The 72089-nt window shown below is 38.9% G+C and overlaps 1 protein-coding gene and 1 long non-coding RNA gene across 3 annotated transcripts; one reads left to right on the forward strand and one right to left on the reverse strand.

The window, feature by feature from the left end:
- Window positions 1-8506: 8506 nt before the first annotated feature.
- On the reverse strand, window positions 8507-24260 carry LOC112715593 (uncharacterized). Of its 2 annotated transcripts, none has more exons than XR_011866629.1 (3): window positions 23362-24249; window positions 23126-23277; window positions 8507-9151 (listed from the first exon to the last, which is right to left on the reverse strand). It is a non-coding gene; the product is annotated as an uncharacterized lncRNA (long non-coding RNA). The 2 variants fall into 2 exon arrangements; XR_003159855.3 differs by lacking the exon at window positions 8507-9151 and adding an exon at window positions 19567-19780 and having other exon boundaries at window positions 23362-24260.
- A 21354-nt stretch (window positions 24261-45614) lies between these two features.
- On the forward strand, window positions 45615-50206 carry LOC112715594 (phosphatidylinositol 4-phosphate 5-kinase 1). Its single transcript, XM_025767366.3, has 8 exons — window positions 45615-47061; window positions 47158-47322; window positions 47421-47586; window positions 47917-48027; window positions 48127-48320; window positions 48436-48566; window positions 48654-48747; window positions 49413-50206. The coding sequence occupies exons 1-8, from the start codon at window positions 45980-45982 to the stop codon at window positions 49720-49722; spliced, it is 2253 nt and encodes a 750-aa protein (XP_025623151.1). The 5' UTR covers window positions 45615-45979; the 3' UTR covers window positions 49723-50206.
- Window positions 50207-72089: the final 21883 nt, after the last annotated feature.

Raw genomic sequence — 72089 nt, forward strand, 5'->3', positions numbered from 1 at the left:
TACCTACTGTCTACCTGTTCTTCATTTTCTTCCTCTTCTTCCAATTTATTAAGAGGAATGACCTCAAGGGGGGAGAAGTTTCAGCTACTGTCCCTTGTCTTGGCCTCTCCTCAGCAAGCTTCCTTTTGTAAATGGCTTGATTGAGCTTGCTTGCTGGATCAGGGACAGGATTGGTGCTCTTGTTAGTTGCCTTCACTTCTTTGGATTCAAGACTTGGTGGTTGTGTGATTATTGGAGTGATTTCTTCATTAAGAGCCTCTTGAATTGGTGGTTCTATGAGCCCTTCTTTTATGTACTTTTCTGCTTCACTTGAGTGTGAACGTCCTTGATTGTCCTCCTCACTTTCTTGTTCTTCCACTTTGTCTCCCACAAATTGGTCTTCATCCTCTCTGTTTGATGGTTCTAAGTTCCTCCTTATGTTCTCCAAATGCCCATCCATCTTCTTGAGAAGGATTTCTTGTTCTCTCTAGGATTGTTGTTGTTCCTTCATGAGTTGTTCTTATCTTTTCAACAATTCTCTGGATTTTTGGAGGGGATCCTCAGTTAGTTCAGGAGCCTCTTCATTTTGATCTTCTACTTCCTCCTTTGCACTTAACATTTGGTTTACCAGCACTTCCACATTTTTGAATGAATTTTCCTGCTCGATCTAGGATATCTATGCCTCCCTCTCATATTTTTTAAACAAGGTCTCAAGCTTTGAGAGGCTTTGGTTCATGGAAGTTTGTGTGGACTGTGAGTTTTGGAAGAGATTTTGTGTAGAGGGATAGCTAAATGATGAAGAATTTTCAATTGAGGGTCTGGGAGGTGAGGTTGGGTAATTTTGTATGAGTGAATTAAAGGTTTGCTCAAGTGATGATGGCTCTTGATAAGTAGAGTATGAGCTGTCAAATGCTTTCTGATTTTGGTCCTCCCAAGCGCAACTTGAAGAATTATTGAATTCATCACAGTATGGATCATTTTGTGGCCATGGGGAATGGTGCACGAAATTGTGATCAATACTTTTCACAAATCAAATAATCCCCGGTAATGAATCCAAAAACTTGGTGTTCAATACCATGGCATAAACACAACTTCGCACAACTAACCAGCAAGTGTACTGGGTCGTCCAAGTAATAAACCTTACGCGAGTAAGGGTCGATCCCACAGAGATTGTTGGTATGAAGCAAGCTATGGTCACCTTGTAAATCTTAGTCAGGCAGACTCAAATGGATATGAATGATGATATACGAATAAAACATAAAGGTAAAGATAGAGATACTTATGTAATTCATTGGTGGGAATTTCAGATAAGCGTATGAAGATGCTTGTCCCTTCCGTCTCTCTGCTTTCCTACTGTCTTCATCCAATCCTTCTTACTCCTTTCCATGGCAAGCTTATGCAAGGGTTTCACCGTTGTCAGTGGCTACCTCCCATCCTCTCAGTGGAAATGTTCAACGCACCCTGTCACGGCACGGCTATCCATTTGTCGGTTCTCAATTAGGCCGGAATAGAATCCAGTGATTCTTTTGCGTCTGTCACTAAGGCCCTGCCTTCAGGAGTTTGAAGCTCGTCACAGTCATTCAATCATTGAATCCTACTCAGAATACCACAGACAAGGTTAGACCTTCCGGATTCTCTTGAATGCCGCCATCAGTTCTAGCCTATATCACGAAGACTTTGATCTCATGGAATGGCTGGCTCGGTTGTCAGGTGAGCACTCGGTTGTCAGGCGATCAACCATGCATCGTGTATCAGGAATCCAAGAGATATTCACCCAATCTAAGGTAGAACGGAGGTGGTTGTCAGGCACACGTTCATAGGTTAGAATGATGATGAGTGTCACGGATCATCACATTCATCAAGTTGAAGAACAAGTGATATCTTGGAACAAGAACAAGCGGAATTGAATAGAAGAACAATAGTAATTGCATTAATACTCGAGGTACAGCAGAGCTCCACACCTTAATCTATGGTGTGTAGAAACTCCACCGTTGAAAATACATAAGAACAAGGTCTAGGCATGGCCGAATGGCCAGCCTCCCAAAGATGGTTCAATCATAAAAACATGATCAAAAGCTGTAAATACAATAGTAAAATGTCCTATATATAGAGAACCGGTTGCTATGAATCATGATACCCCGGTCTATAGTAACTTCAGACCGGTTGCTAGTGGGAATGATTGAGCGTTGGATAAACTCCAACCATCCTCTAGCCACGGGTTTGAGGTCATGCCTTCTCAGTTGAACCAGCTTCCCTCTTGAATCTCTCTTCCATTGGGCGCCCTCTTCACATATGACGGTGAGGACTTGGTCCAACCTTTGATCAAAGTTGACCCTTCTAGTGTAAGGATGTTCATCTCCTTGCATCATGGGCAAGTTGAATGCCACCCTTACATTTTCCGGACTAAAATCCAAGTATTTCCCCCGAACCATAGTAAGCCAATTCTTTGGATCCGGGTTCACACTTTGGTCATGGTTCTTGGTGATCCATGCATTGGCATAGAACTCTTGAACCATTAAGATTCCGACTTGTTGAATGGGGTTGGTAAGAACTTCCCAACCTCTTCTTCGGATCTCATGTCGTATCTCCGGATATTCACTCTTTTTGAGTGAAAAAGGGACCTCGGGGATCACCTTCTTCAAGGCCACAACTTCATAGAAGGTGTCTTGATGCACCCTTGAGATGAATCTTTCCATCTCCCATGACTCGGAGGTGGAAGCTTTTGTCTTCCCTTTCCTCTTTCTATAGGTTTCTCCGGCCTTGGATGCCATAAATGGTTATGGAAAAACAAAAAGCAATGCTTTTACCACACCAAACTTAAAAGGTTTGCTCGTCCTTGAGCAAAAGAAGAAAGAAGAGAGTAGAAGAAGAAGAAATGAAGGAGATGGGGGAGGCTTTGTGGTTCGGCCAAAGGAGGAGAAAGAGTGTTTATGTTGTGTGAAAATGAAGGAGTAAAGATGGGTTTATATAGGAGTGGGGGAGGGTGATGGTTCGGTCATGTGTGGGAGGGTTTGGGTGGGAAAGTGGTTTGAATTTGAAGGGTGAAGTAGATGGGGTTTTATGAAGGATAGATGTGAGTGGTGAAGAGAAAGATGGGATTTGATAGGTGAAGGGTTTTTGGGGAAGAGGTGTTGAGGTGATTGGTGAATGGGTGAAGAAGAGAGAGAATGGTGGGGTAGGTGGGGATCCTGTGGGGTCCACAGATCCTGAGGTGTCAAGGAAAAGTCATCCCTGCACCAAGTGGCAAGCAATAATGTGTTTTGAGCCAATTCTGGCGTTAAACGCCGGGCTGGTGCCCATTTCTGGCGTTTAACGCCGAATGCTTGCCCTTTTCTGGCGTTTAACGCCAGTCTGGTGCCCCTTTCTGGCGTTAAACGCCCAGAATGGTGCCAGACTGGGCGTTAAACGCCCAACAGCTAGCCTCACTGGCGTTTAAACGCCAGCACGCTCTCCTCCAGGGTGTGCTATTTTTCTTTCTGTTTTTGCTTTTTCAATTGATTTTGTGACTTCTCATGATCATCAACCTACAAAAGAACATAAAATAACAAAGGAAAATAGATAAAATATAACATTGGGTTGCCTCCCAACAAGCGCTTCTTTAATGTCAGTAGCTTGACAGAGGGCTCTCATGGAGCCTCAGAAATACTCAGAGGAATGTTGGAACCTCCCAACACCAAACTTAGAGGTTGAGTGTGGGGGTTCAACACCAAACTTAGAGGTTGGTTGTGGCCTCCCAACACCAAACTTAGAGTTTGACTGTGGGGGCTCTGTGTGGCTCTGTTTTGAGAGAAGCTCTTCATGCTTCCTCTCCATGATGACAGAGGGATATCCTTGAGCCTTAAACACAAAGGATTCTTCATTCACTTGAATGATCAATTCTCCTCTATCAACATCAATCACAGCTCTTGCTGTGGCTAGGAAGGGTCTGCCAAGGATGATGGATTCATCCATGCAATTCCCAGTCTCTAGGACTATGAAATCAGCAGGGATGTAATGGTCTTCAACTTTTACCAGAACATCCTCTACAAGTCCATAGGCTTGTTTTCTTGAATTGTCTGCCATCTCTAGTGAGATTTTTGCAGCTTGCACATCAAAGATCCCTAACTTCTCCATTACAGAGAGAGGCAGGAGGTTTACACTTGACCCTAAGTCACACAAGGCCTTCTTGAAGGTCATGGTGCCTATGGTACAAGGTATTGAAACCTTCCCAGGATCCTGTCTCTTTTGAGGCAGTTTCTGCCTAGACAAGTCATCCAGTTCCTTGGTGAGCAAAGGGGGTTCATCTTCCCAAGTCTCATTCTCAAATAACTTGTCATTTAGCTTCATGATTGCTCCAAGGTATTTAGCAACTTGCTCTTCAGTGACATACTCATCCTCTTCAGAGGAAGAATACTCATCAGAGCTCATGAATGGCAGAAGTAAGTCCAATGGAACCTCTATGGTCTCATTTTGAGCCTCAGATTCCCATGGTTCCTCATTGGGGAACTCATTGGAGGCCAGTGGACGTCCATTGAGGTCTTCCTCAGTGGCGTTCACTGCCTCTTCCTCCTCTCCAAATTCGGCCATGTTGATGGCTTTGCACTCTCCTTTTGGATTTTCTTCTGTATTGCTTGGAAGAGTACTAGGAGGGAGTTCAGTAATTTTCTTGCTCAGCTGACCCACTTGTGCCTCCAAATTTCTAATGGAGGACCTTGTTTCAGTCATGAAACTTTGAGTGGTTTTGATTAGATCAGAGACCATGGTTGCAAAGTCAGAGGTATTCTGCTTAGAACTCTCTGTCTGTTGCTGAGAAGATGATGGAAAATGCTTGCTATTGCTAAACCTGTTTCTTCCACCATTATTGTTGTTGAAGCCTTGTTGAGGTCTCTGTTGATCCTTCCATGAGAGATTTGGATGATTTCTCCATGAAGGATTATAGGTGTTCCCATAGGGTTATCCCATGTAATTCACCTCTTCTATTGAAGGGTTCTCAGGATCATAAGCTTCTTCTTCAGATGAAGCTTCCTTAGTACTGCTTGGTGCATTTTGCATTCCAGACAGACTTTGAGAAATCATATTGACTTGTTGAGTCAATATTTTATTCTGAGCCAGTATGGCATTCAGAGTGTCAATCTCAAGAACTCCTTTCTTCTGATTGGTCCCATTGTTCACAGGATTCCTTTCAGAAGTCTACATGAATTGGTTATTTGCAACCATTTCAATCAGCTCTTGAGCGTCTGTAGGCGTCTTCTTCAGATGAAGAGATCCTCCAGTAGAGCTATCCAAAGACATCTTGGATAGTTCAGAGAGACCATCATAGAAAATTCCAATGATGCTCCATTCAAAAAGCATATCAGTGGGACACTTTCTGATTAATTGTTTCTATCTTTCCCAAGCTTCATAGAGGGACTCTCCTTCCTTCTGTCTGAAGGTTTGGACTTCCACTCTAAGCTTACTCAATTTTTGAGGTGGAAAGAACTTTGCCAAGAAGGCATTGACTAGCTTTTCCCAAGAGTTCAGGCTTTCTTTGGGTTGTGAGTCCAACCATATTCTAGCTCTGTCTCTTACAGCAAAAGGGAATAGCATAAGTCTGTAGACCTCAGGGTCAACCCCATTAGTCTTGACAGTGTCACAGATTTGCAAGAACTCAGCTAAAAACTGATGAGGATCTTCCAATGGAAGTCCATGGAACTTGCAATTCTGTTGCATTAGATAAACTAATTGAGGCTTAAGCTCAAAGTTGTTTGCTCCAATGGCAGGGATAGAAATGCTTCTCCCATAGAAGTCGGGAGTAGGTGCAGTAAAGTCACCCAGCACCTTCCTTGCATTGTTGGCATTGTTGTTGTTTTCGGCTGCCATGGATTCTTCTTCTTTGAAGATTTCTGTTAGGTCCTCTACAGAGAGTTGTGCCTTGGCTTCTCTTAGCTTTCGCCTCAAGGTCCTTTCAGGTTTCAGGATCAGCCTTAACAAGAATGCTTTTGTCCTTGCTCCTGCTCATAAGAAAGAGAAGAGAACAAGAAAATGTGGAATCCTCTATGTCACAGTATAGAGATTCCTTGAGGTGTCAGAGGAAAAGAAAAATAGAAGGCAGAAGTAGAAAATTCGAACTTATCAAAGAAGATGGAGTTCGAATTTTGCATTAAGGAATAAATAGAAGGATGTGAGAAGAGGGAAAGTAATTTTCGAAAATCAAGTAAAAGATTTTGAAAACATTTTGAAAAACACTAATTGATTTTCGAAAATAAAAGTGGGAAAGAAATCAAGTGATTTTTGAAAAAGAATTTGAAATTAGAAATCAAAAAGATTTGATTGAAAGTTATTTTGAAAAAAGATGTGGTTAAGAAGATATGATTGGTTTTAAAAAGATGTGATTGAGAAGATATGATTTGAAAAACATTTTTTAAAAAAATTTGATTTTGAAAATTAATGACTTGGCTATCAAGAAAAGATATGATTCAAACATTAAACCTTTCTCAAAAGAAAAGGCAACATACTTGAAATGTTGAATCAAATCATTAATTGATAGCAAGTATCTTTGAAAATGGAAAGAAATTGAATTTGAAAAAGATTTGATTGAAAAGATATGATTTGAAAAAGATTTGATTTTGAAAAGATTTTGAAAACATGAAAAAAATTTGCATTGAAAACAAAATCTTCCCTCTTGTGCCATATTGGCGTTAAACGCCCAGAATGGTGCACATTCTGGCGTTTAACGCCCAAAACTCTATCCTTTTGGGCGTTAAACGCCCAACCAGGCACTCTGGCTGGCGTTTAAATGCCAGTCTGTCCTTCTTCACTGGGCGTTTTAAACGCCCAGCCTTTTCTGTATAATTCCTCTGCTGTACGTTCTGAATCTTCAATTCTCTGTATTATTGACATGAAAAGACACAAATTAAAAATATTTTTGGATTTTTAATAGTGAGGAATAATCAAAATGAAACTAAAATCAAATAATAATGCATGCAAGACACCAAACTTAGCAGTTTGTATACTACTGACACTAATGAGAATGCATATGAGGCACATAAACACTCAAGTCAAGAGAAATTAAAGATCAGAGTAATGAAATCATCAAGAACATCTTGAAGATCACTAAGACACATGAATGAATGCAAGAAAAACAGAAACATGCAATTGACACCAAACTTAAAATGAGACTCTAGACTCAAACAATAAATTTTTGGATTTTATGATTTTCTAAATTTTTTTTTGTGCTTTTTCGAAAATTAAGTGGAAAAAGAAAATGAAGGTATCAAAATTCTTAATGAGAATTCCAGGAATCATGCAATGTTTAGTCTAAGACTCCGGTCCAGGAATTAGACATGGCTTCACAGCCAGCCAAGCTTTCAAAGAAAGCTTCGGTCCAAAACACTAGACATGGCCAAAGGCCAACCAAGCCTTAGCAGATCACTGCTCCAATAGCAAGATTGATAGAAATCAACAAGCTCTTGTGATGATAAGTTAAAACCTCGGTCCAATAAGATTAGACATGGCTTCACAGCCAGCCAGATTTCAACAAATCATCATGAAACTCTAGAATTCATTTTTAAAGAAATCTGAAGAAAAACACCTAATCTAAGCAACAAGATGAACCGTCAGTTGTCCAAACTCAACAATCCCCGGCAATGGCGCCAAAAACTTGGTGCACGAAATTGTGCTCAATACTTTTCACAAATCAAATAATCCCCGGTAATGAATCCAAAAACTTGGTGTTCAATACCATGGCATAAACACAACTTCGCACAACTAACCAGCAAGTGTACTGGGTCGTCCAAGTAATAAACCTTACGGGAGTAAGGGTCGATCCCACAGAGATTGGTGGTATGAAGGAAGCTATGGTCACCTTGTAAATCTTAGTCAGGCAGACTCAAATGGATATGAATGATGATATACGAATAAAACATAAAGGTAAAGATAGAGATACTTATGTAATTCATTGGTGGGAATTTCAGATAAGCGTATGAAGATGCTTGTCCCTTCCGTCTCTCTACTTTCCTACTGTCTTCATCCAATCCTTCTTACTCCTTTCCATGGCAAGCTTATGCAAGGGTTTCACCGTTGTCAGTGGCTACCTCCCATCCTCACAGTGGAAATGTTCAACGCACCCTGTCACGGCACGGCTATCCATCTGTCGGTTCTCAATCAGGCCAGAATAGAATCCAGTGATTCTTTTGCATCTGTCACTAACGCCCCGCCTTCAGGAGTTTGAAGCTCGTCACAGTCATTCAATCATTGAATCCTACTCAGAATACCACAGACAAGGTTAGACCTTCCGGATTCTCTTGAATGCCGCCATCAGTTCTAGCCTATACCACGAAGACTCTGATCTCACGGAATGGCTGGCTCGGTTGTCAGGCGAGCACTCGGTTATCAGGCGATCAACCATGCATCGTGTATCAGGAATCCAAGAGATATTCACCCAATCTAAGGTAGAACGGAGGTGGTTGTCAGGCACACGTTCATAGGTGAGAATGATGATGAGTGTCATGGATCATCACATTCATCAAGTTGAAGAACAAGTGATATCTTGGAACAAGAACAAGTGGAATTGAATAGAAGAACAATAGTAATTGCATTAATACTCGAGGTACAGCAGAGCTCCACACCTTAATCTATGGTGTGTAGAAACTCCACCGTTACATAAGAACAAGGTCTAGGCATGGCCGAATGGCCAGCCTCCCAAAGAGGGTTCAATCATAAAAACATGATCAAAAGCTGTAAATACAATAGTAAAAGGTCCTATATATAGAGAACTAGTAGCCTAGGGTGTACAGAGATGAGTAAATGGCATAAAAATCCACTTCGGGGCCCACTTGGTGTGTGCTTGTGCTGAGCATTGAAACATTTTCGTGTAGAGACTCTTCTTGGAGTTAAACGCCAGCTTTTATGCTAGTTTGGGCGTTTAACTCCCATTCTTGTGCCAGTTCCGGCGTTTAACGCTGGGAATTCTAAGGGTGACTTTGAACACCAGTTTGGGCCATCAAATTTTGGACAAAATATGGACTATCATCTATTGCTGGAAAGCCCAGGATGTCTACTTTCCAACGCCGTTGAGAGCCCGCCAATTGGGCTTCTGTAGCTCCAGAAAATCCGCTTCGAGTGCAGGGAGGTCAGAATCCAACAGCATCTGCAGTCCTTTTTAGTCTCTGAATCAGATTTTTGCTCAGGTCCCTCAATTTCAGCCAGAAATTACCTGAAATCACAGAAAAACACACAAACTCATAGTAAAGTCCAGAAAAGTGAATTTTAACTAAAAACTAATAAAAATATACTAAAAACTAACTAGATCATAATAAAAACATACTAAAAACAATGCCAAAAAGCGTACAAATTATCCGCTCATCAGGGAATAATCTTCCATGTATGTATTGACAGAACAATCAAGTGAATCACTGAGATTCCCTTCCCAGCCATGGTTTGTGTAACTGTCATAACAGTATGAGTCAATTTGTTGCTCTGGGAAATAGTTCATTTCACTTGATTGTTCATACTCCCTCATTCCTTGTTGATACTCCCATCCACCATGAGGATAATGATATGAATCATTTTGTGGTGGTGGTTGGTATCTCATGAAATTGTCTTGATTATTTTCAGCAGCATATCCCCATTGATTAGGTTGCCCAGAATTTGTTAATTCTTGGTGATATTTTCAGCCATCATTAGAATAATGACTTAAATCATATTGTGATGGTGGGCAATATCCCATGAAATTTGTTTGATTAAAAGATGAGGTGAACTCCATTTGAATTTTGTAAAACACAATCACCAAAGCAATTGAAATTACTCATATCAGAGATGAGATTTTCTTAGTGAGGCAAAAACACAAACACCTTGATTTCAACTTAGAACAGAGAACAAAAACAAAAAAATGCTTGATCTAGACTTCTCACCCACTTAATCATTGTTGATCTAATCAATCCCCGGCAACGGCGCCAAAAACTTGATGGTGTTTTTGTGGAAAAACGAATTTCCAACACACATAACTAACCGGCAAGTGTACCGGGTCTCATCAAGTAGTAATAACTCATAAGAGTGAGGTTAATCCCACAGGGATTGATGGATCAAGCAACTTTAGTGGGTGATTAGTTTAGTCAAGCTAACATTGAGTGAATTGTGTGAAGTTGATTAACAGAAAGTAAATGACAAGAAAAATTAAAGTGCAGAAAGTAAAATGGACAGAATCTTAAAGAGCAAGCAATGTAAATTGCAGAAACTTAAATGACAAGAAATGTAAATTGCATCAAATGTAAAGGGAATTGGGTGCAGGGAATTTAAATGGAAGCAGTAGATCAAAGCTTAGAACCATAGCAGGGAAATTAAAATTACATGAAAAGTAAATTCAAATCACAGTGGCTCAAATGTAAAGTGCAGAGGAACAAAAGTGCAGGAAAGTAAATTGGGAACAATGAGAACAGAAAGCAATCAATCCGAGAACCAGAATATAAAATCAAATGCAGCAGTAAACAAAAATGCTTAAAGAAGCAACACAGAATGTAATTCAGCTCAATTATGAAATTTAAAGAGACAAGATCTCAGGGAATCAATGAGACTAGAAAATAAGTCTAGATCTCAATTCCTTCCTTGATCAAATCAGAGAACAATTTGCAGAAGAAAAAGGAGATGAAAGCAATAAATGAAAACTCAGATTCAATTCTCAATTTTCTGAAATTATGCAGAAGCAGGACAAAGAGAAATTGTAGATCAAGAGTGAAACAGAATTCCTTCAATTCTCAATCCACAATTCAAAATCAAAAAGGAAAACTAAGAGAGAGAGAGAGCTATCTACTACTACTACTCCCTAATGGAGCCAGCTTTCCCTAATGGAGAGCTTGCCTTTTCAAGAATGAGGATAATGCCTTATATAGGCTTTACAAAATAAAAATGAAAAATGAAATTCAAATTCTAAACAAATTATAATTAAAATAAATTCCTAAGCTAACTTGTTATTGTGCCTTTGATTCATGTTGATTGGGCTTTGCTTTATTTGAAGTGGTCCTTTTAATTTGTGAGGAATTGAATTAAATGGAAATTTTGGTTGAATTTTTGGAACATGGGTCACACTTCCAGGGCAAAGCTCGGCTCTCACCAAGAGCTTTGGACAAGAGCTTCCTCTTTGTCTCTAGTGAAGTCTCTAAGTTCGAATCCTAGCATCCCCACGTGATCTAGACTTCAGCTAATCTATGGAAAATCATGCCACCTTCCTGTGGAGTTAGAACACAAAGCTTACTAGGCCACTAAGCTCCTGAATTTTGATCCTCAAGCAGCAGGAGAAAAAAGGTTGTTGCAACTCAATGAGCTAGATGAATTCAGACTAGAAGCTTATGAGAATGCAAAGATATACAAGGAGAGAGCTAAAAAGTGGCATGACAAGAAAATTCTGAAAAGAGAGTTCAAACCAAGACAGCAAGTACTCCTATATAATTCCAGGCTCAAGATTTTTCCAGGCAAGCTCAAGTCTAAATGGACTGGTCCTTATTTGATAACAAAGGTTCTCCTTTATGGAAGCCTTGAACTTCTGGATGAGGCTACAAAGGACACAATCACAGCAAATGGCCACAGAGCAAAGCATTATTTAGGAGGCCCTTGGAACAAAGAGAAGGAGGTTCAAGAATTAAGTTGAGCAAGAATAAGGAATGTCAAGCTAGTGACATTAAAAGATCGCTTGTTGAGAGGCAACCCAACCAGAGGTAGTTTTCTTTTCCCAACTATTTCAATAAAAAGGTTGAGTGGCTTTACCTGTATTGCAAGGAGCTAAGTTTGGTGTTGCACTCCAAAACAATTTAAGGGAGACTTGCCTAATGATGACGTTTGATGACGGATAGCCAGTTGTAGGAGCATTGTTTTGATGACACTCTAATTTAGCATTGACTTCTATATAGAATCTCATTTGTCTTAGTACACCAGAGAGACTAGGAGCATTAGTGTTGCTAGGATAGCTTGGGAGTCAGTTTAGTGGCTTTTTATATGGGCCAGACCCCGGGGTGTCGTAAATTATATATGTATATATTATTTATGTAGAGGTTGATGAGTGTGTACAATGACTAAATCTTTTGTATAACACTACTTGAGTTGTAGATGATGTACATTATCATTTTAGTTATCTGTTTTTATGTTCCTTTATATTTCTGTTCGTGTATGCATGATGTGAGAAAAATCGTCGGTATAGAATTTCTCAATGAAATCTTGTTGCAAGTATAGTTCTAAACCAACAAACAATCCTTAATCAGAATTTAATTTGTTTGTCACAAGAACAAACCCCATTGAAAATAACTGAAGTATTTAAACCTCGGGTCGTCTCTCAAGGAATTGGAGGAAAGTATGCTCAATTATTGGTTATGGATAAGTGTTTTGGGGTTTTGGAATAAGAGACAAGAAAAGTAAATGAAACTCAAATGATAAAAAGGTCTTGGCAAGGGTTGATGGTTAAGGATCTTTATCCTTGTTACTAACCACAACATGACAATTACAAGGATCAATCCCATTAAGTCATCCCTAACAAGTGGAGGAAAGTCAAATGAGCTTTATCAATCCTAATCCATAAGTCCTAGCCATCTCACTAATGGACTTAGTGAAAGCTAGAGTCAATGGACACCAATCATCAATCACTTGGAAAGAATAAAAGGAAAGCATGGTAAAATTACGAGAAACGTAAATCTACAACTACCAATTGCAAAGAAATTAACACAACAACTCAAATCAACAACAAAGGAACATAAAACATAATTTGAATTAAAAAGAAATCAAAGTAACAAGAGTGCATCAACAACAAAGTAAACAAATACAAGGAGTAAAATACTAAACTAAGAGAGTAAGGGTAAAGGAACAAGAAATTATAAAGGAAAAGTAAATCAAGGCATGAATTAAACCTAGATCTAAGAGAAATTAACCAAATCCTAACCTAATTCTAGAGAGAAGAGAGAGCTTCTCTCTCTAGAAACTAACTAAAGCATGGTGAAAACTCAACTTTGTGATCCCCCTTTTGACACATCTTGAATTCTGCATGAAATAGTCTTTGGAATCAGTTGGATTTGGGTCTGGGAAGCTCAAAAATTGCCCCAGCATTTCCACTTTAATGAGGTCATGTACAAGCAGCAACGCGTACGGATGGGTCACGCGTATGCGTTGATGCGTGAGCATCTTTTCTATCTTTTCCTAGTGAATTTGCATCTAATTTGTTTGAGTTTAATAAATAATTAATTATCTTTTAGCCAATATGGATGCTACTTTGAGTCTTGTACAATTTTGTTTATTTTAGGTAGCATTCGGCTGGATTTGATGGAGTTTCTGCAGCACAAGAATCAAAGGAGATGGTAGCAATGAGCGATGCGTACGCGTGACTGACGCGTGCACGTGATTTGGAGCTTTCCATGGCGACTCGTGCGCGTGACTGACGCGTACGCGTGATTTGAAAAATTACACAGCAACATGTGCGCGTGACCGACGCGTCCGTGTGACTTGCGAAGAAGACCAGCGACGCGTACGCGTGACATGCGCCACGTGCAGAAAATGCAGAAAAATGCTGGGGGTGATTTCTGGGCTGTTTTGACCTAGTTTTCAGCCCAGAAAACACAGATTAGAAGCTGTAGAATGTACAAAACATGTGGTCCCCACCCATCAACTGAAGACCTGCTGATTATTCTGATTTAAATTTAAATCTTATTTTTAGGAAAATATATTATTTTTAATTTTAGATAATTAGATTTTAAATTAATTAGGATTAGTTATAAAAAGAGATTCCATTAGTTAACTAGAAAGGCCATCAGATTGGAACTCAGTACATTTTACCTAAATCCTTATTTTCTCTGAACCATGAGCAACTAATCCTCCATTGTTAAGGTTAGAAGCTCTATCTACTTGTATGGATTAATTTTATTACTTTTTCTATTTTAATTCATGTATGAATTTATAATTTAAGAATTGTTTTCACTCTTCATCTTATGAATTTGGGTGGAACGGAAGTATGACTCTCTTTCTATTTGAGTTCTTGTGTAACTTGGAAAAGCTCTTTACTTGAACAACAGCTTGAAAACATATTCTCCTAAACTTTAATTATCTGGATTTAACAAGATACGTGACATATAATCCTTTTATTTTTTGGTAATTAGAGTTTTTGTGGCATGTAAACTGAAATTTGATCATCACCCTCTAATTGGAATTAATTGACCAAGGAATTGGCAGTTAATGAATTTTAGAGGAGACTAGAAAGGTCTAAGGAATTAGGGTCTAGTCACATATAGTTTGCCATAAATTAAACCCTACATGATTAAAATAGTTAGTAAGAAAAGTTAATCCGGAAGAATAGATAACTCTGAAACCTTAACTATTTTCTCCAATATTTTATTTTCAACTTATTTACTTACGTGCCTGCCTTCTGATATTTTCAATTTAAACCTTTTTAATATCTCAAAACCATTTTCTGCTTGCCTAACTAAGTAAATCATTTAACCATTGTTGCTTAGTCCATCAATCCTCGTGGGATCGATCCTCACTCACTTGAGGTATTACTTGGTACGACCCGGTGCACTTGCCAGTTAGTCTGTGGTTGTAAAATACAACACCACGTGTCGCTTGGCATTTTCTTTCCACGCGTACACATCTGTTATGCGTATGCGTCTGATAAACCACTATTTTATGATTTATTTTGTGCTGAATTGAGTGGTTTTTATCCGATTCTTCGTACATTTATTCATGTAATTAGCACGTTATACGTTTGCCTTCCTGATTTAATACTATGATTGAAAGTCGCTTCCAGAGCTTTTAAATCGCCAAATTTTAACTCTTCTATATACCATTCGATGTCGTGACCTGCGTGTTAAAGTGTTTCAGACAAAATAGGGCAAGAATGGCTTGGAGAATGGAAAGGAAGCTTGCAAAAATGGAAGGAACACAAAGGAATAATGAAGCTGACCAGCGGGACATGACACGTACGTGTAGATGATGCATACGTGTGACCAGCGCAAAAAAAGAGTGATGCGTACGCGTGACTGGCGCATACGCGTGATAAGAGATTTCGCCAAACAACGCGCACGCGTGACCCACGCACATGCGTGATGTGCGCCACGTGCAGAAGTTGCAGAAATCGCTCCCAGCGATTTTTGGGCTCTTTTTGGCCCAGTTCCAAGTCCAGAAAGCACAGATTCGAGGCTGGGAGTGAGGCAGAATGGGGGGAATGAATTCACTTCTCATTATTCACTTTTCAGAATTGAGATGTAGTTTTTAGAGAGAGAAGAGAGCTCTCTCCTCTCTCTTAGGTTTTAGGATTTAGGATTTCTCTTCTACTTTTAATTCTTCTAATACTCTAGTTTATTCCCTTGTTGATTATTTGATGTTGCTATTTGGTTTATGAATTCTCATGTTTAAATTGATTTTCGATTTGATACAATTTGAGGTATTCCAGATTTATGATTTTAATTTAGCTTTTTACATTCTTAGCTTGTGTTGAGTAATTAGAGACGCTTGAGTTATCAAACTCCTTGTTGATTGAAAATTAGAATTCTTTGCTGATTGATTTGAATTCCGCTAACTCTAGTCTTTTGATGAGCGGATAATTTATACGCTTTTTGGCATTGTTTTTAGTATGTTTTTAGTATGTTCTAGTTAGTTTTTAGTATATTTTTATTAGTTTTTAGTTAAAATTCACCTTTCTGGACTTTACTATGAGTTTGTGTGTTTTTCTATGATTTCAGGTATTTTCTGGCTGAAATTGAGGGACCTGAGCAAAAATCTGATTCAGAGACTAAAAAGGACTGCAGATGCTGTTAGATTCTGACCTCCCTGCACTCGAAGTGGATTTTCTAGAGCTATAGAAACCCAATTGGCACGCTCTCAACGACGTTAGAAAGTAGACATCCTGGGCTTTCCAGCAATATATGATAGTCCATACTTTGCCCAAGATTTGATGGCCCAAATCGGCATTCAAAGTCACCATCAGAATTCCCAGCGTTAAACGCCGGAACTGGCACAAGGATGGGAGTTAAACGCCCAAACTGGCACCAAAGCTGGCGTTTAACTCCAAGAAGAGTCTCTACACGAAAATGCTTCAACGCTCAGCCCAAGCACACACCAAGGGGGCCCGGAAGTGGATTTTTATGTCATTTACTCATCTCTGTAAACCCTAGGCTACTAGTTCTCTATATATAGGACCTTTTACTATTGTATTTTCATCTTCTGATCTTTGGAATCTTTTGATCACTTTAGATCTTTTGATCACGTTTGGGGGCTGGCCATTCGGCCATGCCTAGACCTTGTTCTTATGTATTTTCAACGGTGGAGTTTCTACACACCATAGATTAAGGTGTGGAGCTCTGCTGTACCTCGAGTATTAATGCAATTACTATTGTTCTTCTATTCAATTCCGCTTGTTCTTATTTTAAGATATCACTTGTTCTTCAACTTGATGAATGTGATGATCCGTGACACTCATCATCATTCTCACCTATGAACGCGTGCCTGACAACCACCTCCGTTCTACCCTAGATTGGGTGGATATCTCTTGGATTCTTTAACCGGAATCTTCGTGGTATAAGCTAGAACTGATGGCGGCATTCAATAGAATCCGGAAGGTCTAAACCTTGTCTGTGGTATTCTGAGTAGGATTCGATGATTGAATGACTGTGATGAGCTTCAAACTCCTGAAGGCGGGGCGTTAGTGACAGACGCAAAAGAATAACTGGATTCTATTCCGGCCTGATTGAGAACCGACAGATGGATAGTCGTGCCGTGACAGGGTGCGTTGAACATTTCCACTGAGAGGATGGGAGGTAGCCACTGACAACGGTGAAACCCTTACATACAGCTTGCCATGGAAAGGAGTAAGAAGGATTGGATGAAGACAGTAGGAAAGCAGAGAGACGGAAGGGACCAAGCATCTTCATACGCTTATCTGAAATTCCCACCAATGAATTACATAAGTATCTCTATCTTTATCTTTATGTTTTATTCATCATTCATAACCATTTGAGTTTGCCTGACTAAGATTTACAAGGTGACCATAGCTTGCTTCATACCAACAATCTCTGTGGGATCGACCCTTACTCGCGTAAGGTTTATTACTAGGACGACGCAGTACACTTGCTGGTTAGTTGTGCGAAGTTGTGATAAAGAAGTGAGATTACAATTGTGCGTACCATGTTGATGGCGCCATTGATGATCACAATTTCGTGCACCAAGTTTTTGGCACCGTTGCCGGGGATTGTTCGAGTATGGACAACTGACGGTTCATCTTGTTGCTTAGATTAGGTATTTTTTCTTCAGAGTTCTTAAGAATGAATTCTAGTGTTTCAAGGTGATGTTCTTATCATCACCAAAGCTGATTGATCTTCATCAATTTAGCTCTTGAATGCAATGTTCTGCTGAAGCTTGGCTAGCCATGTCTAATTTCTTTAGACTAAAGCTTTAGACTAACATTGCATGATTCCTGGAATTCTCATTAAGAATTTTGATATCTTTATTTTCTTTTCCACTTAATTTTCGAAAAAGCACAAAAAAATTTTGCAAAATCATAAAAAACCAAAAAAATATTTGATGTTTCTTGTTGAGTATAGAGTCTCATGTTAAGTTTGGTGTCAATTGCATGTTTCTGTTCTTTTTGCATTCATGCATGTGTCTTCATTAATCTTCAAGATGTTCTTGATGATTTCATTACTCTGATCTTTAATTTCTCTTGACTTGAGTGTTTGTGTTTCTCATATGCATTCTCATTTTTAGTGTCAGCAGTATACAAACTGCTAAGTTTGGTGTCTTGCATGCATTGTTATTTGATTTTAGTTGCATGTTGATTATTCCTCATATTAAAAATCCAAAAATATTTTTAATTTGTATCTTTTCAAGTCAATAATACAGAGAATTGAAGATTCAGAACATACTGCAGAGGAATTACACAGAAAAATCTGGGCGTTCAAAACGCCCAGTGAAGAAGGGCAAACTGGCGTTTAAACACCAGCCAGGGTGCCTGGCTGGGCGTTTAACGCCCAAAAGGATAGTAGTTTGGGCGTTAAACGCCAGAATGTGCACCATTTTGGGCGTTTAACGCCAGGATGGCACAAGAGGGAAGATTCTGTTTTTAATTCAAATTTTTTTTCAGGTTTTCAAAACTTTTCAAAATCAAATCTTTTTCAAATCAAATCTTTTCAATCAAATCTTTTTCAAAATCAATTTCTTTCTATTTTCAAGGATACTTGCTATCAATTAATGATTTGATTCAACATTTCAAGTATGTTGCCTTTTCTGTTGAGAAAGGTTTAATGTTTGAATCATATCTTTTCTTGATAGCCAAGTCATTAATTTTCAAAATCAAATCTTTTTAAAGTGTTTTTCAAATCATATCTTCTCAATCACATCTTCTTAAAACCAATCATATCTTCTTAGCCACATCTTTTTCAAAATAGTTTTCAATCAAATCTTTTTTATTTCTAATCTCAAAATCTTTTTCAAAAATCACTTTACTTCTTTCTCAATCTTGGTTTTCGAAAATCAATTAAAGTTTTTCAAAATGTTTTTAAAACCTTTTTAATATTTTCGAAAATTTCTTCCCCTCTTCTCACATCCTTCTATTTATGGACTAACACTATTCCTTAATACACAATTCGAACTCTATCTTTCTTGTTCGAATTTTCTACCTCTTCCTTCCATTTTTCTTTTCCTCTGACACCTCAAGGAATCTCTATACTGTGACATAGAGGATTCCATATTTTCTTGTTTTCTTCTCTTTCATATGAGCAGAAGCAAAGACAAAAGCATTCTTGTCGAGGCTGCCCCTGAACCTGAAAGGACCTTGAAGCGAAAACTAAGAGAAGCTAAGGCACAAATCTCTGTAGGGACCTAACAGAAATCTTCAAAGAAGAAGAACCCATGGCAGCCGAAAACAACAACAATGCCAACAATGCAAGGAAGGTGATGGGTGACTTTACTACACCTACTCCCGACTTCTATGGGAGAAGCATCTCTATCCCTGCCATTGGAGCAAACAACTTTGAGCTTAAGCCTCAATTGGTTTCTCTAATGCAACAGAATTGCAAGTTCCATGGACTTCCATTAGAAGATCCTCATCAGTTTTTAGCTGAGTTCTTGCAAATCTGTGACACTGTCAAGACTAATGGGGTTGACCCTGAGGTCTACAGACTTATGCTATTCCCTTTTGCTGTAAGAGACAGAGCTAGGACATGGTTGAACTCACAACCTAAAGAAAGCCAGAACTCTTGGGAAAAGCTAGTCAATGCCTTCTTGGCAAAGTTCTTTCCACCTCAAAAATTGAGTAAGCTTAGAGTGGAAGTCCAAACCTTCAGACAGAAGGAAAGAGAATCCCTCTATGAAGCTTGGGAAAGATACAAACAATTAATCAGAAAATGTCCCTCTGACATGCTTTCTGAATGGAGCATCATAGGTATTTTCTATGATAGTCTGTCTGAACTGTCCAAGATGTCTTTGGATAGTGTAACGACCCAACTTCCAGAACGTCATGATCGTACTAAAAGTAAGGTGTTACCAACCTGCTTTCCTTTATTAACTATTTACTATTGAGCCTTTAGTTCGATATCGCGATTTTGTTTTAGTAAAAATACCAGAAAATTTTGTTTTTATTTATCAAATCATATAGCAAGCATCACCAAGTAATAATAATCACATAATCATTAATAATAATATCTGTCATACAAAAGATTTCAAATAAAACTCACATACAAATCCTATCCCTCTGTATAAAATAAAAATGTTAAGCAATAAGAGCGAGGGAACTTCTATGAAAATAACTCGAGTCATAAACTTAACTCATAAATAAGATCTATAATCGCCTGCAGCTTCAAACGGAGTTTTCGAACCTGTGTCACTGAAAGGGTGGAAGATTTTGGGGTGAGAACAAACCACACGTTCTCAGTAAGGAATGGGAATGCCGTAAAAGTAATGATTAACATGCAAATAATTAACTTTGCTTAATAATCCATCTTTGTCAAACCCTTTGAAATACTTGTCAATCTTACTTTAGTTAAATAATTATTTTCTTTGAATTTCTAAACCCAAAACTGATCTCAATTGCAAAACTTGTCATATTAAATACCTTTCAGCCACATAACTGATTCAAAGTCATAACAACAGATATTAATCATCTCTATCCATTCACAAACTACTAGCACAGGTAAGAAACTCAATTCAACACACAAACAAATCACAATAAGACAAACAACACAATCACAAACAAGTAATACAAGCAATACAACCAAATGCAAATACACAACTAATATGATGCATGTCTGTCCTAAGCAGGCCATGAGCTCACGTGTCGGTTTACACCCTGCAACCCGACATTACCTAGGAACAAGTCCCAGATATGGCTTCCCTTTGTGTCCTTAGTGCATATGTGTCGGTGGTAAAAATACCACTCCTTCGTGACTACCGGCAGTCGGCGCAAAGCCCGACCCCATAATATACGCACAAGGGGAAACAGTGATCCTCAGTTCGTGGGCGTCCCCGAGATCAATTCACAACAATAAAACAGAGATCTTCAGTTCGTGGGTTATTCCCCGAGATCAATACACAATAACATAGTGATCTTCAGTTCGTGGGTTATACCCGAGATCAGCATACAACGATTCATGGGTTATTCCCGTAATCAATGATTATCAGTCCGTGGGTTTTTCCCGCTTATAAAACAAATAACAATTTATGGGTTTCCCCGAGATCAATGATCATTCAGTTCGTGGGTACTTCCCGAATTCAACCAATTATCAGTTCATGGGTGTCCCCCGTAGTTAAACAACTAACAGTTCGTGGGGTATTCTCGCCTTTTATCGTTTTTCGTTATCCTTTCTCAACCTCAACAATCCACATATCAATCTTCATTTCCTCTTTCCCTTTGAATCCTTAACACATATTCCTAAACCTTTCTTAACTTTCTCAAGCATTTGTCTTAATCCTCATTTCAGTTCATAATCTCTACTTTGGCAATCTTGGGTCAAGCCAACTTTAAAACAACTTTTCAGTTTAGTTCTCTATCAAAAGGCTCAAGAAAATTATTTATTTTAAATTCATTAAACTCCTTTCAAAACATAACCTCTCATTAGAGGTAATCAAATAAAACTCTTTCTCAAGTAAACCTCAGATTTTACAAAATTCCGGCAGCACCTCCCCTAAAACTCGGGCTTAGCCACCCTTATGGGTCCCAACAAAACAATTTACCAAACTCTTTTCAACATTTCCAATATCAATTCAATTCAGAAACAAGCAAATTCTAACATTGAATCAGCCATATAACGCTAAGGTTCATCTTTAATTTTATGAACTCATAACTCTCACTCAAGCATTCCCAACACCCTATCTTCTTTTCTGTTTTTAATATAGCAAATGAACTCGGAATTGCGCAAACTTTATGTCCAGGCGTTCATCTTGAAATAAGCTTTCTAACAAACCAAAGATCATAATTTTCTGGTTTCTCTAGCCTTAGGAGTAAAGGAAAAACCGAGACTGCTCTGCAGTGCGTAAAACCAGAAAAACAGCAGCAGCATGTGATATTCAATATTCAATATAAAATCCAAGTTAAATCCAATGACTTTAAAAATTAATACAGTTCTACTTCAATCATCCAAGTTTCTTTTCCAATTGGTTTCAGGTCAATATCATTTTTAATGAAGAAGTTATATCACTTAGAAGTTGACTAATTTTCTGCAGAATTCTGCTTTAAAAGTTAATGAACTTATCTTCTTCCAAGTCCCATAACTTACTCATTAAAACATGAATAGCCCTGAAATTTTAGTCACATATGCTAAACATACTTAGTTTTCACTTCCAATTGGTTGCATCTCAATATCATTCCAGATTTAAAAATTATAAAACCTCAAAGTTACTGACTTAGAACACAAAGCTTGACTTTTACTGCATAATACATCTTTCTTTGAAAATCCAAATCTTTAAAACCACAACTCTAACAATTCTAAATTTTTTATGAAATTAAGTATTAGGACCAAAGTTTCATTTAAAATTGGTTCCATTTCAAAATTCAAAGTGCAGAATTTCTATTAAAGGAATCAAGTTGCTGCTGTGTTAAATGCTCAGCAGAAAAACCAGATTTGACATCCATGATTCAAAAATTCACCATAAATCATAAACTTAGTGAAAAAGCCTCAAATTCAGCAGTTCAGTTCCCTATATTCCCAAGCTCAATCCGGACTTAGTCTCACACAATTCCGATAATCACAGAAATAGTTATAGCTTTTCAAAGTGTCCGGCTTCTTTTAAACATAATGCAGAAAATCAAGTTTTACACTTTAACTTTGAAAAATCATAACTAGTTCTATAATTAATTCAAACTTCTCAAAATTGAGTCTCAACAACAACTTTTATTATACTTTACTCAGCATTTACTCTATTACCCTTTCGATTATCGTTGAATAACTGATTCACTTCCAAAGTCACTTTTAATTTCAAAAATCAGATTTTCAGCAACTAGTTCAACATTTTAAGATTCAATCTTCCAATTATTCCTTAAGCCCAACTTCAATTAATCACTAACTAAACCCATTACAATAAACCAACTCAACAGCAATAGTTTCAATTTGACCCATCAAAATACCAAAATCACAATAATCTCTCATCAGACAATTTATAATTCAATCTCACAACATCAACAAATTCAACCAAAGTTCCAATCAAAAATCTCAATCATTTCCAATCATAATTTCAGCTACACAACTCTACTAATTCAGTATAATCACGTAGAGTCAGAACTTTTCAACAATTCCATCCATATCAGAGAAAACAATATCAATTACAACTTCAAACACTCACAACGAAGCCCAAAGACATTCACAGCCTTAACCTGAGTTCAATAATCCAAATTTCACAATCTCAAACTAAGCTTATTTCTATCAATTAGCCTCTCATAACAACAAAACCAATTACATTCGCAGCAGCAATCCAAACTAATTTCATCAATTATCTATTCAACAGCTGTTCAATAATTAACTGGGCATATTTCAGTTTAATAAATTACACTAAATTAATAATTATTCACAACAGCATCTAAGTTCAATCACAGCTCAGAATATTCACAACGACTAACTAATTTCAAAAGCATTTCAGGACATTCATGTTGATTAAGAAATTCTTAAATATTATTAACCATTTGCACTTATCCAATAACTTGGTAGGCATTCTAAATTAAAAACGTTAAATCCCCTACCTCAGTTAGTCGAAATCCACAAAATTAAACGTGACTCCAACTTCGTTCTAACTCGCATCAGCAACAACAGCAGCTCTAACAGTTTCCTGATGACATCAACAGTATCCCCTATGATAGTTCTAGCAGTAAACAGGGAAAATAGAGATGCAGCACTGAACAAAAATATAGGTTTCCTTAGTTAGAACAGGTGAAAGACATAGAAATAGGATAGAAACAAAGCAAGGATCAAAGCTCACGGTCTCAAAAATGGAGGAATTGGAACCAAATCAATAGTTTCAATGGCAGTTCTGATGGTGGCAGAGGCTCCGGCAGCTGCGAGAACCAGGACCAGAAGCAAATCCGAGCAAGCCTCCCTTCCAAACCTCCAAAAGCAACACCAGTTCCAACAAGGCTCGACGGTGGTAGCGGCCGACTTCAGTGCTGGCGACACCGGGCAGAATGGTGACGGTAAAAGCTCGGCGCGGTGGCTGGTCTTCAGCAGCGATGGCGACAACAACGATCCCAGTTTCTCCTCTTCGTGTTCTTCTCTTCCTGTAGTAATTCCCGCATCAGCACCACAAGCCCAAAGAGCAGGGAGTAGCGGAGCTCAGCCACGGTGAAGCAGGGCAGCACAACGGCGGCCAAGCATAGCCCCTCAAACGGCGGCAGTTTCGACGAAAACGGCGCCGACGACACGAGCACGGCTGGGCACGGTGGTTGAACCCCAGCTCAGTCTCCGATCTCTCTGTCTCCTCTCTTCCCAAGTTCCATCTCTCTGAATTTGCTATAAGTGGCGGCGGCTGGCTCTGTGACGAGGACGACGGTGGCACAGTGAGGGCGACGGCGGCGACGCGACGCGGAGGCTTCTGGTTCGCGTTCCTCTCTGCAGCCTCCACGAACGGCTGACAGGCTGCGCTGCAGCGCGGGCAAGGCTGGGCGACGCTGGGGATGGTGGCGTGGGATCCTTGCGTGCGGCAGTCCGGCGATCACGGCGGCAGAGGGGCAGCAGCTCTTCCCTCTCTTTTTCCTCTCTGTTTCGCTGCTGTGTGTGAGTGTTACGCTAAAGGAAGGTGAGGGTGAGGTTGCGGCTGAGTGTGGTGAGGGAGTGAGGGTTAGGGTTTTCAATTTGGGAAATTAGGGTTTTCTGAGTTTGATTTGGAAATTTAGGAATTAGGGATTTTATAAAGTAATATGGATAGATATGAATAGATATTTTGATAAAATTGGAGGATAGGATAATTTTAAAATTAAATGTACTCTATTAAAAATATTTAGAAACATTATTTATCAACATATTACTAAGTTTAATCAATTATTTGGAAATGAGACTTGGGAGGATGAACCCCTTTTGCTCACCAAAGAACTGGATGACTTGTCTAGGCAGAAATTACCTCAAAAGAGATAGGATCCTGGGAAGTTTTCAATACCTTGTACCATAGGCACCATGACCTTCAAGAAGGCCTTGTGTGACCTAGGGTCAAGTGTAAACCTCATGCCTCTCTCTGTAATGGATAAGCTAGGGATCTTTGAGGTGCAAGCTGCAAAAATCTCACTAGAGATGGCAGACGATTCAAGAAAACAAGCTCATGGACTTGTAGAGGATGTTCTGGTAAAGGTTGAAGACTATTACATCCCTGCTAATTTCATAGTCCTAGAGACTGGGAAGTGCATGGATGAATCCATCATTCTTGGCAGACCCTTCCTAGCCACAGCAAAGGCTGTGATTGATGTTGATAGAGGAGAATTGATCATTCAAGTGAATGAAGAATCCTTGGTGTTTAAGGCTCAAGGATATCCCCCTGTCATCATGGAGAGGAAGCATGAAGAGCTTCTCTCAAAACAGAGCCAAACAGAGCCCCCACAGTCAAACTCTAAGTTTGGTGTTGGGAGGCCACAACCAACTTCTAAGTTTGGTGTTGAACCCCCACATTCAAACTCTAAGTTTGGTGTTGGGAGGTTCCAACATTGCTCTGAGTATCTGTGAGGCTCCATGAGAGCCAACTGTCAAGCTACTGACATTAAAGAAGCGCTTGTTGGGAGGCAACCCAATGTTATATCTTATCTATTTTCCTTTGTTATTTTATGTTTTTTTTTTGTAGGTTAATGATCATGAGAAGTCACAAAATCAATTGAAAAAGCAAAAACAGAATGAAAAACAGAAAGAAAAATAGCACACCCTGGAGGAAGATCCTGCTGGCGTTTAAACGCCAGTAAGGCTAGCAGATGGGCGTTTAACGCCTAGTCTGGCACCATTCTGGGCGTTTAACGCCAGAAAGGGGCACCAGACTGGCGTTAAACGCCAGAAAAGGGCAAGAAGTTGGCGTTAAACGCCAGAAAGGGGCACCAGCCCGGCGTTTAACGCCAGAATTGGCATGAAGAGCAATTTTGCTCGCCACTTGGTGCAGGGATGACTTTTCCTTGACACCTCAGGATCTGTGGACCCCACAGGATCCCCACCTACCCCACCACTCTCTCTCTTCTTCACCCATTCACCAATCACCTCAACTCCTCTTCCCCAAAAACCCTTCACCTATCAAATCCCATCTTTCTCTTCACCATTCACATCCATCCTTCATAAAACCCCACCTACCTCACCATTCAAATTCAAACCACTTTCCCTCCCAAACCCACCCATACATGACCGAACCATAACCCTCCCCCCACTCCTATATAAGCCCTTCTTCACTCCTTCATTTTCACACAACCCAAACACTACTTCTCCCCCCTTTGGCCGAACCACAAGGCCATCTCCATCTCCTTCATTTCTTCTTCTTCTACTCTCTTCTTTCTTCTTTTGCTCGAGGACGAGCAAACCTTTTAAGTTTGGTGTGGTAAAAGTATTGCTTTTTGTTTTTCCATAACCATTTATGGCATCCAAGGCCGGAGAAACCTCTAGAAAGAGGAAAGGGAAGGCAAAAGCTTTCACCTCCGAGTCATGGGAGATGGAGAGATTCATCTCAAGGGTGCATCAAGACCACTTCTATGAAGTTGTGGCCTTGAAGAAGGTGATCCCCGAGGTCCCTTTTAAACTCAAAAAGAGTGAATATCCGGAGACCCGACATGAGATCCGAAGAAGAGGTTGGAAAGTTCTTACCAACCCCATTCAACAAGTCGGAATCTTAATGGTTCAAGAGTTCTATGCGAATGCATGGATCACCAAGAACCATGACCAAAGTGTGAACCCGGATCCAAAGAATTGGCTTACTATGGTTCGGGGGAAATACTTGGATTTTAGTCCGGAAAATGTAAGGTTGGCATTCAACTTGCCCATGATGCAAGGAGATGAACATCCTTACACTAGAAGGGTCAACTTTGATCAAAGGTTGGACCAAGTCCTCATAGACATCTGTGAAGAGGGCGCCCAATGGAAGAGAGATTTAAGAGAAAAGCCGGTTCAATTGAGAAGGCATGACCTCAAGCCCGTGGCTAGAGGATGGTTGGAGTTTATTCAACGCTCAATCATTCCCACTAGCAACCGGTCCGAAGTTACTATAGACCGGGCTATCATGATTCATAGCTTCATGATTGGAGAAGAAATAGACGTTCATGAGGTTATATCTCAAGAACTTTACAAGGTGGCGGACAAGTCCTCTACCTTGGCAAGGTTAGCCTTTCCTCATTTTATTTGTCACCTCTATTATTCAGTTGGAGTTGACATAGAGGGAGACATCCCCATTGATGAGGACAAGCCCATCACTAAGAAGAGGATGGAGCAAACAAGAGACCCCTCTCATCATCAAATCCCTGAGATGCCTCAAGGGATGCACTTTCCTCCACAAAACTATTGGGAGCAACTAAACACCTCCCTAGGAGAATTGAGTTCCAACATGGGACAACTAAGGGTGGAGCACCAAGAACATTTCATTCTCCTCCATGAAATTAGAGAAGATCAAAGAACCATGAGAGAGGAGCAACAAAGACAAGGAAGAGACATTGAGGAGCTCAAGCACTCCATAGGATCCTCAAGAGGAAGAGCAAGCCGCCATCACTAAGGTGGACCCGTTCTTTAATTTACTTGTTCTTTATTTTTTGTTTTTCGAAAAATCATGCTATTGTTTATCTATGTTTGTGTCTTGTGATCATTAGTGTCTTAGTGTCTATGCCTTAAAGTTATGAATGCCCTATGAATCCATCACCTCTCTTGAATGAAAAATGTTCTTAATTGAAAAAGAGAAGAATTGCATGAATTTTGAATTTTATAACAGTTTAATTATTTTGATGTGGTGGCAATACTTTTGTCTTCTGAATGTATGCTTAAACAGTGCATATGTCTTTTGAATTTGTGGTTCATGAATGTTGGCTCTTGAAAGAATGATGAAAAAGGAGACATGTTACTGAGGATCTGAAAAATCATAAAAATGATTCTTGAAGCAAGAAAAAGCAGTGAATACAAAAAAAAATTAAATAAAAGTCAAAAAAAAGGGGGAAGAAAAAGAAAGAAAAAAAAGAAAGAGAAGAAAGAAAAAGAAAGAAATAAAGTTGTGATCCAAGGCAAAAAGAGTGTGCTTAAGAACCCTGGACACCTCTAATTGGGGACTCTAGCAAAGCTGAGTCACAATCTGAAAAGGTTCACCCAATTATGTGTCTGTGGCATGTATGTATCCGGTGGTAATACTGGAAGACAGAGTGCTTTGGGCCACGGCCAAGACCCATAAAGTAGCTGTGTTCAAGAATCATCATACTTAACTAGGAGAATCAATGACACTATCTGGATTCTGAGTTCCTAAAGAAGCCAATCATTCTGAATTTCAAAGGATAGAGTGAGATGCCAAAATTGTTCAAAGGCAAAAAGCTAAAAGCCCTGCTCATCTAATTAATACTGATCTTCATAGATGTTTTTGGAATTCATTGCATATTCTCTTCTTTTTATCTTATTTGATTTTCAGTTGCTTGAGGACAAGCAACAATTTAAGTTTGGTGTTGTGATGAGCGGATAATTTATACGCTTTTTGGCATTGTTTTTAGTATGTTTTTAGTATGTTCTAGTTAGTTTTTAGTATATTTTTATTAGTTTTTAGTTAAAATTCAGATTTCTGGACTTTACTATGAGTTTGTGTATTTTTCTATGATTTCAGGTATTTTCTGGCTGAAATTGAGGGACCTGAGCAAAAATCTGATTCAGATACTAAAAAGGACTGCAGATGCTGTTGGATTCTGACCTCCCTGCACTCGAAGTGGATTTTCTGGAGCTACAGAAGCCCCATTGGCGCGCTCTCAACGGCGTTGGAAAGTAGACATCCTGGGCTTTCCAGAAATATATGATAGTCCATACTTTGCCCAAGATTTGATGGCCCAAACCGGCGTTCAAGGTCACCATCAGAATTCCCAGCGTTAAACGCCGGAACTGGCACAAGGATGGGAGTTAAACGCCCAAACTGGCACCAAAGCTGGCGTTTAACTCCAAGAAGAGTCTCTACACGAAAATGCTTCAATGCTCAGCCCAAGCACACACCAAGTGGGTCCGGAAGTGGATTTTTATGTCATTTACTCATCTCTGTAAACCCTAGGCTACTAGTTCTCTATATATAGGACCTTTTACTATTGTATTTTCATCTTCTGATCTTTGGAATCTTTTGATCACTTTAGATCTTTTGATCACGTTTGGGGGCTGGCCATTCGACCATGCCTAGATCTTGTTCTTATGTATTTTCAACGGTGGAGTTTCTACACACCATAGATTAAGGTGTGGAGCTCTGCTGTACCTCGAGTATTAATGCAATTACTATTGTTCTTCTATTCAATTCCGCTTGTTCTTGTTCTAAGATATCACTTGTTCTTCAACTTGATGAATGTGATGATCCGTGACACGCATCATCATTCTCACCTATGAACGCGTGCCTGACAACCACCTCCGTTCTACCTTAGATTGGATGGATATCTCTTGGATTCTTTAACCGGAATCTTCGTGGTATAAGCTAGAACTGATGGCGGCATTCAAGAGAATCTGGAAGGTCTAAACCTTGTCTGTGGTATTCTAAGTAGGATTCGATGATTGAATGACTGTGACGAGCTTCAAACTCCTGAAGGCGGGGCGTTAGTGACAGACGCAAAAGAATCACTGGATTTTATTCCGTCCTGATTGAGAACCGACAGATGGATAGCCGTGCCGTGACAGGGTGCGTTGAACATTTCCACTGAGAGGATGGGAGGAGCCACTGACAACGGTGAAACCCTTACATACAGCTTGCCATGGAAAGGAGTAAGAAGGATTGGATGAAGACAGTAGGAAAGCAGAGAGACGGAAGGGACCAAGCATCTTCATACGCTTATCTGAAATTCCCACCAATGAATTACATAAGTATCTCTATCTTTATCTTTATGTTTTATTCATCATTCATAACCATTTGAGTTTGCCTGACTAAGATTTACAAGGTGACCATAGCTTGCTTTATACCAACAATCTCTATGGGATCGACCCTTACTCGCGTAAGGTTTATTACTTGGACGACCCAGTACACTTGCTGGTTAGTTGTGCTTTGTTGTGATAAAGAAGTGAGATTACAATTGTGCGTACCATGTTGATGGCGCCATTGATGATCACAATTTCGTGCACCATCTTTTCTTAGGAATTGAATAGGACATGAGGAATCAAACTGATTTGTCCACTTAACATACCTTCATAGTTAGAGGTTAACCAAGTAGGGGCAAAAGCCAATTCTCATCTCAATTGATAAGGATAACTAGAATAGGACGTCCAGTTCTCATACCTTGCAACGATTTTCATGATCATTAGTTTACTTTCTTGTCAATTACATTCCTTGTTCAAACCTTTCAAAAACCCAAAAGATACTTTTCTCATAACCAATAATAAACACACCTCCCTGCGATTCCTTGAGAGACGACCCGAGGTTTACTTTTATTGGGTTTGCCTTAGTTACAAACAAGTTTTTGTACGAAAGGATTCTTTTGCTGGTTTAAAAGCTATACTTTCAACGATACTTTATTTGTAAAATTCTTTACTAGCAAAAATCCCGTTCGTCAGGTATGAACATTTATTCAATGCAAACTAACTAGATGCAATCTATCTAAATGCAACTATCTAAATGCATGCAATTACTTGGTCAAAACAAATTAATTCCCAAGAAAACATATATAAGCATAGCAGTCAAACAAACCCACAATCAAATTGAGTTATTAAAAAGAATTTTTAACAACTTGCAAGAAAAGAGATGATCATGGTGAAAACATGTAATTGAGGCATCTCATTCCTTCTTGTCAATCCTCCAGCTCTTTGGCATTCATTACATTGATGGACAAACTCCCTAGCATCCTTGACTAGAGTTGGCCAATAGAATCCACTTTGAAGCACTTTGGCTGCTGTTCTTTCTGGCCCAAAGTGACCACCATAAGCTGAACCATGACAATGCCATAATATGTCTCTCATTTTAGTTTCAGGGACACACCTCCTAATCATTCCATCCGGGCATCTTTTGAACAAAAATGGTTCATCCCACAAAAACTTCTTGGCTTCATTGAGTAGCTTTTTCACTTGTTGCCTAAAGAGTTCTTGAGGGATTTTTCTTCCCACCTTGTAATTTGCTATGTCAGCAAACCAAGGGGCTTATTCGACTTGGAAAAGATGTTCATCAGGAAATTTTTCATTCACTTGTTGTGGCATATCTTGATTGGCCTCTTGTGGCACTCTTGACAAATGATCTGCTACTTGATTTTCACTCCCCTTCCTATCTCTCACTTTAATGTCGAATTCTTATAGCAGCAGCACCCACCTAATAAGCCTTGGCTTTGAATCCTGTTTAGACATTAGATACTTGAGAGCAGCATGGTCAGTATATAATATAACCTTTGAACCAATCAAGTATTGTCTAAATTTATCAAATGCATATACAATTGCCAAAAGCTTTTTCTCAGTGGTGGTATAATTTTTCTGTGCTTTATTTAACACCTTGCTAGCATAATATATGACATGGTGCAGCGTGTCTTTCTTTTGCCCCAACACAACACCAATTGCAAAGTCACTTGCATCACACATAAGTTCAAAAGATAATTTCCAATCAGGGGGTGTGATAATTGGTGCTGTATTGAGTTTTCTCTTTAAAGTTTCAAAGGCATGCTTGCAATTTTTATCAAAGATGAAAGGGCTATCAATCATTAGCAAACTGCTCAATGATTTTGCTATTTTTGAAAAATCTTTGATGAACCTCCTGTAAAAACCAGCATGCCCAAGAAAACTCTTCACTGCTTTCACATTAACAGGTATAGGAAGCTTTTCAATGATTTCTATTTTAGCTTTGTCAATTTCTATACCTTTGCTTGAAACTTTATGCCCAAAAACTATCCCTTCAGGAACCATGAAATGGCATTTCTCCCAATTCAATACCAGGTTAGTTTCTTGGCATCTTTTCAAAACAAGAGTTAAATGATGCAAGCAAGTGTTAAATGAATTGCCAAAGACAGAAAAATCATCTATGAAGACTTCTAAAAATGTTTCCACCATATCAGAGAAAATGGAAAGCATACACCTTTGAAAGGTGGCTGGGGAATTGCAAAGCCCAAATGGCATCCTTCTGTAGACGAAAACTCTGAATGGACATGTGAAGGAGGTCTTTTCTTGGTCCTTGAGATCCACCACTATCTGATTATATCCGGAATACCCATCCAAGAAGCAATAATAAGCATGGCCTGCCAATCTTTCCAACATCTTATCAATGAAGGGGAGAGGGAAGCGATCTTTCCTTGTAGCATCATTCAATCTTCTATAATCTATGCACATCCTCCATCCAGTCACTGTCCTTGTGGGAATTAACTCATTCTTCTCGTTGGAGATGACTGTCATTCCTCCCTTCTTTGGAACAACTTGAACCAAACTCACCCATGAGCTGTCAGAGATTGGAAAGATTATCCCAGTATTCCATAGCTTTATCACTTCTTTTTGAACCACCTCCTTCATGGTTGGGTTGGGTCTTCTTTGGGGTTGAACCACTGGCTTTGAATCTTCCTCCAATAGAATTTTATGCATACAAATGGCAGGGCTGATGCCTTTGATATCCTCAATTATCCAACCCAAGGCTGTCTTGTGAGCTTTTAACACTCCAATCAGCTTTGTTTCTTCTTCCATGTTCAATGAGGAGTTTATGATCACTGGCAGGGCCTCTGCTTCTCCAAGAAACACGTATTTGAGATGAGGGGGAAGAGGCTTTAACTCTTGTTTTGGCTTCTCCTTTTCCTTGCCTTCAATGGAGATCTCTACCACTTCCTCTTCTATGAACTCTTGTTCCACCTCTATTTCTTCTTCTTGTTCCTCCTGGTAATTGGCTTCTAACATTTTTTCTACCAAACCTTCTATCATATCCATTCTCATGTAGTTCTCTTGCTCAGTGGGATATTGCATTGATTTGAAAACATTGATGACCATTTACTCATTGTGCACCCTGAAGATCATTTCTCCCTTTTTTACATCAATAATAACTCTTATTGTGGCTAGGAATGGTCTTCCCAGGATAATTGAGTTGTTTCCCTCCTCTTCTGTGTCCAATATCACAAAGTCTGCAGGGAAGATAAACTCTCCAACCTTCACTAATAAATTTTTCACAATTCCATTGGGTGTCTTGATTGATCTATCGGCCATTACAAGTGATATCCTGGTAGGTTTGATTTCTTCTATGGCAAGCTTTCTCATCACTGAGAGGGGCATCAAGTTGATGCTAGCACCTAGATCACAGAGAGCTTTCTCTAATGTCATCTTGCCTATGGTGCATGAAACTACAAAACTCCCTGGATCTTTAAGCTTTGGTGGAATACCCCTTTGAATTACTGCACTACACTCCTCAGTGAGCATAATGGTTTCCTTCTCATGCCAGCTTCTCTTTTTGTTGATGAGCTCCTTCAAGAACTTTGCATATAGAGGCATCTGCTCTAATGTTTCAGCAAGGGGAATGTTAATTTCCAACTTTTTAAAGACCACAAGGAACTTGGGAAATTGTTGGTCCTTGAGCTCTTTTTGTAGCCTCTGAGGATACGGCAAAGGAAGTGTGTATACCTTCACCACCTTCCTTTGTTCATGTGATGATTCCTCCATAACTTGCTTCCCTTTCTTTAAAGCTTGTGGTTGATCATCTTTCTCTTTAAGCTTCTCCTAATCTTGCTTGTCTTCTTCCTTGTTGATGGTTTCATCTTTCTCAGCTGGCCTTTTGTCATTGCCCATAAGCTTCTTGTTGGTTTCATTGTCTTTCACCAAGGTTCTTCCACTCCTTAACTGGATGGCTTCGCATTCTTCTTTGGGGTTCGGAATGGTATCACTTGGGAGTGAGCTGGTTGGTCTTTCAATCACTGCTTGCTTGGACAATTGACCAATTTGCCTTTCTAAATTTTTCATTGAGGCTTCATGGTTCTTGCTGGTTAACTCTTGGTGCTTCATCTTCCTTTCCATCATTATCTCCAAGTTGGAGATTCTTTGGGAGTCTTGAGGTGGTTGTGGTTGATTATAGGATGTTGAGGGTTGGTAAAAAGTGTTTTGGTTAGTTGATAGATTATTGGGTGGATAGAAGTTGGAATTGGGGTAGTTGTTTTGTGGTTTTCTGTATTAGTTTTGGTTAGTTTACTGATGACTTTAGTGGTTTGTGTTTCATGAGTTATTTTTATTTGAATTTCTTTGCCATGGCTGCTGGTTTTGATTCTGGTTGTCTCCCCATCTCAGATTTGGGTGGTTCCTCCAGGAAGAGTTGTAAGTATCTCCATGAAAGTTATTTGATCCAGAACCTTGGTTGTGGACATATTGAACTTGTTCCTGCTGCTGATCCTCTTGGTTTTCTTCATTTTGCCCCCATGTGGATGATGGTTGACTTGTATTCACTACTGCAACTTGGAGGCCATCAATCCTCTTGGCCATCATCTCCATTTGCTGCTGGATTTGTTGGTGCATCACCTTGTTTTGAGCTAGAATAGTGTCCACTCCTTCAAGCTCCAATACACCTTTCCTTTGAGCTGGTTGGCATTGCCTCTGATGACCATAGAAGTATTGGTTGTTTGTTACAGTGTCAATGAGATTTTGAGCTTCCTCAGCTGTCTTCATGAGTTGTACTGAGCCTCCAGTAGAGTAATCAAGTGCTTCTTGAGCTCTCAGTGTTAATCCTTCATAGAAGTTCTGGAGTCTATCCCATTCACTGAATATTTCTGGTGAGCACTTCCTGATTAGAGCTTTGTATCTCTCCCATGCCTCATATAATGACTCTCCATCTATCTGAGTGAATGTTTGGACCTCTGTTTTGAGTCTGATGATCCTTTGGGGAGGATAGAACTTAGCTAAGAACTTGTTCATTAGATCTTCCCAATTATTGATGCTATCTCTTGGAAATGACTCCAACCATTGAGTAGCTTTGTCTCTCAGGGAAAATGGAAACAACAACAATTTGTAAATGTCAGGATGTATACCATTGGTTTTCACAGTGTCATATATCCTTAGAAAAGTGGATAAGTGTTGGTTTGGATCTTCAAGTGGGCCTCTTCCATAGGAACAATTATTTTGCATGAGAGTGATGAGTTGAGGCTTCAATTCAAAATTGTTTGCATTGACATTGGGAGTGAGGATGATACTCCCACAGTGCCTTGTATTAGGAAAAGTGTAGGAGGCTAGAACCCTCCTTTGAGGCTGATCATTATTGTTAGCCACTCCCTCTGGGGCATTAGGAGCATTTCCTTCCATTTCCTAGTTCTCTTCCTCTGATTCCTCTCCACCAATAACTCCCTGATAAACCACTATTTTATGATTTATAGTGTTTAATTGAGTGGTTTTTATCAATCTTTTATACACTTATTCATACGATTTGCATGTTTTATATTCTCTTTCCTGATTCTGTGCTATGATTGAAAACATGCTTCTTTGGTCTTAATTTTGCTATGTTTAATCCTTTCTTATTACCATTCGATGCCTTGATATATGTGTTAAGTGATTTCAGATATTACAGGGCAGGAATGGCTTAGAGGATGGAAAGGAAGCATGCAAAAGTGGAAGAAATACAAGAAGTTGAAGAAACTGCAAAGCTGTCAGCCTGACCCTCTCGCACTAAAATAACCATAACTTGAGCTACAGAGATCCAAATGATGTGGTTCTGGTTGCGTTGGAAAGCTAACGTCCGGAGCTTCGATTTGATATTTAATTTGTTATAGTGGCCGTACAGCTAGGCGATGCGAATGCGTGCTTCACGCGGACATGTTGCAGTGACGAAAATCAGCGTGGCAGATTTCATAACCAGCGAATTCTGGGCCATTTCCAACCCAGTTTCAAGCCCAGAAAATACAAATTAAAGACTGCAAAGTGGAGGAATGAAGGGAGGACAACTAATAACACACTTTTCATAATTTAGATGTAGTTTTTAGAGAGAGAGGTTCTCTCCTCTCTCTTAGGATTTAGGATTTGGATTTATTTCTTCTTCATCACAGGTTCAATGTTCCTTTACTTCAATTTCTCTTCCACTTTTATTCATTCTATTATTTTATTTTAGTTTGCCAAATTGGCTTATGAACTTTTCATGTTAGAAATTGATGATCGAAAGAAGAGCAATGAGATTTGAAAACAGATCTAAATCTCAATTGCTCTCTTGATCAAGCCGAAAAGTAACTACAGAAGAAGAAAAATAAAAGCAAAAACTAAACTCAGATCCAATTCTTAGAACAATTGAGAAGAAAGGTGAAAGATGATTCTCAGATTTAGAATCAATGGAGCTCTTCAATCTCAATTCAAATTCCAAGAACAGATAGCAGAAGTTACAGAAGAAGAGAAAATAAAAACAGAAAACTAGACCCGATTTCCAAATCCCGAATTCAAAGACAAAATGAAAATTAAAAGTGAAAACTAAAAAATGAACTAAAAGTAAAAGTTAAAAGTCCTCTACAAATCAAATAAACTCCTATTTATACAGTTTCTATTTTTTGGTTTTCAGAATTTGGAGTGGGCTTTTCAAGTTGGTGAAGAGGTGGATCCAAGATGGTATTTCCATTGAAATTGGACCAAGGGCCACCTCCAGTGGAGCGCTCAGTTAAGAAAGAAGACGTAGCGCTCCCTTGCCTTGTGCCTCCCTCCGAACCAAGCCTTGCCCATAGTGTATACATAGCGCTCAGTGAGAGAATTCCAACGTAGCGCTACACTTAGCTTCCCTTGGTTCCCTCTTCGAACCTTGCTGGCTTCACTTTGGCCAATTTCCTTGTACTAAGCACTGTTGTGTAGTGCTCAGTGAAGTGCTTGCAACGTAGCGCGCTTCCTTGCTTGCGCATGGTTCCCATTTCGAACCTTGGTGCTCCCCCTTGGCTTCAATGTGCCTTGTTTTTCTTCTTTTGCCATGCCCGAAAATGTTGAAAGAGTTAATGTAGCACTCCATTCTTTGAGCGCTTTACCTTGCTAATTGAGCGCTCCGTTTGGTGCATTGAGCGCTATGCTTGAGCGCTTTGCTCTTTGAACCCTTGTCACTAGCGTTCAATTTGTGAACGCTCCACTCAATTAGTGAGTGCTATGCTTGGTTCCTTGAGTGCTACAATTTTGTATCATGGCCACGCTTTGGTTGATCACGCTTTCCTGGTTCTTTCTTTTCTTCATCATTTCCTCACCTACAAGTAATCAAACCAACCAAACAAAGCATCACCAAATTCACAAGATCTCTGCATTAATAATAAAATTAACTAGTTTCTGCATGAATCCTATGATTTTGTGTCAATTAAATGATGGTTGATTGATTTAACATAACCATGTAAATCTACTCCAAATCACTTACTTATAGTGCAAGAAAGTGCATAAAACCTAATGAAACAAGTGAAAAATGCTTGAAAAGTTAGCATAAGATGACTTGTCATCACCTACATTAGAAGTGGAGCTCTATCCTTCACAATTCTCTTAACCAACACCATTCGGGAGGAATTGAGGTTTTGAGAATTTGTGTGGCTTATGGATAAGAGAATGTGCTCTCACTCTTCTCATGACATTTAGATCAAGGAATTGGCAAGATTGATTGTGATTAAAGAGATTGAATTGCCAAGGAATTGGAATCCAATCAATTTCAATCTGCCATAGATCTACTCATATGATTGAGAAAGGAGTTAAGACCCAATTGATTCATGATGGATTATGATATCTCCAATCCCTGATGAATCATTTTCTTTGAATTTCTTCAATTTAGATCTCTCTGGTTTTCACTTCAATTTCAATTGCTATTGTTGTTTTGATTCCCTGCACCCAATTCCCTTTATAATTCATGCAATTTAAGCTTCCTTCAATTTAGATTCTGCAATTTACTTTCTTGCATTCTATGATTCAATTATTTACATTTCTTGCAATTCAAGATTCAGCTCTTTTAGTTTCTTGCTCTTTAAGTTTCTGCAATTTAAGTTTCTTGCCATTTAAGTTTCTGTTAATTTACATTCTGCATTTTAATTCCCTTGCAATTTACATTCTGTTAATCAATTCTCACTTAAATCACCACTGTCAACTTAACTAAATTCATCACCCAACTAAAATTGCTTGATCCATCAATCCTGTGGGATCGACCTCACTTTTGTGAGTTTTACTACTTGATACGACCCAGTACACTTGCCGGTTAGTTGTGCGAATTCAATTTTTTGTCCATCAAGTTTTTGGCGCCATTGCCGAGAATTGATTTAGATCAACAATGATTAAGTAGGTGATAATCTAGATTAAGCATGTTTCTTTGTTTTTATTAAGCACACTAACTATTTGTGATTTTGTTTCTATTAACTGTAACTTCACTCTAGCAATAGAGTGCTCTGTTGTATTTTTGGTTTGTTTGTGTTGTATGCCAGGAGGGAGAAGAGGTGAATCCACCTCCTTTAATTCTGAACCAGAGAGAACCTTCTTGAGATTAAGAAGAGAAGCAAGAGGGAAGGGAGTAATTGGAGAAGAAGAATTAGAAGAGGAAGATCAAGAAATGGAGGGTAACCTCCCTAATCCACTAGAGGATGTGGCCAACAACAATGGTCAGCTTCAAAGAAGAGTTTTAGCTTCTTACACTATCCCCAACCCAAGGAGTTGTGGGCGTAGTATCTTAAGTCCCAATGTCCATGCTAATAACTTCAAACTCAAGCCTCAACTTATTGCTCTAGTTCAGAATAATTGCCAATATGGAGGAAGTGCTGTTGAAGATCCAAACCAACATCTCTCTGTGTTCTTGAGAATTTATGACATGGTTAAAACCAATAGAGTCCACCCAGCCATCTATAAGCTTTTGTTATTCCCATTCTCACTAAGAGACAAAGCCATACATTGGTTAGAAACCTTCCTTAAAGAAAGAATTACCAATTGGGATGATTTGTTTAGCAAATTCCTAGCCAAATTTTACCCCCCTCAAAGAGTCATTAAGTTGAAAGCTGATGTGCAAATCTTCAGACAGCTAGAGGGAGAATCATTGTATGAGGCCTGGGAGAGATATAAGGCTTTTATCAGAAGGTGTCTAGAGGGAATGTTCAGTGAGTGGGTGGAGCTACAAGATTTCTATGAGGGCATGTCCATGAGTTCAAGGAAAGCTTTGGACTATTCTTCAGGAGGATCTTTACAGATGATGAAGACTACTCAAGAAGCACATGATTGGTGGCCAACAATGAGTATTTCTACCCCTCTGAAAGACAAGCAACTCCCAAGAGAGGCGTATTTTAGCTTAAAGGTGTTGATACAACATTGGCTCAAAACAAGATTATGCATTAGCAACTTCAACAACAAATAGAAATGATGTCAAAAAGGATGAATGGACTACAGCTTGCAGTAGTGAGCACAACCAATCAACCACCAGTGGTGTGGGGACAACAAGAAGAGAGCAATGAAGAGCAGCAGCCTGAACAAGTTCAATATATGCACAACCAATGTGATGGACAGAATGAGTTCCATGGAGACTGATGACAAGTCATCTTATGCTAGTTGCACAAGCATTTTTCATCTATTTCATTAGGTTTTATGCACTTTCTTGCACAATAAGTAAGTGATTGGAGTGGAATTTCATGTTTATCTTGATTTAATCCAACATCATTAATTTTGTACAAAATCATGAGATTTATGCAAGAATTAAGTGATTATTATAAACGATGCAATTTCTTATGATTTTGGTGAGATTTTGATTTCATGTTTGAATGATTTTATGTGATAAAATGGAGAGGAAGAAATGCATTCCAGGGCAACGCTACGTTCAATTAAGGAACGCTATACTCAATAGCGACACGTACACGCACAGGGCGCCTATGCATCAGCAATGACTTTTGAAAATCCACGCGCACGCACGCATGACGCGTACGCGTGGATGTGCTTGGCGCTCATCTAGAAAGAGAGCACTACGTTAACTCAGTGAATGTTTTCAGGCATTTTGAGTTTGGGATTGGAAGTTTTGCAACCGACACACACGCACGCATGGCGCGCACCCGTCAATGGAGCACCAAGATGAAGCACGCACAGGTGCAAAGGACGCACACACGTGGGAGCGTTCATAACACGAACGTAGCGCTCATTTAACGAACGCTATTAAGGATACGTGAGTGCACAGGATGTAGACGCATCAATATGCAAAGATGATAGGGGACGCGCACGCGCAGAGGACGCGTACGCGTGAGTAAGTGAACGCTGCGCTCAATTAGCCAACGCTACGTTCTCGTGGAAGCAGCAACCCAGCACCATCTTTGACCTACTCCATCAGAAGGCCAAAAAGTCAATTCCAAGTACTGGAGGACGAGATTAGAAAGCCTATAAATAGGAGAAGATTTGATTTCATTAGGGGTTCGGCCTTTAGATTTTCTTTTCATCCCTTTTTAGTCTCTCTCTTTAGAATTTTTAAATCTATGTTCTGTTTTATTTTGTTCTTCATCTTCTGCATAATTTTCTTTTCTGTTTTGGTCTTACTTGAGCTATGATGAACCAAACCCCAAATTTATTAGGGGGAGGAGCTCTACTGTAATCCCATCGAATTAATGAAATTCTTCTTCTTCTAAATTCATTTCTGTAGCAATTGGATATCTTCTACTTTGTTTGTGAATTATTCACTCCGGAAGGGGGTTTAATTCAGTGAATGTGGGTGTGAGCCTCGGAAGGCGAATCACCTTCATTTGAACTGAAGCTTTGTCCAACACAATTCTCATTATCAACACTATTCGGGAGGAATTGAGATTTTGAGAATTTGTGTGGCTTATGGATAAGAGAATGTGCTTTAACTCTTCTCATGAAAATTAGATCAAGGAATTGGCAAGATTGATTGTGATTAGAGAGATTGGGTTGCCAAGGAATTGGGATCCAATTAATTTCAATCTGCCATATATCTACTTAAATGATTGAGAAAGGAGTTGAGACTAACTGATTCAGGCAGGATTACAATACCTCCAATCCCTGATGAACCATTTTCTCTGAATTTCCATTTAGATTTCTCTGCAATCTATAGTCTCTAATTCTCTTTTAATTTCCCATACCCAAATTCCTTTATTATTCATGCAATTTAAGTTCTCTGCCAATTTAGATTCTGCAATTTAAATTCCTTGCACTTTATAATTCAGCATTTACTTTTCTTGCAATTTAAGCTTCAGCTCTTTTACTTGCTTACACTTCAAGTTACAGTCTATTTAATTTTCTGCCATTTACTTTTATGCCAATTTACCTTCAGTATTTCCAGTTTCTTGCAATTTACTTTCGGTTAAGTAAATTCTAGTCAATTCTTCAATATTCGCTTAACTAAATTCATCACCTAACTAAAGTTGCTTGATCCAATCAATCCTCATGGGATCGACCTCACTCTTGTGAGTTTACTACTTGATGCGACCCGGTGCACTTGCCGGTTAGTTTGTGTGAAAATCTGTTTCCACGCCATCAGAGACATTTATAATTCATCATGGAGGAACCACCCCAACTTGAAGTGGGGAGAGAACCAGAACTCTTGGCAAAGAAACTCCAACCAAAACAATTCTCACAACACAAACCACCAAAATCATCAAACCACTAACCAAAACCCATACAGAAAACCACAAAATAATCACCCCTCATCCAATTACTATCCACCAAATAACCCATCAACTAACCACAATAATTATCACCCACCATCTACATCCACCACTTAGCCACAACTACCATAAGAATCCCAAAGAATCTCCAATTTGGAGATGACAATGGAAAAAATGATAAAGCATCAAGAATTGGCCAACAAGAATCATGAAGCCTCACTGAGAAATCTAGAAAGACAAATTGGACAATTATCTAAATAGCCAGCTGAAAGACCAACCAATACTTTCCCAAGTGACACCATTCACAATCCCAATGAAGAATGCAAGGCAATTCAACTTAGGAATGGAAGGACATTGGAGAATGACAAGGTTGACAGCAAGAAAGAAATAGCAGCTGAAGAGAAGAACCAGGAGAAGTCCAAGAAGAAGGAGGAGGAGCCTCAAGCTCCAAGGAAGGGAAAATAAGTCATGGTAGAGCACCACAAGAATAGAAGAAGGAGGTGAAGCCTTATATCCCTCCTTTGCCATACCCTCAAAGGTTGCAAAGAGAGCTCAAGGACCAGCAATTTTCTTAGTTCCTAGAGGTTTTTAAAAAGGTGAAAATTAATCTCCCACTTGCTGAAGCATTGGAGCAGAAGCCCTTATATGCAAACTTCCTCAAGGAACGTCATTAATAAGAAAAGAAGCTGGAATGAAAAGGAGACCGTGATCTTGACCCAAGAGTGTAGTGATGTAATTCAAAAAGGTCTCCCACCAAAACTCAAAGATCCTGGGAGTTTCTTTTTGCCTTGCACCATTGGTAACATGTCCATTGATAAGGCACTGTGTGATTTGGGATCAAGTATCAATTTGATGCCTTTGTTTATGATGAGAAGGTTATTTATAAAAGAAGTAAAGCCTATAAGGATGTTCTTACAACTTGCTGATAGATCACTGGTAACTCCCAACTGAGTGGCAGAAAATCTCCTAGTCAAAGTAGGAAAGTTCATATTTTCAACAAACTTTGTGATTCTGGATCTAGATAAAGAGGGAAGTGATTCTATCATATTAGGAAGACCATTCCTAGCCACAACAAGAGCCATCATTGATGTGGAGAAAGGAGAGATGACCTTGAGAGCACACGATGAGCAAATCATTCTAAATGTCTTTAAGGAGATGCATCATCCTGCTGAAAAGAAAGGCTGCATGAGAGTTGAGGAGGAAGACTTAAATTGGAAGGAAAAGTCCAAGGAATCACTCATCAACTCACCGTGGTGCAGAAGACAGACATTGAAGAAAAATAAAGGAATCATAAGGATAAAAAAGTTGAGGAGGGATTGCAAAAAGAAGTTACAAAATTGATCACTAAGAAGAAAGCCCCTAACATAAGGCCTGCAAAAAAGGAAGGGTCACCAAAGAAAGGAAAGAAGAGTAAGAAAAAGGTTCCAAAAGGGTGGAGAAACAAGAAAACCCCAACTAAAGGGTTTTCAGAGTGAAACAAAGTGAAGCTGATTTACCAACAGTCGGCGGCATCTCCACAATCTGATAATTACTACACTGTCAATAAAATACTCTCGTTGGAGCACATAGAGATTGTTCATCAAAACACAGAAAAAAGGCTCACAGTGAGAGGAGACAAGTTGAGGCACTATGATCATCAGCCACCCTAACAGAAAACCTATGTCAAGCTAGTGACACTAAAAGAGTGCTTGTTGGGAGGCAACCCAACTAGAGGTAGTTTTCTTTTCTTAGTTATTTCAACATAATCAATTCTCAGCCGCATAATCAATTCTCAATTCATACATTACTATAACTAAAGCATAAACATAACAAGTTCATTGCTAGTCCAATTAATCAAAATTCAGTATAATAATCAAACCATTGATCATTATCATAACAACCACAAAAGTAGTCACAGTTCATAGCCACAATCAGAATCAATAAATCATGACACAGAAAATTAGTCTAGCCATTACAGAAGCTTTTATATACTCTCAGAAAATTAGGTTCTCAAGAACAATTTGATCCTTTAAATTCCAATCCTTAAATAACCACCAAAACCAATTCTAACTAATCGCAAGTCAATTTCACAACCGTTCCGACATATCAAATATCCAATTGAACATCAAATAATCCAAAATAACTCATTCAAGATCAGAATCTTAGCCAATTCAGTGCAAAAAAATCAATAATTCAATACAATTCATAGCCGCATCTAATTTCACTTATAACTCAGAGTAATCACAACCGCATCCAAGTATAATCATTACGCGGGACGTCTGGGCAGAGCCCATAGTCCGCGTCGAGTGCATGTTCATGTACAAGCCTGTATCAGAAATTTCAAAAAGCTGTTAAGTTAGAAAAATCAATTTTTTACACCCAACTTCGAACGCGCATAACTTTTTTCGTTAAAAATAATTTTTAATTCATTCTTTGAATGCTACGAACTTCACCGACCCAATTTTCTTTCAAACAATTTTGGGAATCCGAAAGCCAAGTTATGGTCTGCTGAAGTTGGTCAAAAATTAGCATTTTACCAAAAGTACCAAACCTCTATTCATTCCAATTCTCAAATTCAAATCAATCGCTTCACAACTAAAATAGCCTTAATGTTCCTAAATCACATTTACATACCTTCCAATCACTTTCCAACATATTAACATACAATTTTATCAACTCCAACCAACCAATTCACAATCTCAACAACACCACCCACTCAATTCAACACTAACCATAACCACATATATCTCAACCATTCGATAATCATTCCAACACATAATTTCATCAAGTCCATGCAACAATTTCCATCAAACTCAACATTTATCACGTTTCACTAAACATGAACAATTCACATAGTTTAACTTATCCTATGGTCAACTAACCTAAGTTTTCACGTAATATTACATGTTATCTATGAAAAACCAAAATCATACCATGGTTGATTCCTCCCTAAGCTCAAAATGCCACAATACAAACTTCCAAGATTTCAAATCAACCCAAGAAAAATTCCAACCACCAAAACTTTGTCCCAAATGCTCTAATTTGCCAACTCAACTCCAATTCAATAACTCAAGCTAGTTCATACAATTCACTCAAATTAGTACTAGGACACACACAATTGGACAAACCACAAGGGTTTAGAATTTTTTAATCTTATCCATTGATGATTGGAGTAAAATTCAATAATTATCCAATGTTAGATTGCACCTAAACCACCAAAGTAATCAAAATTACTCAAAACCTAATATAAGCCCAATATAAGCCCGATTCAATCGATTTGGTCCATTAGCCCAATTTTGGACTAAAACCTTTAAATTAATATCAAAATTCGTATTTTTAATATTTCTACTTTTCTAAACTATAAAATTTAATTTTCTAATTTTTTGAATAATAATTAATTTATTGGCTAATTATTTATTAATTTCGCAGGGTTTACACGGTGTCTCTAGAGGACATGCTCATCATATCTGTAGTGCATCAAGAATAACGATTCATAGGGGGTCGCTGCGCCATACCTACAGTGGACGCACCACTTAAATCACGAGGTTGGGAGAAGGTCCTAAGCCGAAAGTAAGTTATCATAGGGGCAGTTCATGTGCACAAAGAAAGCATTGGAAGCGTGAACCTTGCTGATGAGCTCGCGACCAGAGGGAGACAACTACCCGTGAAGGAACTATTCCAACCCAGTCCAACAAGAATCAGAGGTCCACCTGGCAGACCCATGACCCAACGGCTCTACCTCCCAATCAACCAACGGTGTCCCTCGTACGTCACCATCCCCCTAACAGTAATCTGGACAGTTGGCAGAAACTTTCAGACGAATGTATCCAAATGGAAGGGACCACCCGAAGACAAAAAATAAATGGGAGGGACATACCCCTCCTCAAGGTACGTTACATTCTTACCCTAATTAGCTGCCTTCTCGTACGGACACTTACTTTAATATCGGAGTGGCCGACTTGCCGATCAATCGACGTAGCCCACCAGCTTTCCGCTCTGCAAATCACGCGCTTAGGATCCAATCTCCATCCTACTCAACCTTTCATCTCAACGGACTCCAAGAAATCGAACAATTTAAATAATAGAACACAATATTAGTTAATTTTTAATTTTGATTCAATTATTTAAAGGAATAAAAATATTTCTACCAATAAAACAATAAAAAGAGATTACTATTATACATTGTATATTATAAATTAATAAGAACATTTTAATAAATATTATTTATGATGATTCCTCTATACTTTCTGTTCTTTCATTCCTTGCCGAAAACGGAAATGATAAATGCAAAATTTGAGGTGGCATTTACATCAAAATATTAATGTTGTTATTAGTATAAATGTTTGGATATTTAAATAAATATTTAATATATGTATTTAAATCTTAAATTTTTTTATATTCTCTATAATTTTCTTTATTTGTACATCCTTATTTAAGTTCAAATATTATAGTTAAAATTTCAAAAGTTTTACAAGAAATATAATTTTGTTGCTGACATTTTTACAATTGATTATGATGTCTACAGAAGTTTTGTGAAAAAGAAAACTTTTAAAATTAAACCTAATAATTGGTCGATGACTTAATAAAAAAAAGGAGTTTGAGTTAGGCAGCAGCAAAAACAAAAACGAAAGTTTGAGTTAGGCAACGCTGGCTTTTTCTAGCTATAATTTATTACCTGAAAAATTATATATATAATATTCTCCGTTAAAATAAAAAATTCAGACATGATGTGCTATGTTATGTCTGTCTATCCGCTTCGCTTCTGTTGATTCGCACTCTCCCTTTTCTCCCGAACAGCACAAAAAGAGAAGAAGCGAACGACTGTGAGAGAGAGACTAGAGAGAGAAAAGTCCTAGAGCGAGAGTTCTTTCCGCCGGCGATACTTGCCGGAAAATGCACTGACTCCGGTAACCACCTCTCACACACAACCACCAACACACCCCGCCACCACAGAAAAACACAAAACGGAAAATGCGGGAAGCACTTGTTCGCGATACCACCTGCGAAGCCACCTCCATCATCAAGAACGAAGAACCCGAGAAGAAACTGTCGCTCTTGCAGTCTCCGTTGCCGCCGCTTAAGTTGGTTCCAAGCGGCCGGAGCCGGTCTCAGGGAATCGGAACCAGAAGAGTGACGCCAACAACGACACCCCTAGCGGTCTCCGGCGCCGGATCCACCGTGGAAAAGATCCTCCCGAACGGCGATTTCTACTCCGGCGACTTCTCCGGCACCGTTCCTCACGGATCCGGGAAGTACCTTTGGACCGACGGGTGCATGTACGAAGGAGAGTGGAAACGCGGAAAGGCTTCGGGCAAAGGAAAATTCTCATGGCCTTCAGGCGCTACCTATGAAGGTGAATTCAAATCTGGAAGAATGGAAGGGTTTGGCGTCTTCGTCGGATCCGACGGAGACACCTACCGCGGGTCGTGGAGCTCCGACAGAAAACACGGCTTTGGCTTGAAGCGTTATGCAAACGGCGACGTTTATGAAGGGTGGTGGAAACGCAACCTGCAAGACGGCCACGGCCGTTACGTTTGGAAGAACGGAAACATGTATACCGGGGAATGGAGGAACGGCGTCATAACGGGGAAAGGGGAGCTTGTTTGGGCTAATGGGAACCGCTACGAGGGGCAGTGGGAGAACGGTTTGCCAAAGGCACAAGGGTTGTTCAAAACGATGTCGCATCAGCAGGTGCTGCTGCAGCCGCATTGCTTGAAGACGAATGGGATTTTGTGGGGTGACAACTTTGCCCTCGCCGTTAGGAAGCGGTCGTCCGTTGAGGGCTCTAGAGGGAGCGTTACGGAGAAGAGCTTCCCGAGGATTTGCATATGGGAATCGGAGGGTGAGGCTGGGGATATAACTTGCGATATTATTGATAATGTGGAGGCGTCAATGTTCTATAGGGATGGAACGGCGTCGGATCGAGATGGGGTTGGTGTGCCATTTGGCCGGAGCCCGTGTTGTTTCGCTGGCGAGGTGAAGAGACCGGGTCAAACGATATTCAAGGGACATAAGAACTATGAATTGATGCTTAATTTGCAATTGGGCATAAGGTAAAGAAAATATTTGAAGTTGGGATATTGATTGAGGTTCTTCATTCTCTGTGTGTTTGGATTAACGGATAAGAATTTGCTGTTGCTTTTGGATAGGTACTCAGTAGGGAAGGAAGGCTCGACGTTGCGGGAGCTTAAGCTGACCGATTTTGATCCCAAGGAGAAGTACTGGACTAGGTTTCCATCTGAAGGTTCCAAGATTACGCCACCCCATCAAACAGCGGAATTCCGGTGGAAGGATTACTGCCCTGCTGTTTTTAGGTGAGTTTTCATGTTTAATGCTTGCGGGTTTGCGGATGGGGTGAAGTTTTGATGCAACTTTCATTTGTTTTGATTGAATTTTGCTTTGGACTTTACAGGCATTTGAGGAAGCTTTTTCATGTGGATCCTGCTGATTATATGTTGGCTATATGTGGCGATGACGCCCTCAGGGAGCTTTCCTCTCCCGGGAAAAGCGGGAGCCTTTTCTACTTGACGCAAGATGACAGATTTATGATAAAGACAGTGAAGAAATCTGAAGTCAAGGTTGGTTGCATCCTGTTAAATTCGATGTTAATTCCCCCTGCCTGATGTTATACCATATCCTAATTCCTAATGGATATATGCTGTTTTTCATTGCAAGCAAGTAGTTAGTAAAATTTGAGTAGAATAGATACTTAAGTAAATCTTTTGTTTAGTTCTGAAACTTTGGTTTTTGGAAGATGGAGGTATTAGCTGGCCAGTGATGTTTTTTGTATTTAACATAGATTCTCACATTCAATAGAGTTCTGTGCTGCTAGAAATCTTTTGGCTATATGCAAATCTGGATTTTTCTTGTTGCATGTCTGACACTTGATTATGGTTATTAACTTTTAGGTGCTTCTCCGGATGCTTCGAAGTTATTATCAACATGTCTCTGGTAATGAGAATTCACTTGTAACAAAATTCTACGGGGTACACTGTGTCAAGCCAATTGGAGGCCAGAAGGTATGGATTGGTATCTGTATTATGGCGGGTTTTCATTGTTCCCCCATGCATGTTGTTACTCATTACCTTGACTTTTTCTTGTTATTATCGATAAACTAGATCCGGTTTATTGTGATGGGAAACCTTTTCTGCTCGGAATATCCAATTCATCGACGATTTGACTTGAAAGGATCTTCGCATGGGCGTATAACGGATAAGCCGGAAGAGGAGATTGATGAAACGACCACCCTCAAGGACCTTGATCTCAACTATGTGTTTCGTGTACCAAGAAATTGGTTCAAAGAGCTAATTCAGTAAGTTGTTGCTTTTATACTTAGTTAACTCTCCTGTCTGCAGTTTTCTGGACTGTAACTTAGCGGTGGAAACATTAACTATATATGCTGATATATCATGATATTATTCTAACAGACAAATTGAGCGGGATTGTGAGTTCTTGGAAGCAGAGAAAATTATGGACTACAGCCTTTTGGTTGGACTTCATTTTCGTGATGATAATACATGTGACAAAATGGGATTATCACCATTTGTTTTACGCACTGGTATTGATCAATCATTCCCTTAAGTCCATATAGAAGATAAAGTTTATGTTGCATAGTTTTTAAAGTCTGTGTGCTTGACCCTTTCAGGAAATCGAGATTCTTACCAGAGTGAAAAGTTAATGCGTGGTTATCGCTTTCTTGAAGCGGAGCTACAAGATAGGGACCGGGTTAAATCTGGAAGGTATTTTATGATATGTTTTATTATTATATAAAATGATTAGGTCGTTATAGCACCACCATCCATGATTTAATTGAATATTTCCAAAAGGTGTTAGTTGTTATCTGTATCGGTCAGAATCATTAACTATGATCAAATGACCATTGTTAGTGTATGGGAGATGTAGCGTAATTTGTGTATAGTTGGTCAGATTGGAAGTAGCAGATCTGTATCATATATTATGTATAATCTATACAGCATCTTAGTTTAATGTTTCATGGACTTGTGCATGTGTAGTTGTAGTTCTTTTAAGTTTATTTATATTTAAGGAATTAAAGGAGTTTTTATAAAACAAAATGATTGAAAGTAGTTCACATTATTTTTAGTGTTGTAGCAAGCAACTGTCATGTGGGGCACTTGCAGGCTGTGTGGTCTGTGGTCCAAATTAATTTAGATTAGTTAGATTAATTTAGATTTCGAATTTATTTTAGGCCCACCTATAATTCATTGAATCAATTTGGATTTCTCGTTGTTGATCTTATGCACCTGATGAACACAGACACAATTTGGAATCTAACTTCTCACTGTTTTGTTGCATTCTTAAAGTATTCAAGTTCAAAGTTGTTAGATTTCTATGAAAATGCATAATTGCAAATTTTACATCATATTAAGTAGGATTCTTGTTTCAGGAAATCATTAATTAGGTTGGGAGCCAATATGCCGGCAAGAGCTGAACGAATGGCGCGGAGGAGTGATTTTGATCAATACACCAGTGTTGGAATCAGCCATTTGACCCCTTATTGTAGTGGAGAGACTTATGATGTTGTTCTATATTTTGGGATCATTGACATTTTGCAAGATTACGATATCAGCAAGAAGCTTGAGCATGCTTACAAGTCCTTGCAAGTTGACCCTACTTCGATCTCGGCGGTTGATCCAAAGCTCTACTCAAAGAGGTTCCGTGATTTCATCGGGAGAATATTCGTTGAAGACAGGTAGCAGAGAGGGGAAGCTGAGGTTTTCTTTTTAATTGGGAGAATGCCTGCTTGATCCTAACATCTGGGAAAAATAGCTGCAAGTTCGGAACCCTAAGGCAGAGCCAGGGTCGTTGGGAGTTGGGGTTGTCGAGGGGCTGATGATGCTCGCCGGAGTTGGTGTTATTTAACGGCTGAATTCTGAAAATAACAGCCATGATGATGGTGTGCTGAAGGCGAGGGAAACTTGTATAGGCAAAGATAGGGGCTGTTAGTTTTGGGTTGATTCTACCCTCTTTTTCCCCCTTAAAGCGGAGGGCTTGTTATTTTCCTTTATTTATTTTCGTGGTTATAAATTAGAATATGAATATGATATGAATTGTTTATAGGAAGAGGCAGCAAAGCGGAGTGGATAGGTGGGAATAAAAGAAAATTGTACAGTTCTTATACAAAGGATCCCTATTTGAGGTCTTCATTTATTTATTCATTTAATTTTTTCAAGAGTAAAACATTGATTATTGATATTAATAACAATGTTGTGGGATATAAATAGAGAAATAAATAAGTGGGGCATGTGTGACCGGCCGCGGCGGAGACTTAAGTAATATGTACTATTTTTTATATATTTATATACGAATAAAATTTTGCATTCAAGTAAACAAGTCTAATTAAATTGTGATAACGACTTTTTAAATTAGGTGTCTTCACCTTCTTTTTGGTCTCTTTTTTCTTCTTCTTCCCCATTTTTTTTTTCTTCTTCTCCTCTCCTCCTCCTTCTTTATCTCCTCTCCCCTTCTCATATTGCTTCTTCTTCTTTTCTATTTTTGTAATTTTCTTTTTTATTATCGTCATCACTAATAATATTAACATTTTGCTAACATCTTTATTAGTTCTGATTTTTTCTTATGTCATCATTAAATAATTTTGGTTCATTTTTTTAATTTATTTTAGTCCATTTGTATATTAATTGAGGTTCACTTAATGTTGCTGATAAATATTGATTAGATTTTTTATTTCTTAAGTAATTTCGGTTCATTTCTCAGTTTAATTATGGTTCATTTGGATTCAGAAATGAATTCGATGTATTTTTGTTCATGATTGAGTCTTTTTGACTGCTTGTTCAAAATTGAACTAATTTCAGTTCATTTGTAAATTAATTGAGGTTCACTTGATGCTGATGTTAAGTATTGACCAAATTTTTTATTTCTTAAGTAATTTCGATTCATTTCTTAGTTTATTTGAGATTCATTTGGATGCATAAATGAATTCGATGTGTTTTTTTTATAATTGAATTTTTTTTACTGCTTGTTCAAAATTGAACTGATTGAATGGAATAGAGTGGAATCTAATACAACTGAATAAAGTGATAATGAATAATTTCATTTCTTCTTTGCTAAAAAATTTAGTCAATACTTCTCAACAGCATCAAGTAAACCTCAATTAGCACACAAATGAATTGAAATTAGTTCAGATTTGAACAAACATTCAAAAAGACTCAATCATTAACAAAATTACATCGAATTCATTTCTGTATCCAAACGAAGCTCAATTAAACTAAGAAATGAACCAAAATTACTTAAGGAATAAAAAAATTGGTCAATACTTATTAGCAGCATTAGGTGAACCTCAATTAATTCATAAATTAACCGAAATTTGTTCAATTTTGAACAATCAATTAAAAAAGACTCAATCATTAACAAAAACGCATCGAATTCATTTATTGATCCAAATGAATCTCAATTAAAAGAAGAAAAAGAAAAACGCAGCAACAACAGCAATAAAAGAATGTCAACTGAGAGAAAACATACGAAGAAGAAGAAGGAACACAAAAAAGAAGAAGGAGGAAGGCGAAGATAAAGAAGGAGGAAGAACGCGAAGAAGAAGAAGAAAGAAAAAGTGAAGAAGAAAAGAACGAACATGAATATGAAGAATGATATGTTTGCGTTATTGAAGCGCACGTGTAACACACTCTCATTAATGAGAGTGAATTTTTTTAGTACTGGGCCTATTTGGTTGGACTTAGATACAAAAGTGCCTGAATATAGAATTGGGCTGTTTATATATTTCTTACTTTAAAAATAAGGATTTTTTTAAATAAATAATTTAATTATTTTATTTACCAAAGCATGTATTTTTATAGCATATTTACCAATTTGCATCACATGACTTATTTCATTTACAATCTTAATAAAATAAACCAAATTTTACTTTGCAGGTATTTTTGTTTGTGAACGAGATATTTAGAGTTTCAAAAAATACACCATGTAAACAAGATATGTGTATTATTATAAAAAATAATTAAAATAATCCAAATTTTTAAAACTTAAAAGAGTACATAATTTTTTTAAATTTTTTTTTAAATTTGTAACAAGTACAAGCAATACGTATATTTAAATTTATTCAACTTTCAATCTTTTTAATTTGGCATCTTCTTCTATCACTCATTTAAACTCTCGTTTATTTGTTTTCCTTCTCTGATTCCTATAAATTAAATTTAAAACTGTCCATTATTATGTTTATTGGTTTTCCTTCCGTGGTTCTTATAAATTAGATTGGAAACCGCTCATTATTCTATTTATAGTAACTGCATGCTGAAAAATTAAAATATTAAATTAAAAAAAAAGTATAGAGAAACAACGCATATAATAAACAATGCGAGTAACAAATAAAAAAAAGGTAAAATTAATTTTAAGTATAAAAAATCCATTAAAAAAATACTACCCCAATTAACCCTCATTTTACTTTAGCAAACCTTTTCCTTCTCTTCCTAACTGCACTTCCCATCTCTCATTAGCCGTTGCCTAGCATAAACATACCGATCTCAACAACGTGAATGGCATTCGTTAACAACGAGACTTAAAACTTGAGCGTGGGAATTGGAGATCCTAAAGAATACTTTGGAGAAGCAACAACTGGAAGCAAGTTTAGTATCCAGAAAAATAATTTCATATAGCCTTAGGTACAGTGTGCCGATTCCTAGAGTAAGGAATGGAATAAATTACCATTTTGGAAACGTTATGGATCTCAAACAAGGTAAGAGTCCTTTTGTTCTCACTAAGAAATAAGAACTTTCCCATCATAGTTTCCTAACAACCTCTGACCATGCAAGGGCAGTCGCCGTTCGTCCTCTTCTCTCCTGCATCGCGCCGTGCGTTTTGGATGAAGATGCGTCCGCGTCCACCTCCATCGCGCTATCACAACTTCTTCCCCCCTCCCGCGTTGTAGCAACCACCTACCGTGCAAGCGAAGTCGCCGTTAGTCCTCTTATTACTTGCATCGCGCCGTGTGTTCTGGACGAAGACGTCGCCGGTCCACTTCTGCATTAAAGTAGTAAAAATATTGCTATGATTTTGTTGTCTGTATGTGCGATTTCCTAATAGTGAGTTGTGACCAAAATTTTGGTACAGATCTGAGCCATGATTGATGGACAGTGTTCATCCGATGACAATAATCAAAATATTATAATAAAAGAGAGATATAGACGCTCTAGCATTTTACTAGGTATGTGAATAGTTATTTTTATGCTAAAGTAATTGTTTATTTAATTTGGATTGGATATAAGTAGGTATAATAAAATTTGCTCGATGTTCATTTTACTAGGTATGTGGATAGTTATTTTCATTCTATAGTGGATGTTTATTTAATTTGGATTAGATTTAAGTAGGTACAATAAAATTTGTTGGATATTCATTTTACTAGGTATATGGATAGTTATTTTCATTCTAAACTGGCGGTTTGATGGAGAAGAAGCTCAGCAGCTGGCTAACGAGGGAGGGACTGACGGCGCAGTAAGGACTTCGAGAGGGGGGTATGCGACGGTAAAAAGGTTAGAAAGTAGATGGTTAAATTGTAAAAGGTGAAATTAGAGTTTTTGGAAAGATAATTTGTGATGTACACCTTCTGTGTGCTGGGAGTTTAGCCCATTGTTCACATTATTCACAATTTCCGTTATTTACCTCGTGCAATTGTTGGACTAATGTAGAGACTCCGATTCTTCGCTTTTCTAGGGAAATAGTGTACTATTTCAAATTCTTGTAGGATTTTTTATTTTAATATGGAAGAGTGGAGAGAGTTTTACGTTAATGTTGTAAAAAATAGAGTTTTACAGTGTTATGGGGGTGCTGCTCTGTGTAAGTACAATACGCAGAATACGTATTGTACTGACAATACGCAGATTGTGTATTTACAATACGCAGACTGTGTATTATAATTTAATATTAAAATAATACAATACGCAGTCTGTGTATTGTCTTTATAAATTAAAAAAACATTAATCTGACAATTCGCACTCTGCGAATTCTATAGCCCCCATAATTTTGTAAAACACCATAATTTCCAATATTAAAGGATTACACTCATTTTTATCCAATATCCAAAAAAATTAACCATTCTTGTACTTCCACTCTTCATTCTTTTAGAAAACTTGTTTCCTTGTTGTTTCAAATTTTCTTTAGAAAATAGTGGGTGGTTTCAAATCTAATTAAATAATAAAACAAATTTAAAAAAAAATCATAAAGTTTAAAAATTTGAATGAATTACAAAAAAAAAGAGTATTGGTTGCTTAAATATAACAGGAAAGGGAGTGAGATAGTTTACACAAGTAGTGAAAACCGTAAAATATGAAAAATTGAAAAATATAAGAAAGGCAAACACAATTTCTGTAACTATTTCTATATTTGAATTTTTTTTTCAAATTTAATGATGTAACTACAATATTTGTTAATATTCTATTTAATCTAAATAATAATAAAATATATTGATTTTTATTTTTTAAATCGATTAACATTAAATTATGAATATTTATATCATTAAATTATATTTTTTCAAATTTTTTATAGATATAAAAATTATATTTTTATACTTACAAACATATATTTTGTTTATAGTGTAAACAAGATAAACTAATAATTAATTTGTTTACATAGTAAACGAGATAGGTAGAGTACGTTAATTTCTACGTATCAGTGATACACAGTAAAAAATTTGCCTTATCTCATTTTACACAGTAAATAAGATAATATTCATAATTAATTTATTTATACTGTAAACAAAATAAATAGTATGATGCAAAAACATAAATTGTGTCTAAATTATCTATATTAATAAATAAAATATTTATTTAAAAATTTTTAAAAATAATTTTAAAATTAATTAATAAGAAGTAAAAATAAAAAATAGTTATCTTCAAAGAGAGACGTACATAGAGGTGGCCAACATCATTTCTTGAATTCCTGTTAAGAATAAGAGCGGTCGTTGGTATATATAGCTTTTGCAGTGAAAGCGAGGGTGTTGGGCTTTCAATGTGTGTTGTTTTAAGGTCATGAAAAGTAGAGAAAGCAGAGGACAAAAGATGCGGCGTTTCTCGTTTTTCCTCTCATGTGCTTCAGTTTCTCCTGCCTTTTTCTTATTTTTATTTATTTTCTTTTCCATTTAGTAAATTTTGGGTCTACGTGATTAAAAACAAAAGAAGAAGAAAAAAAAAATGATATATACTCTACACAAGTGAGAATGTTTAATTTATTTGTTTATTTAAATAAATATTAAAAGTTTAAATTTTATCTTGTGTATATAATAATTAATTAAACAATCTTAAAATTTTAAATAAATTTTAAATTTATAACGGATTAATCCTTATATTCTTAATTTACTAGATCGAGAGAAACTATGGTATATATATACTCCAAGCAAGTATTCACGTGTTTTGTGAGCTTTTTGATTAAAAGTTTAAATAGGTAAACTACACCCATTTTTCTTTCAAATTATGCGATATTATAAACAGTAATCAACAGAGATCGATATCATGTTCATGAACGAGAGCAGTGCTATTTTATAAATCCAAAATTATTAATCATCATACGATTTAAGTTTAGTGATTGATGTATATATTTCTATATTTTTTATGTAAAGATGTTTAAAACCAAATCAACTGAAAAAAAACGAACATATGAACATGTGACAACGTTATCTTGTTCATATCTTTACTAGTGACTTAATCATTATTCATAAAAACATAATAATAGAAAGTTAATGATAAATATTCAATGATAGAGGAATGATTAATTTTCTCAAGAAGGAAGAGCTATTCTCCCTATATGTTGCATCTTACCTTTTGAATTGGATGTTTATTTTGGTTCATTTATAAATATAATGTTCGGAAATTAATGGTAAGAGAATTATATAGAGGAAACAAATTTCTTGCTCCTTGAAGAACTTACTCAAGGTGGGAGATATGAATATGACTGATACGTAGCTTAAGAATTCGGTCAACCGACTATATCTTCACGCACAAACCTCAATCAATAAAGCAAATTTTAACAAACAAAATCTAATAACAAACACCGCCAAAACTGAGGATAAGGGCATAACTCAGAATCTCAACTGACTACACTAACGGCATCAGGATAACCTCGGTCAACACAAATAATCCCTAAATAAACTCCAACTGAACGAGTTCCCAAACGTCTATATAAACAAATTAGTAACCTCGGGGCAATAGAGGTTCACAAAACTCATTCTCATATATTATTCTTATTCTCTTATAACTCATATTCTTACTTGAGCGTCGGAGTGCTTTTTGCAGGTGCTCCCACCGTGGTGTTCCAGTTCAGCCGACGTATAGCTCTTCCACCTAAGCTCGGACAATAGCAGGAGAAGTCACTATACCTCGGCCTCATACGCCCGGAACATTTGGCACCCACCGTGGGGCCTGAGTTGATATAACCCCACTTTCACTCTTAGATATCCTCTATTTCCTTTCTTGTGTGCAGGGATTTTCACATGGCTGAGAATGGAGCTCAATCCTTCAACCAAGCCGAGCTACTAGCCCAGATGGCCGAACTCCAGGCGGAAGTCCGTAGGCTAGCCGAGCTCTCTACACAAAATAACACAGGCAAACATGAGGAGAGTAGCTCCAAGAATGCGGCCCTAGGAAACTCAGACCCCTTAAGCATTACACCACCGAATGAAAAGTTGACGCTAGACAACCCCTTCTCTAAAGAAATTACAAACTTCAAGATGCCTAAAGGCTTCGTCTTGCCTAACTCCTTGGAACCTTACAAGGGGATTGGTGACCCCCGATCTCACGTTAAAAAATTCCAATCTATGATGTTTTTTAATGGACCTAATAATGAACCTATATTATGTCGTTCTTTTCCTACTTACCTTGATGGTGCTGCTTTATTATGGTTTTCTAAATTATCTGCAGGGTCAATAACATGTTTCAAGGACCTGGCAAGATCTTTCATCGACTACTTCGCTGCTTCAAGGATCTATGTCCACGGCTCAGACTACCTCGGGACGATTAAACAGGGAGAGCATGAGAGCCTGAAGGATTACTTAACCCGGTTCGCTGATGCTACCATGGAGATTCCAGACTTGGACCCTAATGTCCACCTGCACGCACTCAAAGCCGGACTCAGACCCGGGAAGTTTAGAGAAACGATAGCAATAACCAAACCCAAAACACTGGAAGAATTTTGAGAGAGAGCTGTAGGTCAAATGGAGATCGAGGAATTGCGGAAAGCACAAAGATCAGACAAACAGCCAACCAGAAAAGAGGACGAAAAGACACCCAGACCACCAAATAGGAAAGATTAGAAAAAGCCCTTCAGGCTTACTCCAAAGTTCGACACCTATACCAGATTCAACACAAAAAGGGAAAACATAATCAAGGAGATTCTCAATGCCAAAATAGTCAAACCTCCCGCCAGAGTAGGGAGCTACCAAGATCAACGGTTTGTGGACAGAAGCAAGCACTGTGCTTTCCATCAAAAGTATGGACATACAATGGACGAATGTGTAATAGCCAAGGACCTCCTAGAAAGATTAGCTCGGCAAGGCCTCTTGGACAAATATGTCGAAGGTCGGAAAAGCAGAGAAACCAAAAGAGAACCAGAGGAGCGCTCAACAGAGAAAGAAAAGGGAAAATGGACAATAACAGATCCTCCCAGGGGAATCATAAACTGCATATCAGGAGGATATGCGGGAGGAGGTGAAACAAGCTCGGCCCGAAAAAGGAGTTACCGAGCAATGTTGGCAATCGAAGGAATAATACCTGCAACAACTCACAACACAAAAGAACCAGAGATAACCTTTAGTCAAGGCGACATAACTTCAACAAGTCCAAACTTGGACGACCCTGTGGTGATATCTATACAAACTGGGGAACTATTGGTAAGGAAGGTGCTTCTAGACCCAGGTAGTAGTGCTGATGTACTTTTTTATTCAACCTTTATAAAAATGCAATTGTCTGAAAAAGCCATACAACCGTCATCTGGAGAACTAGTTGGGTTCTCCGGAGAAAGGGTCCCAATAAAAGGACACATATGGCTAAAAGCAACAATGGGCAACCCCCTATTGGCAAGAGCTGTGGACATCCAATATCTCATAGTTAACTGTCCTAGTCCTTATAACATTATACTCGGAAGACCTGCCCTGAATAACTTCAGAGCGGTAGTATCTACATTACACTTGTGTGTTAAGTTTCAGGCACAAAACAACAAAGTAGCAACAATACATTCAGACCGACAACAAGCTCGACAATGCTACAACGCTAGCTTAAAGAAAACCAACATACAACCAAAAGCTGACCTAGAAGCAAAAACAAGTCATGGCAGATCCGAGGTGTTGACGAACTCCAACAGATTCCTCTGACGACAAAAGCCGAACAGATTACCTACATCGGCCGAGCATTAGAAGGAGAAGAGAGAGCAAAGCTAATAAGATTACTCCAGGACAACGCCGACTTATTCGCGTGGACACCAGCAGACATGCCAGGAATCGATCCGAGCATAATCAGTCACAAGCTCGCCATAAACAAAACAGCCAAACCGATCGCCCAGAAAAAGAGGAACATTAGAACGGAAAAAGTAAAAGCAGCCCTTGAAGAGACGAAAAAGCTCCTCAACGCCGGTTTCATCAAAGAACTCCGTTTCACCACTTGGCTTTCAAATGTGGTTATGGTAAGGAAACAATCAGGTAAATGGCGCATGTGCGTCGACTTTACAAATTTAAATAAGGCTTGCCCCAAAGATGCCTACCCTTTACCTTGCATTGATAAACTAGTAGATAATGCTTCTGGATTTAAAACTCTGAGCTTCATGGATGCATACTCAGGATATAATCAGATCCTTATACATCCAGAAGACCAAAGCAAAATGGCTTTCATAACAGAACACGGAAATTTTTGCTACAAAGTTATGCCATTTGGCCTTAAGAATGCAGGAGCAACATACCAACGACTTATGGACAAAGTATTCCAACATCAAATAGGGCAAAATATGGAGATCTATGTGGACGACATGGTGGCAAAGACCTCGGCACAAGGATCACACTATAAGGACCTTGAAGAAGCATTCCAACAACTCAGAGCATACAACATGAGACTCAACCCAGAAAAATGCGCATTCGGAGTTCAAGGGGAGAAATTCCTCGGATTCATGCTGACTTCACGAGGAATTGAGGCAAACCCAGAAAAATGTGAAGCTATTCTTAACACGAACAGCCCAAAGACAATAAAGGAAGTACAACAGCTAGCAGGCCGAGTTGCTGCACTATCACAATTCTTACCTGCAGTAGCAAACCGATCATACCATTTCTTCAAAACAATCTCCAAAAACCAAAAGTTCAACTGGACGGAAGAATGTGAACGATCTTTCGCAGAGCTCAAACAAACACTATCATCACCACCTATCCTCCAAAAACCAAAGCCCGGTAAACCATTATTCTTATATTTATCTGTTTCTAACCATGCCATAAGTTCTGTACTAGTCTTTGAAACAGGGAAAACACAAAACCCAGTATACTTCATCAGCAGAGTCCTACAGCCAGCAGAAACCAGGTACCCGAAAATAGAACAGCTCGCATTAGCCCTAGTCATGACAGCAAGAAGATTGAGGCAGTATTTCCGAAGCCACATCGTAATAGTTAGAACGAATCAACCACTGAGACAAATTCTAACAAAACCTGAGCTGGCTGGACGCTTAACAAAATGGTCCGTCGAGCTCTCCGAATACGACATACAATACCAACCTCAGAAGACTCCAAGACTGCAAATACTAGCCGACTTCATCTCTGAATTAACAACAGAGTGTAGGACAGAGGAACATAGCTGGAAGCTTTATATAGATGGTGCAGCAAACAAAGATGGAAGTGGAGCAGGCATAACACTCAAAAGAGGCGAATAGGTCGAAGCCGAGCAATCGTTACAGTTTTCCTTCGCAGCAAGCAACAACCAGGCCGAATATGAAGTCCTCCTAGCCGGACTAAAACTCGCTCGAGATTTACAAATATCTCAACTCATCGCTTATTGCGACTCTCTGCTCATATTTCAACAGATCAAAGGCAAATTCCAGGTAAAAGATCCTTTGTTAGAGAAATACTGGCTCGTAACAAAGGATCTTATCTCAAAATTTCACAAATTTGAAATAATACATGTGAATAGAGAGCAAAACACAAGAGCCGATGTTTTATCTAAATTAGCAACAACAAGGCCACAATCACACACACCAACACTTTCACAGTTAACACTTGAAAAACCAAGCTTCGAATTAAATAGCATATGCAGCATTACACAGGTAAAGGATTGGAGAACACCTTTTCTTCAATATATCAAAACAGGAACAATCCCAAAGGACGAACAAAATCCAAAACTCTTCCGAAGAAAAGAAAGCTACTACACAACGATAGGAGATAGCCTATACAGACGAGGATTCTCACAGCCTCTACTAAAATGTCTCAGCAAAGATGATGCTGAAATAGTTATGGCAGAAACACATGAAGGAGTATACGAAAATCATATTGGCGGCCGAGCTCTGTCAGCCAAGATATTGCGAACAGGATACTACTGGCCAACTATAAAGAGGGATTGCATAACAAAAGTAAGGACATGCAGCAATTGTCAGAAGCACGCCAACATCTCAACAACACCCGTCGAGGAGTTGCACACCTTCGAGGTAAGTTGGCCTTTTGACCGTTGGGGGCTAGACATTCTAGGCCCCTTCCCGAAAGTGCCAGGACAGGTAAAATTTCTTTTGGTATCAATAGATTACTTCTCCAAATGGATTGAAGCACAGCCCCTAGCGCGAATCACAGCAGAGAAAGTAAGAACCTTCCTTTGGAAGAACATCATATGCCGTTACGGCATACCAGGAGAAATAATCTCTGACAATGAAAGGCAGTTCACAGACCATAAACTCGCCACCTTTTTACAAAATTTCAACATCAAACACCACTTTAGCTCGGTCGAGCATCCTCAAACGAATGGTCAGGTAGAATCAGCTAACAGAGTTATTTTGCAGGCCCTAAAGAAAAAGTTGGACGAAGTCAAGAGCGAATGGGTAGATCTCGTACCAGAAGTCCTATGGGGGTATAACACGACAATCCAGTCAGCGATAGGAGAAACCCCATTCAAACTAGTATATGGAGCCGAGGCCCTCATACCTGTAGAAGTCGGCACGACTAGCCTGAGAACCGAACTCTATGATACGAACAACAACAACAACGAAAGATTAACAGACTTGGATCTACTGGACGAAGAAAGGGAGATAGCAACAATTAAACAACGAGCAATGAAACAGCTCATACAAAAACGACACAACAAAAATGTCCATCCAAGGACATTCGAGAATGGAGAGCTCGTCCTCAGGAAAACAGAAGAAGCAAGAAAACCTCAAAAGCATGGAAAATTAGCAGCAAACTGGGAGGGACCATTCCGAATTTCTAAAGTGCTCGGCAAAGGAGCCTACCAATTAGAGACATTGTTAAACAGTCCAATACCAGGAAACTGGAATGTATCCTCCTTGAGGAAATACCAATCATAGTGTATATAGCGCGGATGAAGGTACTCTTTTTCCCATTTTGAGGTTTTATCCCAACAAAATAAGGGTTTTACTCAGAAAGGGTTTTAATGAGGCCGGATGCCTTATCCAATTAATCAAACGATACAGTATTACAATAAAAAGACTAATATATTCTACTCTACAAAAAGCCCAAAGCCATCGCAGATATAAGTTCAAACAGATGTATATAAACCAAAACAAAACAACCGAGCTTCATACTCGGCAAAAGCCATAAGTAGTCAAAATACATAGCTAAAAACATAAACAAACAGGTCCAAAAAACTCCAAACAACATTTTTTCAAAATACAAATCTTCATTCTATCTTATCCCCAATACTCGAACTATCACTTTGTTTACCAGCTTCATCATCGAATAATTCACCATCAACAATGATTTTCGTGGCATCAAGTTTAGCAGCATCAACCTCAGGGAACAAAACCTGAACCTGGTCGGTAGCCCGTTCAAAGCCTTGAGCAAAGGCTTCATAAATCTCATTCTCCAACTCCTTCACCCGAGCCGCTAGTCGATCATTTTCCGATGTCAGAGTTTTATTTCCTTCCAAGACCGAACTATTAAGGCGTTTCTCTTCAGCAAGCTCTTCTTCCTTTCCCTTCAAAGATGAGGAAAATTCAGTAATCATCTTCTCCTTCTCTTGAACAGCAGTAGACAACTCAGAAATCTCAACAGAATCTTTAACTTCAGATTCCACAGCAAGCTCCTGAACTCTCCCAATGGCGACAAGTCGAGCCCCAATAACCTAAGACAAAAACCAACAAAAACATCAACATAAGGATACATGGTTACCAAAATACTTGAAGAAAGCGACTCATCCCAGCACGTCCAACCTCTTCTATCATTTTCGAATCCTCGGGAAATCGACACACCTCATCAGGAAGAGTATCAAAGGGAAAAAACCTTGACCATTGGGACCTCATGTTATCATCCTCACAATAAGCATGAAGCCTCCGCTGAGACTCATAGGCAGCCTCTACAATAGGTAGGACAGGGGAATGCTCCTCCTTACTCTCAGCCTTCTCGGCATGCGTCTTTTCCCTTTTCCTTTTTAGTCGAGGATTAGCCCCTGCTTGACCAACATCACCGCCGCCCTTACCTACATTTGTTGTTGACCCCTCTTTCTCACTTTTCTTCCTCTGATTAAAATAGGACTTCAGTCCAGCAGTAGTGATGGTGGGGGCTTTCTCAGCTGCAGACATAAACACAAGTCAAAATATTAGAAGCAACTACACCCCCATTTCAGAAAATAAACACTAAAACTAGTTACCTAAATAATCCAAAACAGCCTCCTTATCCGAATCCCACTTCAACAAATCCGCAACAGATAACAACCCTACCAACTCCTCTAACAAAAAGTCCAACACGACATTGTCATCAAAAACCCTATCATCAACATCAAGAACCTGCATAGGTTCAGGAGACCAAGAAAGAGGAAACCTCTCTTCTAGATATTCATTCAAATAAAAAGGAAATTCACTTTCAACACTCCTAACCTTGACAAACATTGTTTTAAAATCTTTGAACGATGATTTGTACAAGGAAAACACTGACCGACGAGGATGACTATTGAGATTTACCCACAAACCCCGCCTAACTCCTTTAGATTGAAACAACGAAAAGAATACTCTCAGCGAAGGAGGATATTCCAGAATACTCATCAGAATCTCAAAAGCACGGACAAAACCCCAGGAGTTGGGATGTAACTGGGAGGGAGTGCAATTCAACCAAAACAACACACCGCACTCAAAATCTGTAAATGGAAACTGGACACCAATCTCAGTTAACAAACACGAATAAATGTAGAAATATGACCAACCATCAACCTGCTCACAAACACGATTCTCCTCCCCACAAGGTAAAAGCTCTATCCTAAGCTCATGACCCTCTCTAACCCATGCGTCAGAACCTAACACCTTTACGGATTCAGAATCACTAAACCTAGAAACACACTGTTTCATTTGTTCACTAACCCAACTGCAAGGGTCGCCCTCCGCCAGAACAACCTTACCCTTCTCCATAACCAAAGACCAAACAGGAAAATTAGAAAGAAGAAGAAGAAGACCAGAACCCTTCAACACAAACCTTTGATACTCATTCTCTCTCTTCCGCTGGTGAAAAAACGCAAGTATTGGAGATTCAGACTAAACAGAAGTTACCTATGATACTCCCAGTAATAAAAACATGGGGTAATGAAACGGTTTTTCTCCAAAACTACCTCAGAATCTCAACCACTCATTAACCATGATGCAAATCAAGGGCCAAGATCGCACAAGATACTGTAACTAGGACTCACATCAATCACTTCAACGCGGAAACGAAACGGCCATTAAATGCACATTTACGCCTTTTTCGAGACAAAAGACCAAAAGGCAGCAACAACAAATCTAACCCCAAACAAATAAAAGCTCGCCCTGTACTCCTAAAGACACACGGTGACCTTGGGGGCTATGATACGTAGCCTAAGAACTCGGTCAACCGACTATATCTCCACGCACAAACCTCAATCAATAAAGCAAATCTCAACAAACAAAATCTAATAACAAACACCGCCAAAACCGAGGATAAGGGCATAACTCAGAATCTCAATTGACTACACTAACGGCATCAGGATAACCTCGGTCAACACAAATAATCCCTAAATAAACTCCAACTGAACGAGTTCCCAAATATCTATATAAACAAATTAGTAACTTCGGGGCAATAGAGGTTCACAGAACTCATTCTCATATATTATTCTTATTCTCTTATAACTCATATTCTTACTTGAGCGTCGAAGTGCTTTTTGCAGGTGTTCCCACCACGGTGTTTCAGTTCAGCCGACGTATAGCTCTTCCACCTAAGCTCGAACAACAGCAGGAGAAGTCATTATACCTCGGCCTCATACGCCCGGAACAATGACCATGAAAGAGAGAGAGAGGGAGAGAAACTATAATATTTTTCTAACAAAAAGGAAGGATACTGGACAGTGCAATTAACTACTTTATTACGCTGGATTAATGTGATTGGAGCCTCTCCCTATTATCTATACCTACCATTCTTTCTGTTGGTATACTTGTATGAGGGCCCTTGTCTTTTGGGGACATGCTGTATTGTAGTGTCTGCTTGCTCAGAAGTAAGTCACTGTGAGTAGTTGGACCCATCTCTATTTGTTTCATGACGCTTAAATAAATCTCTCTTTTTTTATTGATGATTGGAATATTCACTGTCAATAATATTGACTAATTTTTTATTGACTTGTAGATATTTTGATGTGTAAAATAGTTCATTCGAAATTTTAAAGGTTTTTTCATGCAAAATGACAAAGCGAAAATTGAACCTTTTTTGTTTAATCAAGAAAAGATGATCCCATTCTGTTGAAGATCAGAATAGGCACAACAACAAAACACATTTGTGTGTTTGACACGTGTTAGTGATTTACATTTAAATACATCTATACAACACATGTTATGCGCACATTAATTCTTTGTTTAATTGCTTATTTTTTCTTTTTGAAGTTCATTGATACTTCTAATACGATTTAGATAGATATATAATTAATGTTGCGTTAATATGATGCAAACTGTTAACATGAATTGTTTGACCGTACCGTTAGTTTACTTTAAATATTAATAGCTTATAGTCACCAAAAAAATATATTAATAGTTTATAATTACTTCATTACCATCTATATATAATGTATATCAATATATCTTACCATTTTAAAAATTCGTTTATATAATATGTAGTGACGTATCATATATCAATATCAGTTTTAGTGCTAAATAACTTTGGGATTAAATTAAGAGGTCTGTTATGCATACAAATTTTTTTGGCTTACAAGTCTTACAAGTTGGCACAAGTCCAATAAAACACACGTATTACATTCCCACATTCAAGAGTAAATATACGCACGTTATTTAACCACTTCCTGTTTCTAAAGCGCGCTACTCACCATGCATTATGAACGACTCTTCTTTTTCTTCCTCCATGAAAACGAGTTTCTTGCCAAATTTGAAGATAATGGAACTTCAGAAATACACCCAAACGATTACAAAAATACGCCCAAACAGTTACAGGAATACACCCAAAGGATTACAGAAATACACCCAAACGGTTACAGGAATTCACCCAAACGATTATAGAAATACACCCAAAGGATTACAGAAATACACCCAAAGGATTACAAAACTACACCCAAAGGATTTAAGAAATACACCCAAAATTCGTTGAAGTACACCTTATGAATAATTCAGAACTCTTTCTCTTTCTCCTCCTCATCTTCTACTGTTTCTTCTTCTTCAAAAACGATTTCAGAGCTTGATGTCAAAAAACAATGGAAATCAAGAATAACGAAGAAAGAAAATAAAGAGAAAAGTACGTAAATAACGAAGGAGAAAGAGAAGGCAAGTAACGAAAGAAAAGAAGAAGAAGAAGAAGAAGAAGAAGAGGAAGAAGAACGTGCATCAAGAAGAAAAAGAAGAAGAAGGTGCAGTGAAAACATGCAGTAACAGTTGAAGAAGGAGAAAGAGAAGACAAGAAATGAAAGAAAAAAAGAAGAAGAGGAAGAGGAAGAAGAATGTGCAGCAAGAAGAAGAAGGAGGTGCAGTGAAAATAGTTCGAAGGGCGTTAATATAAATGACTTGTAAAGACTTGTATAAAAAAATGCTTGTATGTGGAGAATTTCTCTTAAATTAAATCTAATAATCTAAATGCGTCCAATTTAAATCCATGATGGATTTCAAGTGTGTCTTCCACGTTCTTTCTTTGTTCCAGTCACAAAATTAATAGAACTTTGATTTTGAATTCCTTCCTTCTTTCTATTATATATATATATATATATATATATATATATATATATATATATATATATATATATATATATATATATATATATATATAAAGTAAAGAGGAGTGTCAGGGAGTCAGTAACTTTTGTGATTTACAACCATCAAGTAGTCATTAATGATGTTTTTAATGGTGTGAGATTTTATCCAATGGTGTGGGATTACTCACTTTTCTTTTGCTAGTTACATGTTGGCCAAAATTTAATCAAGTTGCTAGCCCATAGACTTTTCCTAAAGTAAAATTCACTATGTGTCTTTTTAATCATTTTGGTGTTAGGCTCCAAGTCATCATCACTATCACATAGTCGAATATGTGCAGCATTAACTTATTACTACTGTTTATACTCTGGTCTAAATTCATAAAAATCAGGCTCAATAAAAATAAAAGGTCCAATTCAAAGAGGTAGTCTCTACTGTATATCTGACCTCTTTAAAGAGGTCGGACACAATAAAGGGAGACCAGCTCTACTTATCCAAGCAAATAACTGCCTCCACAAATCTCTCTAACTATCTCTATCTTTTTTGAAAAATAGATTCTAACAAACTCTTAAGATAAAGGGAACGATTATCCATCAATAATGGTAGAACATACTCCAACAAAAGTGGTTATCAACTCTACTATAAATACACTGACACCTCTTAGGTATATTCATGTTATGATCTACTAAAACTTGTCTAAAGTCCTTACAAACTTAAGCTTCAGAGTCTCTTACAGGTACCACCCTCCACCTTCTCATGAGGAATTCAGACGATGGCACCTCAGCACAAGAACAAATTGGTCACTGCCTCATAAGGAGTCTCGACCTCACGTTCAGGCCCAAATCATCATTTCAGATAACCTCGGAACATTGGCGCTATTGTTGGGGACTTGAAGTTTGACCCTTGACCATTGTGGATAATCTGTACGAAGACGGCCACACGACATGATGGATAATCTGCCCCACATCCCACCAAGCTACTAGGTCTGGTCCATGGCCATGATGCACAACTAGAGCATCTTAAACAAGAAGCTGAACGACAATGGAAAATAGAACGAGAACTACGAAGGGAGGTGCGGTGATGAAAGGAGCTGGAAGAAAAACTCTTAAGATTGGAACCTGACCTCCAAAGGTGGAGCAATCGAACATATCGGGAAGAATGCCCTCTAGGGGAGAAGATCCGTTTGTAGAAGAGATCATGCAGGCTAAAGTTCCAAGGAATTTCAAAACCCCCAATATGGATCCCTAGGACGGAACGACTGATCCAAGGCACCATCTCAGCAATTTCAAAAGTCAGATGTACCTAGCCAATGCCTCTGATTCTACTCGTTGCAAAGCATTCCCGACGACTTTGACAAAAGCCACGATGAAGTTGTTTGACAACTTACCACCCAGATGGTGACTTGTTTTAACGATCTGGCAAGGAAGTTCCTTAGCAGATTCTCAATTCAGAACAACAAGGTAAAACATGCCCCGAGTTTGCTGGGAGTTAAGCAAGAGGTTGGGGAGACACTCTGAGATTACATGGAAAAATTCAACAAAGCATGTTTGGAGATTCAAAACCTACCTACTGAAGCAGTAATAATGGGATTGGTTAACGACATTAAGGAAGGGCCAATTTTTCAATCCATATCCAACCGACATCCGGCTTCCTTGTACGAAGTACAAGAACGGGTAGAGAAATACATCAACATGGAAGAGAATTCCTGAATTAGAGAACCTCTCCCAAGGCCGAGCCTTCCCTATCCACCTCGGGAAAAAAAGAAAGAAGCTAAGAAGAAAGAAGAAAACAACTCGAAAAACCCTCGAAGGTATCACAACTATACTCCCCTTTGGGTCTCTCTTATAGATGTTTAGAAAGAGATATGCCATACGGAGAAGCTTCCACCTCCACATCGATTAAGCACAAAAGGGAAGAAAGTCAGACAGAATACTGTGAGTACCACAAACTCTATGGACATTCTACTAACGATTGTTATGACTTAAAGGTCATAGAAAAGTTGGCCAGATAAGGTCGACTAGACAAATACTTGGTAGATAGGTCGGACGAGCAGAGGAAGAGAAAGAGAGATGAAGAAGGCATCTCAAAGAACTTACCAAGTCGAGGAAGATAGCAGATCTCCCAACTTGCCAACAATCCCATTCACTAAAGAAGATGCTCAAGGGATAACGCCTGTCCATGATGACCCCGTGGTGATAACTATGATTATCACCAATGCAAACCTCCACAGAACACTAATAGATTAGGGTAGCTCAACGGATATATTGTTTAAACCCGGTTTTAACAAGCTCAAATTGGAAGAAAAAGATCTAAAGGTGTTCCAAGGGTTACCTGAAACGTGTAGCTCGGTCGTCTTGGTGAGGCCCGAGGTGGGGGTCAGGGACCCGAGCTTGATATGTGGAGTGGTTGGTGGTTGTACCTGCAATGACACTCCGATGCTTAAGTTAGCATGGGTTCAAGCAGATATGTGTAGAATGTGGAATGTGTCATACCTGGGTGCTCCAGTGTATTTATAGTAGTTGGCCGTGATCTCCCCTGGATAAGATATTCTTATCTTATCTTATCTTCTTGGGAGTTTTATCTCTATCTTTGTGGAACCGCCTTTTCTAGGCCTTTTCGGCCTTTAGGTTTTGGGCTGCGTTCCTTTTGATGGGCCTTCTTAGCGTTATTGTCCGAGGTCCGACCTCAGGCATGGGCCTTTGGGACGAGGTCGGACCTTTCATGGATTTTGCCGAGTTGGAGGAGCCCGGTCAGGGTATGAACAGTGCCCCTGCCCGAGTTCGTCCCTCTTGGGAGGTCGAGCTCGGGCATAGTAGTTTTTTCAAATTTCAAAAATGGCCGTTCCTGCATTTATTGCATTTTACCGTTTCTCCTCGATTTCCGTTCGGGCTTTGTGAAGGCATTATTTATTTGCCCCTTTCCTCCTTTTCTTCGTTTATTCTGTTCCTTTCCTTTTTTCTGAGTTTTCGCCATTCTCCTTTTTTGAGCACCGCTTCTTTTTCTTTGTTCTTCTTCCCCGAATCTTTCCGCGTGTCTTTCCGGGGTTTCCTCTGCGCCGTCGTTCCGTTCTCCTTGCTTCGGAGCTCGTCGTCCTCGTTTCTTTCTTCCAGGTTTGTCCCCATCTCTTTTCTTGTGCACATATGCTTCTGTTTCTTTTGTGTGGCTCTTTGTTTGTTTCTTTTCTCTATGCCTGGGTTGCCCTGAAAAGAGGCGCCGCCATTGCTTTGTTTGTTTGTATGGGGGGGCTCTTTTTTGTTCTCTGGTATTTTGCTCCGGGTTGCTGTATTTTCTTCTAAAAGATCTTTGTTTTCTTGCTTTGCTGAATGGGTTTTCGCTGTCTGCTTTTATGTGATTTTTGCTTTGCTGTTGTATTCTTCTTTGTAGGCAAGAATTTTATGTCTCGAAAGGTTCTTCAAGCGATGTCGACCAAGATTCCAAGTGGTCTTGGTTGGGTAGATCCTGTTCCTCTAAGAGTCCCTTCTGTGGTAGATTCTGAGTATTTAGCTAGGTTTCGTAGGCAATGTAGCATATGTGAAGATAGAGAGTCTGAGAGGGATTATGAACTAGTAGCCCCGGATTCCGAGGAGAGAGTTTGCTTCCCGCCCTTAGATAGTTCCGAGAAGCTTTTCTTTTACGCTTATGATTGTTTTTTCTCTAAGCTGAGTGTTCGACTTCCTTTTACCGACCTGGAGTCCGAGGTGTTATGGTCTTGTAACCTTGCCCCTACGCAGCTCCATCCAAATTCTTGGGCATTTTTAAAGCTGTTTCAACTTTTGTGTCAGTTTTTGGGCGTTGCTCCCTCTATTTCTCTTTTTTCCTACTTGTTTGTGTTGACGAAGCCGGGGTCGGGTGTAGGGAAGGTATCTTGGGTCTCTTTTAGGGCTAACCAGGGAAGAAAGTTTTGTACCCTGTATGATGAGTCCTTTCACGATTTTAAGAACTTTTATTTCAAGGTCCGGGCTACTGGAGACGCCCGACCTTTCTTTCTCGATGAGAGTGGGGAGCCTTCTTTTCCTCTTTGTTGGCAGGAGAATGTAGTGTCTGCTAAGTATACCTTTGAGAGTCTAGATGAGGTGGAGCAGGCCTTTGTGGGTGTGGTGAGCAGTTTATGGGGTCGGGCACCTCACTTGGACACGAAGAAAATGTTGGGGGATCCAAGCCTTCTCCGTTCCGAGTTAGGTAGTTCCCGACCTCTTCCGAGATTCATCTTTTTTAGTACTTTGGTTTTGCTTGTTTTTGGTGGAATTTCTGTTGTGGTAATCCCTTTCTTTATTTCTTGCAGAGATGTCTTCTCAGGCGGATTCCATGAAGTTCCTTCGTCGGACGAAGAAGTCTGTGGCTGCTCGGAATATCGAGGCCGGGGAGGCTTCTGCCCGATCTTCTCCACAGAAGACTACCGTGGGTGTTCAGACTCGGTCGAAGACTATTCCGACTCCCCAGTTCCGAGCTATAAGTCAGGATCCTCCGACCTCTGGGCCTGCTACTTCTTCTCCTCCTTCGTTTTCGGGTCCTCCTCCCAAGAAGCAGAAGACCTCTCAGGAGCTTGCCGGTTTCAACGATAAGGAATTTGATGCTCTTGGTTGGATTGAACAGCATATTCTCCCTCAGACCTTTATTTCTACTGATGATGTGTCTATGGAGCATCATTTTCAGTATATGGTGCGGAGCTGCGTCCGGATGGCTAGTCTTCATGCCGCTATTGCCCGGGAGTTCAGGAAATCTCCCCTTGGGGCGACCAGCTCCCGACTTGAGAAGGCTCAGTCCGAGCTTGATAAGATTAGTCAACTGAAGGCTGCCAGGATTACTGAGCTGGAGGCCTCTTTGGAGAAAGAGAAAACTAAAGCTACCGCGGCTGTGGCGGCAGCGAAGACATCTGAGGAGATGGCGAAGGCGGCTACAGAGAATTATACTCGGCTATATGCCGAGCTTGTGGAGACGAAGGAGAAGTTGCAATCCGCGCAGGACGAGTTTTACGAGCTGGAAGGTCATGTGGCCAAGGGTATGGATGCTATGTTCGAAAATTTGAGGGCTCAGGTCCGGGTTCTTGCTCCCGACCTGGATCTGAGCTTATTCAGTACGGATAACATTGTTGTGGAGGGAAAGATTGTTCCTGCTCCTACCGAGGATGAGGTTCCGATGTCCGACCCCAAAGTTCCGATTGAGAACCCGACTTCGCCTTTGGTCGGGGATGGGTCTGGTGTGGAGGTTCCAATCCGGGATGACGTTGCCGTCGATGCAGTCCCGATCTCTATGTTTCCTCCGCAGCCTGCTGTTGATGTGGAGTCCGGAAAGGACCTTGATCCTCTGTAATCTTTTTGGTGTTTTGCCCGGCTTGTGGGCTTTTTTGTTGTTGGATGGTTTCTGTGAACGCTTTGGACACCTTTTGCTTTATTTAGCTACTTGTAGTAACTTTATTATGCGGTGTTTTTGTTCGCGTTTTGACTTTTTTGTTTCCGCTTTTGTGCTTTTTAGTTGTTTTCGGATAACAACATTTTAGCTAGCGTCTCGAAACTTCCTTTGCTTTCGTTCTTTTGCTTGTACTTTTTAGTTGCTTTTTGTAAAGCAACTTTTTTTAGTAAGCATTTTCCGAACTTCCTTTGATTTCGTTCTTTCGCTTGTACTTTTTAGTTTTTTTTTTTTTGCAAAGCAACTTTTTAGTAAGCGTTTTTCGAAATCTTGGTTCCCGCCGTTTTAAGGCTTCTTTCTTGGATCCGAGCTTTTTCCCGGTCCTCGGGCG

This window comes from Arachis hypogaea, chromosome 10, assembly GCF_003086295.3.
Source record: "Arachis hypogaea cultivar Tifrunner chromosome 10, arahy.Tifrunner.gnm2.J5K5, whole genome shotgun sequence".
Taxonomy (NCBI): Eukaryota; Viridiplantae; Streptophyta; class Magnoliopsida; order Fabales; family Fabaceae; genus Arachis; species Arachis hypogaea.

What these genes read in the sequence shown, in the direction of transcription:
- LOC112715594 (XM_025767366.3), top strand. Translation starts at nt 45,980, where the DNA reads ATGCGGGAAGCACTTGTTCGCGATACCACCTGCGAAGCCACCTCCATC. An exon ending in AATTTGCAATTGGGCATAAG is followed by an intron (nt 47,062 to 47,157) that starts GTAAAGAAAATA and finishes GCTTTTGGATAG; the next exon opens with GTACTCAGTAGGGAAGGAAG. An exon ending in GACCGGGTTAAATCTGGAAG is followed by an intron (nt 48,748 to 49,412) that starts GTATTTTATGAT and finishes TTCTTGTTTCAG; the next exon opens with GAAATCATTAATTAGGTTGG.